The 72,089-nt window shown below is 37.6% G+C and overlaps 3 protein-coding genes and 1 non-coding gene across 5 annotated transcripts; all 4 read left to right on the plus strand.

The window, feature by feature from the left end:
* Positions 1 to 20,246: 20,246 nt before the first annotated feature.
* LOC118486902 lies at positions 20,247 to 20,353 on the plus strand. The gene has a single exon (XR_004880068.1). It is a non-coding gene; the product is annotated as a small nucleolar RNA R71 (small nucleolar RNA).
* An 8,083-nt stretch (positions 20,354 to 28,436) lies between these two features.
* LOC110906551 lies at positions 28,437 to 29,879 on the plus strand. Its single transcript, XM_022151665.1, has one exon. It carries the CDS (start codon positions 28,437 to 28,439, stop codon positions 29,877 to 29,879), a length of 1,443 nt encoding a protein of 480 aa, XP_022007357.1.
* A 3,600-nt stretch (positions 29,880 to 33,479) lies between these two features.
* Positions 33,480 to 33,902, plus strand: LOC110906553. The gene has a single exon (XM_022151666.1). It carries the CDS (start codon positions 33,480 to 33,482, stop codon positions 33,900 to 33,902), a length of 423 nt encoding a protein of 140 aa, XP_022007358.1.
* A 35,722-nt stretch (positions 33,903 to 69,624) lies between these two features.
* LOC110908224 (thaumatin-like protein 1) lies at positions 69,625 to 72,034 on the plus strand. 2 transcript variants are annotated; one of them, XM_022153130.2, is made up of 3 exons: positions 69,625 to 69,890; positions 70,475 to 71,156; positions 71,667 to 72,034. In XM_022153130.2, exons 1-3 carry the CDS (start codon positions 69,824 to 69,826, stop codon positions 71,866 to 71,868), a joined length of 951 nt encoding a protein of 316 aa, XP_022008822.1. In that variant the 5' UTR covers positions 69,625 to 69,823; the 3' UTR covers positions 71,869 to 72,034. The 2 variants fall into 2 exon arrangements, with proteins under 2 accessions (XP_022008822.1, XP_022008823.1); XM_022153131.2 differs by lacking the exon at positions 71,667 to 72,034 and adding an exon at positions 70,244 to 70,302 and having other exon boundaries at positions 69,628 to 69,890; positions 70,475 to 71,160.
* Positions 72,035 to 72,089: the final 55 nt, after the last annotated feature.

Here is a 72,089-nt window from a genome sequence, read left to right on the forward strand (position 1 = left end):
TTGTAATACATTGAATTCAATAAAACGAAATTGTTTAATCCATGGTTGTGAAACAATGATTCTGTTACAACACTCCCCGACGTTTCCGCCACGTTTTGTTGTCTTACGTGGTCGGGGTGTGATACTCAAGAAATTGAAAGTACCAAATACGAGAGAGAAGTATGAATGATATGTTAGAATCCGCGAGACGGATTCAAAACATAGAAGGAATGAGAAAGTATGAATGATATGTTAGAATCCGCGAGACGGATTCGAAACATAGAAGGAACGAGAAAGTATGAATGATATGTATGAATCCGCGAGACGGATTCAAAACATAGAAAGGAATGGAAGGTGGAATGAAAAGTCCGAATTTGTAAGTAAATGCGGACCGAAGAAGTAAATATTTTTAAAGCAGATATTAACCAAGTTATGTTTTAAAACCTTTTACTATATATAAATATATTTATGTAAATGTGTTGTATGCAAGATGGTTAAGAGGGACAAATGAGTCACACGGGTCAAATGGTGATTGCCGTTGAAACCCGGTATTTAATGATATAATTGTTCAAGTCTTATATTTGTAGGTGGGCATAATGCATGATCATCCAATACCACAAATTGGAAAGAAATAACCAACGCAAGGTATGGATAACGAGTCAATGGATTTGACTTGCATTGGTATGTATAAAGATTATGTCTTTTTAATAGGAGCTTATAGCTCGGCTAGAGAGGGATGTGTCAGGACTGGTAATTGGTAAGCATAGGTCGGAATGTATTTACAAATGGACTTCCGAAAAGTCAAACAAAGTAAGTTGATAGTTATTAATCAAGTATTGGTAAAATAGTATGAAGCATTTGACTCGCTAAGTAGGGAAGACTGTTGAAAGCTATTGTAGTAGCAAGAAACAGTACGTGAGAAATGGAATGTGTAATATGTTTTAAGCATGTATGTAAGAAATTTGTAAAAGAGTCTTAGGCAAACAAACACCATGTAGAATGCAAATAATAAATGATATGTGCTAATCCATAATTTTACTGATAAGAATAGAGGAAATTCTCAGTAAGATGATGGTAATAAAGCTGATGGAAGGATGCTCACGAGTAGGAGCATGTTTCGTGAATAAATGAGACCGAATCTGGTACGAAAGGTACCAGCAAAGAAGCGAATCCATCTGGCTCACGGATCACTGATCTATGCGATGAAGACGAGAACGGTATAACTCTTGGTGAGTAAAACTGGTGGATTCTTAAAAGTATGTGCACGAGCGGAAGTTCATCTCATGGATGGGCGAAGTTAGTTTAGTCCAGTTATGGATTTGTGAAAGATGTGGGCCGAACTGTTATAGGCGGCTCAACGCATTGTGCTAGATTACGCGGTTAGTAAATTTCTAAATTCCAATAGTAGGATAGAAAGATATAAATTGAATAGCATTCATATGAATTAAGGTAGCTCAACAATAACATGGTATTGGAGGTTTGACCTATAAGGTCAACAAAGGAATGAAATTAAGATTCAGACTAACGTCAATAAGCAATGCATATATGAAGATATAGAGGGTGGTACATGAGAACAAATGAATGGATAAGTTGAGAATATATGAACTAAATGAATCAGAAATTTAACCTAAGGGTGTATATAGTTCCATCTAGCGAAAGAGTTAAAACTAATAACCGGAAGGTGAAGGTGGTATTATCTAGTAGGAATGAACAAGGTTTCGAGGACGAAACCTTCTTTAAGGGGGGGAGATTTGTAACACCCAGAATTTTGTACGTCGCAATATAATATTAAAATTTTATTAATAAGACGTGGTAAATATAGAATTACTTTACCATTCCCTAAGCTTTACAAGTTATGGAAATTTTATAACTTATGTGCACATGAGATTAACCAAGTTAGTATGTAAAAAGGAAATAAATGACATGTTTTGAAATATGGAAGGGTTAAAAGGGAAAAGTGTTTTAAATAAAACACTTGACAAAAAAATAAGTCAGTATTTTTGTGGGTTTGGGGCGTGCGATCGAGAACAGAGGCCAAGGAAGAGCCAAAACCCTAACATCCTAAAATCAGCAAATTGAGAAGGAAATTAAAGGCTAATCGATTGCATGTGATCAATTTCTCAGTTATCTAAGGGTTCTCCATCATGGGGTAAGTCGAATTTTGTGAATTGATGTTAGATGATGATAATGGTTTTGATTAATCCATGAGATAGTATGAAATTGAACTTGCTTCTGAGTTAGAATCACCAAATAAAGGATGTTTCATGAATAATACTGATTTGTTTGAAAGTTTGAATAGAAACCCATTTGATTTAGTTGAATAAGTGAACTTGTAGTGAATTAATCAAGAGATTTGGATGGGTGATTGTTGTGTGCAAATTACTAACAGATTATTATGTTGTAGAATGAATAAGTGATGTGAATTTAGTTGATTATATGATTCATGAAGGTTAGTAATGAGACTGTGCATTGTATACTTGTACATAGAGCTTACAATGTTCTATGCACACCAAGTGTTCGATTAAATGCTTGAATGGGTATATTATAAATTTGAATGAATTAGGAAGTCTTGTGTTGCATGTAGAAACTTTGGAATTGGTCTTTTATGAAAAACGTTATGGAATGCAAACTATATGTGAATGCAATAGTTATATAAGTCAACGACGTAGTTAAATGAGAGTGGATTATGTATAGGTATGAAGTTAAAAAGGTAAACATTGTATGCAAGAAACTATTGCGTTATGAACTTGCTAGTTAATGTGTTATGTTCGGTAGCAATAAAGTATGATGATACACATCCCTTATATGCGTTAATAAGCTAACGAAAGTCAAACATTGCATGTTTTGAAAGCCGAATGGATGAATGTTTGTAAGCTAACTGTGTTACAATTATGATGACATGTATGGATAGGAGTTATGTCATTAGGGGTACATATATTGGAAGCGCCACGAGTCGAAGGTAAACACGGAAGCTATGTGTAAATTCGGACGCACGAGGTAAGTAAACTCCCCGACTCCCTCCTTAGTCGCTAAAAGATTATTTGTATGATAAGTGTTAGAAATTATGTGAGATGCTTTATTGTTATTGGTAGCAAGTATGGAGCACTAAGGAAGTGATTTCCGAATCACTTCCTAAACCATTTTAGAAAGGCTATATGCGAGTCACGTAAGTATGAGTCACGTAAGTATGGTAATCTAAGTCTATTTAGGGTCTGGTTATTGTTTGATGGTGTTTATTAAGAAGACCGAACGGGTTAAAATAAGGGTATGTTCCGTTATGAAACGTTCGTACACATATGACGAAGATAATATTTTATTCGGTTAATGTAAAAGTGTTATAGTATTAATGTTATGCAAGTTTTGAGTGTACTCAGGTGAGATCCTTGACAAGGTCATGATTGGGTCGAATAATTGTGCATAAGTAGAGTATTGTTAAAGAAATACAGATGGATTTGAGACCCGGGGCAGGGACTTTTAGTTAGTTATGTGAGGAATAACTTTACGAACAATTAGGATTAAGTATCAAGTGATTCGGATGTAAAACTGATGAGTTAAGGGAGTTTTAAGCACAAAACAGGATGTACATCTGGGCACCACCGTAGCTTACGGTACCCACCCTAGCTTACGGTGGGTGTTGGCCCTTTTCTTTTCTGCCGTAAGGCAGTACCTGTCTGCCGTAAGCAATTGGGAGTCTACCGTAAGCTACGGTAGTCACCATAGCTTACGGTGGAGCTCTGGCGCCCCACGAAAGATCAGGCAAGGCTGTCGCGGCCCGCGACAGACCTTGCTGCTGGCAATTTATTTGTTGTTTGTGTAGGAATGGTTGTAAATGCCTTTCAAGGCCACTGAATTAGTGTTTTCGCTAGTTTTAAGTAAAGTGTTGGTTGTTGGCTTACGATTCTCCACTAGATACTCGAAAACCCAATCATGATGCGTTTTAGAAGTGCGATCAAGATTCTAATGTGTGAGTAAGAATGTAAAGGAATGAACTAAGTTAGTGGTTATTTATTTATGTATGTATTTATATATATCCATATGGATTAAATTAGATTCCAATAGTTGGAACTCTTAGGTGTTTCTAATTAGAAGCCTATAATTAGCTTACTTTCGTAAACCTCTGGAGGATCTGAGTGTTGTATAAGAGTTGTATGTGTGTATGGGGGTAGGCAGTTATGAATGTAAGTTAACATCTATGTATGTATATGTGCTAGTACCCCTGTTTGAAGTAGGATTTATTACTTATTAGCAAACTAATCTTGAGTATGTGTTTATACAGTTTAAATCAGTTGAAGCGATAAGTTACTAAACCATTGTCTTGAGTATGAAATGAGAATGTAGGTATTATATTAACGTCTTTATCAGGATAAAAGGATTTGGAATGCATGAATGTATACGGAAAGCTTATTCGTGAGGATTAGTATGGGAAGAAAGAACGCGGACTGGCTACTGATTTGTATGTCTAGTTTAGCAATGATGTCATTGTATTTAACCGATGTACATGTATGTGGTGAATGCAGGTGGCGTGGATTCAGCATCATTACGAAGAAAAGAAGGATTGAAGATCGAGTCAAGAGCGAGGGTTGTACGGGAAGGATCGGTCACCTAGTTTGGCAAATATGGGTCTTGAAGTATTAATATAACAGAACGTGGTGAATCCTTTATAATGAGTGTATGAATTTTTGTAATTGAACCTTCCTGTAAGTATTATGTCTATTAAAGAACGAAATTTTTGGGCTCTTATTTTCCGTTGTGTCGTATTTCAAATTATTACACGTTATTCTTACAGGGAATTGTTCATGATACGAACGGGTCATGCCCGAATTTTGTTAAATAATAGTATGATAATATTCCATTTTGGAATGTGAAATTTGGGCGTTATAGTACCTAAGTTTTCATCATTTCTTTGCTTTCTTTAACCGGTGATTCTAACTTGGTGACTCTCTCCATCAATTCTGGATAGTTTAATCCATCACCTAAGTTAATAGGATCATCTGAATTCCCACCAAAGGTGGTTGTACCTAGTTTTGAATTAGGTGCCCCTTTTTCTTGGTACTGGGGACTTCCAACTGTTGAAGAGACTATTATCTCAACAGTTGTTGCCATCAAGGGGATCTTGGTCTTAATGATGTAACCACTATCCAACTGTGAGACTGTTGTCTCTACAGTTGTAGTAGCTGCCCCACTTGAAATACTTGCTAGTATCTCTCGAGACACAAGAGGTGTTGCCTCCTCTGCTTGTGGGATGAGCTTGCCCTAGTCACTTATTGAAGTGTACTCTCTGTGAGTTTTTGTTGAGAGGAACTAGGTATGTGCAAGTCAATTGTATTAATTGCATCAAGCAATTTTTAGAATGATGATGGGATTGTTTTAGTAGGTGGTGGAGTTAAAAGAAAAGCACCCCTAGGAGAGGGTTTGAGAAGAGATATTGAAGTGAATCATCTCCCTCTTGATTTGGTTCCCATGTGCTTACAACACTCTCCTTTTGTGAGGATGAGTGAGGAGTTTGGATAGGTGGAAATGATTGCATCTCTTATGAGGAAGTAACAACAAATGTTTGTTGTATTTGTGTTACAGAAGGTACCTCTAGTATCTCAACACCCAGAGATACCTTGTATTTGGTTTTTCTTTTGGATTTGGATGGGAATGGAAGTGGTTTTTTGTGGAAATTTATTGTGTGTTTCATAGTGCTGGGTTGTGCACTATGGTCACCCTGAGCAGTGGGCTCAACAACAGATTTTGCAACATTTGTTGCTTGGTTTTGCAAAATGTTTTCTTCTCTCACATTTTCTTTACTTTTAGTCATTATGCGGGTAAAAGCTTTGTTAGAAAGACTATTAATTTCAAGAGCTTCACCATGTTCAAAACTTTCTTGTCTTAAAACATTTTTCAGGTATAAGCTTAACAATCTTGGGTATAATAGGAAAGGATTGCCAATTCCCCTCTTGATTACTTTTATATTTGCTACCAAATCTATAAACAGTGTCTGAGATAACTTATAATCTGAATTTCTAAAGATAGCAAACCCCATATACAGAGTTTTTAGGGGAATTTTATTAAAAGGTTTGTTCTTCGCAGACATGCAAACCATGAGTGTATGTAAAAATAATTCTATTTCTGGTGGGAACTTTGGTTTAAACAGTGTTGCTCCCACCATTTGAGCTTCATAACCCCTTACTATGAACTCATGTTGTAAGTCATTTTTGGGGAAATTTTTCATACCTGCCAAATCCTGTAGTCTGAATATGTTGGAAATGGATTCTAGAGTTATCTCAACATGTTTATTGATGGTAAAGGTGATGATGTAGGGCTTTTTATTTTGGATTGAAAATTTTGTATTTCCCAATGATGGTATTTTGATGAAGTGATGGTGTGAAAAACCGTGTTCTTGTTGTGTTTTACAAGATACAACAAGTAATTGTGGGAAGATTTCAATTCGAGAGCCATGGTTAGATTTGGTCAAACATTTTAAAACTCTTTTAACAAATAATCTTTGATTGAGTACAAAGTTTGTTGAAAGCAAAATCAGAGTTTTTTCCCTTTTGAAATGCTTTGAAATTGATAAGTATGGATGATGGATGTAAACTCTGTTTGTCAAGGGTTGTTATAGGGTTTGAGGAACAGGGATGCCAGCGTGGCCAATGGTTACATGTTTGGTCTACGTGGCCAGTTGTTATTCGTTGTGGCAAACTACTGTTAAGAACGTGGGTCCTTTTGAGGAAAGCCTTTGAAGAAGGAAGATAAGGTATGTTTTCAAAGTATATGTTTGAAACCTCTGTTGTGCTCAATCAGATTTTTTAGTAACCAAATCAGTGGTTTGAACAACTTACTAATAGAGGCTCGTTGCAGACAATTATGAATGGGTTAATTTTGCAGATGATCCAAAGCATTATCTGCTTTGGATTTGGTGGTCTCTACACAACATCAGCTCCTTGCGATTGGTCATTTGTCACAAAAAGTTTTTGTACTATCTCTAACAGTTGTTTCTAACCCTCTGTAAGTGCTTTCACACTTGGATCAACTGTTGGTTGACCATTCCCAATGAGGTGTTTGTAACCATGAGGGTGTCTATTAACTCTTGGCTTCTATGGCATGTGCACAGGTTCTTCATACCTATAAGGTACCCTGGTCCATGGTGGTTGCCCATAGCCTCTTGGAGGTACGTTGTGTGGTGCAACAAATACTTGGCCATCCCTATGTGCAGGGTATTGGATCAAGTTTTGTGTGACAAGTGGTTGACTGGACTCAACTCTTTTGGGAAATGATTGTGGATCGTTACTGACATGGTTATTATCCCTTTTGAAACTCATTTTCCTTCTGAACATATTTTGATTGATATCATACGGTTTAAGAAAAGAGCATTGTTGGGTCAAATGATTAAGTTTTCCACAAATGGTGCACCCAGGTGTGGACTCATAGATGTTTCCTCTGTTTATATCATAAGCTCTTACATTGAAACACTCTTTTGTCAAATGATTTTTCTTTCCACAAAACTAACACAACAGATCTGGAGTTTTAACTTTCCTCATACCTTTATCTCTCTTTTCAGCAAACAATTTTTATCTTGGGTGGCTTAAGACCATATGGGTTGGTGAAATCAACTAGTTTGAAGTTTTCAAGTACATCACATTCATCTGACCGAGTTGGTTTAAATTCATAATTTTGTTTTTCAGGTTGAATGGAACCTTGTGGCTTTTCTAGAATGATTTTCTTGCCACCAGGTTCAGTGATCTTGATTTCTTCACTAGGTGATGTGGTTGGTATAATTTCAACCATTTTTGTGTTAATGGAAGTGTTGGCAAGTTGTTCCTGATCATATTTTCTAAATCCAATACCAAAATTCACATTGTTTTTTCTTTGTTTTTTCCAAAAGCATCTCATAACCATTACATGATTCCACCCACCTTTCACAGGTGATATGTGTGGATTCCGACTCTTTTTTACAGTTTTGATATTTTTTTATCATTGTTTGGATTTGGTCCTTGGTTATGGTTGCTTCATGTCTTAGATTGCTTGTTTCAAGGCAGTGGCGGGCCCAGGAATTTTTCATGGGAGTGCGGAATATTTTTAACGATTTTAAGCCCCAAGCTATATAAAAAAATCCGGTTCACAGCGGGTCGGATCGGGTTGGAGCATGTAAAATAAAAGAACATCAAACTAAAATTTATATGAGTCATGTAAAATAAAAAAAACATCAAACTAAAATTTATATAATCATCAAAACATGTCAAACGTCATTACAAATATATTTAAAATTGTGTCCTACAGGTTTTCATTTTTTGAAATCTATCTAAAATATCATCTAGGGATAACTTTTTAAACAAGTCTTTCTCTATACAAATCGCTCATGGTTCCTATCACATATAAATTGCTCATGGTTCCTACCACATATCTATCTAAAACCCTTTGGAAATTTTCACCCTCCTATCACTTATAAATCACTCCATAAGTTCATAAAACAACACTAAACACTTAAACAAAATAAACAATCATGTTCAACCATGTCCATAATTTTCAATTTTAATCTTTAAACATTCAAGCCTTAGTTTTAAATGTTGATTAGTAATTTAAATAAAACAACAAAATCAATAACTACAAGTCTAGAACAAGTGAACAACAAAAAAACCCATCAAACCCTTATATATCTATAATTACCCCTAATCATCACATAAAACAACAAAAAACAATAAATAAAGAAAGAATACCTATTCTAAGTCGGAATTCTGGTGTAACTATGGTTGGAACGGCGGGAATTTGGAATTTTCTGGCCACAAAAATCGTCTGGTTGTGAGTCGCTTGGGCGTTTTTTTGGGTTATTTTATTTAGTTCAAAATCTTTGGGTTGGGCGTTTTTTTGGGTTATTTTATTTAGTTCAAATTTTTATTTTTTTATACATTCATCATTTTTTTCTATGGGGGGCGGTTGAAATTTTTTAAGGAGTGTGGGTGAAAATTTCCAAGAGGTGTGGTCGGGAGTTTGGACGAAAATTAACACTAATTTTTTTTCAAGGGGTGTGCCCACCCACCCATAAATATGGATAGGCCCGCCCTTGTTTCAAGGTCTTTTTCAGCAATTCTTATTTTAAAATCTCTTTTCAATTTATCAGGAATTATTTCACTGATTTGCACCTTTTCTCTCAGGTTTTCATTCACCTCTTTGATATTAGCAAATGCTATGATACATTTATCAAAACATAACTCTTTGAGAGTTTGAGGTGATACCTTAGAGACAGCCATTTCAACTTGATCCACACTAATGCAATAAGTGGAGCTTTTAAGATAGTTCTCATCCATCCTTCCTGCATCCTTCTTGTCATCAATAGATGTTTGACATGGGCTTTCAGTAGTTTCACCAGCAATTCCTTCACTATTAGTTGTTTGAACCTGATCTTCTTCACCTGAGATATGTTCAAGTGCCATGAAACAAAAATTTGCATGTTCATCACAATCATTTGCCAATAAAGCAAAATTATCATCAGTTAAGTTTTCAGGTAAGCTACTCCAATCAACATTGCCTTGAGTAAAAAAAGCTTTGTTGATTAGGCCCTTCAGGTGCAGGAGCAGGAATAGCTTGTGGTGCTTGAAGATGTGCCACAAGCATCTGAACATACTGAACCTGAGGAACTTGTGGTGCTTGAACATAATGCATTAGCACAGGATTCATGTTTTTTGCAAAGTGGGCTGAATTTTGCATATTTGATCATGGGGTATTTTGGGGATAAAACTGTTGTTGAGTATTAGATTGGGGTCTTTGATTAGGATATGTGATCAATGGTGCAAAGTTGTTTGATTGACTCTTGCACTCTCTTGCAAAGTCACCTAATCTATTAAACTCAAAACATTTGATTTTAGATTTATCTAACCACACTGTTGACCTCCCACTTAATCCTGGATAAGTCCTATTAGTCCTTTTGTAGAAATAATTTGCTCTTAGACTTAGTAGTGCCACTATATGTAATATATCTATTTCCCTTAGGTCAATTGGTTCTATGTTCTTAAGATCATCAAGTCCAAACGATAGACTATCAGAACCATGAGTATCATCGTTTACTGTAAATGCATAACTTGTGGAATGTTGATCAGAGTTGATTCATGTTGATATATCAATAAAATGGCCAAAACTCTGATCATTTCTGTTGGTGCATCCGTCTGTCGCCTACGTCTTGTATCGAGTCTTGCGTCGAATAGGCTAGAACAAGGCACCGGAACTAGAAAGTGTATTTAGAAGGTGATTCCGCTCCAAATGACATCTTGTCATTTGGAGCGAAACCCCTTAAAATGTTAATTCCGCCCGAAAGTGCTTAGCTAGCTGATTCTGCCCGAAATAGTTTAAGACCTGATTTCGCTCGTAATTGTATTTTCCTGATTCCGCTCCTGATGTTCTTGTATGTTCGAGCGAATCAGAACCACTATATATAGTGGCAGTTGGAGCGAAATCAGTAGTAGTAAGTGTGTCATAGTCATTCCGGTTGCCACAAAGTACTGCCGAAGTGTTGTCAGAGCTTGTAATCGATTCACTAATCAATAAAACAACAGTTAAAAGTGAATACGGCTGAGATTGCACCAAAACATTAGTTTCCGCCTCTTGTTTTGGATAAGAAGTCTTCTGATCGACTCGTTCAGGGCCGAAAACGATCCTTCAAGTAGTATCAGAGCTCAGGAGGAAGAATTTTTGCCATTTCAGCTGTGTTTTCTGATTTTCTACACCTTCTTCTTAAAAAATCAAAAATTTTCTTGGTAAAATCGGCTCAATTTCACACACAACACTCGCAATCTTGTATTGATTAATCCTTTAAAGTTTCGAAGCTAAAATCGATCTAAAAACTGAGTTTTACTTAATTCCGCTTGAAATGCATTTCGGATAAGTGACGCCATACTTGATTCCGCTCTAAATTGATCGTGCACCAGATGACGTAAGCAGCACTTTTGGCTAATTCCACTCGAATTGGATTTTGATTCCGCTCGAAAATCTAATTCCGCTCCAAAGTTCTCATTGATTGCGCTCGAGATTGCAATCTGATTCCGCTCAGAGCTTAATTCCGCTTCAAAATTAAAACTGTGATTCCGCTCCAAGCAACTGAGTGATTCCGCTCCAAGTCCAATTGTTGATTTCGCTCGAATAGTTTGTGGTGATTTTGCTCCAGAGTATTTTGCCTGAAACATTAACCTGATTTCGCCCGAACTTGAAATTTGTAAACTTTTGGACAATTGAATTGAACAATGGACGACGAATTTTATAATGCCTTTGCTAGTCCGATTACAATCACTCAGAATGAATTACTAGAAAATGAAACCGGGACATCTCAGAAACCGCCTAAGCTCATGGATATTGATGATTACAATGCATTGTCCAAACGGTTTGGAAATTGGGTTGAAGCTTATCACTTGGATGCATGGGAACATACAGAAGAACAATATGTTAGACCCACAAAGAATGGTATTCAGCAAACGATTAGAGAAATGAGTGCTGAAGAGAAAAAGAAATATAGAGATGAAAAATTGATGGTGAGCCTACTTCAGCAAGCAATCAAAGAGGACATTTTGATATTGCTTCAACATGATGGAACTGCTTATTCGATCTGGACTGAATTGGAAGCAAAATTTGTAGGAAGCGATGATATGCTTAAAAACAAAATGTCACTCATGAAGAAAGAATTTGATCTTTTTCGGGGGTTGAAATCTGAAAACACCAAGCAAATTATTGAAAGATATTGTAACTTGGTGAGAAATATGTCGAAACTTGGTATTAAAAAGGATAATGATGAATTAATTGAAAAACTTGCAGATGCACTACCACATGAAATCTGGGGAACTTTTCTGATGATGCTGAGAAACAAAAGAAAAGAATATAAAAAGCTAACACTGGGAGAGTTCATCAAACACCTGGAAGCTCAAGAGATGGAGCAGCGAAAGATCGCTAGGATGAAGAACTACGATGGAGAACAAGACATCAGTCTGTATTTCAAGAGTGGTGTTAGTGAAAAGACACATCTTTCTCCAAAAGTTGAAACAGCTTACAATGCAAAAGATTCTTCTGAAAAACCATCTCAGGGATCAAGCAGCACTACAAGATTCTCTTCATTTCCGACATATGTTCCACAGTTCACTACAACAAAGAGTGGCAAAGTTCTTCAATGCAACATTGCTTTAAAGCTGGAAAATGATCAGAACTATACTGAAGAAGTTGCTAAAAGCCATATGTCTTTGTTAGTGACCGTGCTTGAATCCTACGGAGGCTTAGTTGCAGGAAGGATCGGTAATCCAATGCTCACAAAAGAGGATTACGATCAAATTGATGCCTAGGAAATGGAATTAATGGACATTAAATGGTGCATGGCTAGTGTGTTGAGACGGGCTGAAAAGTTCAAACAAATTACAGGCAGAGATGATTTTCGCGAGGCTCATGTGTCAACTTTAGGTTTTGACAAGTCTAAAGTTACTTGTTTTCGTTGCAGGGAAAAGGAGCATTTCAAGAGGGAGTGCACAAATCGTGAAGCGAGTGGAGCTCAAAAACCTTTTGGAAACAACGACTACCACAAAAAGGCGATCTATCATCAAGTCACACCACAGCCGTATCAACAACAACAACAAGCACCGCATCAGGCACAAACTGCACATGGAAGGGTGATTGACGATTCAAAAAGAGCGTGTCTAGTCAACCAGGGCAAGGATGGTGGTTTCAGCTGGGACAGATATCTTCCAACAAACAGTAAAGTGTGTTTGGCTGATCAAGATGATGAAAAGTTGGCTGAAGGATTTAGTTGGGACAATTTCTGCCCAGATCAAGAGTTCATGGCCAAAGAGATGTCAAAAGAGACGTCAAACGTTAAAGCTTTTATTGCTAATGCTTACGATCTGAAATGGGCAGAAAAATGCAGAAAAGTCAGGGAAGCTGCAGAAGAAAAGCGGAGAAAAATTGAAGAAGAAGAGGAAGAAGAAGAAAGGCTAAAAGCTGAAGCGGAAGCTGAGAGAAAGAGAAGAAATGAATTTTTCCAATCAAACAGAACAGTCAAAGACGTTCCAGAGTTTGAAATCAAAGTTGATACTGAAGCAGTCAAAGTTTCTGAAAAGTGCTTGAATTGTGATTCTTTGATCAAGCAAAACAATGAACTGTTGCACAATATTAATAGATTAAAAGAATCATATGATATAATGAACAGAGAGATCAACAAGTACACTGAGTCAAACTGCGAACAAGCTGTAGCAATGAATACACTCAAAGGAGCTTACATAAGACAGCTTGATGATGTCAACTTTTACACAAAGAAATGTGCTGATCTGGAGTTGAAGCTGGCAACACAAAGAATAGAAACTGAGAGAGTTAAAAATTTATTGGATAGTTACTCATGTTCTACTTTTGTTGTGGACAGGATTTATCCGATTGTGGAGAGTTTGAAGACTTTTGAAGAAGTAAAGACTTCGGAAGAAAAGATATCCGTGACGAAAGATGATGATGAAGTGAAAGTTTCTGGTAAGAAACCAAGTGTGGCCTATAATAGATGTCCGCCCCCGGTCGAAAATGGATATTCGCCTCGAAATCCAAATTCAGAAAGAGTCAAAAAGGCAATTAACTTACAATGGGAGTCTGGACCATCAGATAACTTGCCAGAAAATATTGATGTCACGTACACGTCGTCCGACACTGATCGTGAGTCAAAGTTAATAAAAAGTGTGGTCGATCAGGTGTTAGATAAAGATGACAGTGAGGAGTCAAAAATGGAGTCCAAACCCGAGTCAAAGTCTGAGTCCGATACGTCAAAGCCAACAATCAAAAAGGACAAACGGGTTTATGATAAAGAATTTTTGCTATCAAAATCTAATTTGAATGACGAACCGGTCAAAGTTGCATATACTTTGAAAGATTCTGACAAATTATATTCTGATGAAACTTTTCCAATAAGAAGTGTTAGAATTGAAATGATTAACAAGGTTTTCAAAATCACATAAATTAATATTTCTGAAATAAAAGATTTAAATCTTTCTGGAAAACCTAAACAATACACTTCAAGAGAACAACAAAGAATTAACAAGAAAATGGGTTACAATTGTGGTTATAGTTTCCAAAAGAAACCAAACCATAATCGTAATTTCAAAAAGAAAGGTCTTGGATTTAATCAAACAAAAAATTATAAAAATGAAAAAGTTTGTAAACCAAAAACTGTGTTTGTTTCAGGAAAAACGACAGAGGCTGAGAAAGAGCAAGCATTCAGAAAGCAGACGAATCAGGAATTCTTGCAAAGAAGCAAGAAGAAGTAAAGAAGAATGTTGTTCAGAAAAAGACAGAAACAAGAACCTGTTTTCAGTGCAAAACTGCTGGTCACATTGCTAGAAACTGTCCGAAAGCATTCAAACCAAAACAGGAAGTTTCTGAAAAACTAAAAGAAAAATTAGTTGAGAAAACTGAACTTTCAACCCGAAAATTTACAGGCTTTGAAAATTCAACCTTTGAGGTAGGAGAATGTTCAAAGAATGTTTTAAAAAGAAAATAAAATGTGAAAAATCAAAAATGGGTTGTTAAGGGGTCAGGTAACAGTTCTGGTGATGAATGTGTCTCCACAAAGACAGATGAGCCGTATGGTGTTGAGAAAAATGAGAAATCAGTTTTGACAGTGGATGATGAGAATTTTCCACCATTGAATGCTAAAAATTTGAAATCTAAAATCAAGAAAGTGGAAATTTCAAATCAATTTTATTCTGACAAGAAGAAATTTGATGTTGAAAAGACTTTCAACGGAAATGTAAAACACATTTTTGGCAAAATGGTCAATGGTAAGGCCAAAAGTGTCAAAGAATTTTATGCTGCCAAAAGAAGTGTTCACAAGTTTGTTGAAAGTAATGATGAAGAAGAGATTGTTACACCCAAGGAAGGTCAGGCTTGGGTGGATATATTTTTCAAAGAATAAAAACCTGACTTGCCGGAGCTCCCAAGTTGGTAATCGCGGAGCATGAATCGGCATTATTTTTATAGAATTTGTTTTGAGAAGTGTGAATTGCCGGAACTCCCAGGTTGGTAAGTGTGGAGTAGGAATCGGCACCTTGAGAATTCAACCAACAGATGATAATGGGTTGAAAAGGTTTGTGGCAGGTGTTTGGTTTTTGATCCTACAAGTGGTTCAATCATCGATTCTACAAGTGATTAATCAAGGTCATTGATGTGTGTTGGTGTATGTATAATTTATATGTATAATTAAGCCCTTTTTACACCTTTAGCCAAGTTTTAAATTTATAAAAACACGATATTCACTAACACTAAACACACATATGGGCAAGTGCACCCATCGTGGACGTAGTATAGTGTTGGTAAGATACCGAGGTCGTCCAAGGACATAAGAGCTTTTAATACCGGTTTATCCTCAACGTCTAATCAAATCAAAATGTGAGAAAAATGTTTTTAAACTAAGAAAATAAAAACTAACTAAATGCTGAAAAATAAAATAAAATAAAAACAGATAGACAAGATGAATCACTTGGATCCGACTCGTGTATTAGTATAACCTTTGATTATTTTTGCACTTTTGCACTTGTTTAAGAGATTATCTTAGTTATTGTAGTAGGCCCCTCTTTTGAAGGCGACGTTACCCTCAAACCAGTAGTTTGAGTCAGCAAGGATACAATCCTAAAGGGTCGGATTATTGGAAGATAATGAATTAAGTTATTAATGCAAATTATGGTAGGCCCCGCTTTTGGCGGTGACGTTACCCTCGACTAAGTAGTCTGAGTCAGCAGGGATACAGTCCTAAATAGCCGGGTTATAGTATTAATAGTAGTTAACTTATGAGGGGGGTCAAAGAGTTTGGATCCCCGCCATCCAATACCTATGGGCATTGAAGGAGATCCTACTAAATTTGACCCAGGTCCCAAGCAGGACCTCTAAACGCTGAACAAGGGCAAGACCCTTACCAAACCGTTCCCTTAACCCCCGACCAGGTAGCCAACATACCTCCATATAGACCGTGGAGATATGAATGGTGAAAATCTTTTATTTTATATAGACAGTAAAATAATGCCAAGACACCACGGACAAACGATAAGGAAAGATCACCTTCAACATAAGCAACTAGTTATTAAAGTCATTAATACAAAACCAAATAAAAAGTGCAAAAGATTAAAAATAAAAAGTATTATACTAAACACTTGTCTTCACCAAGTGATGTAAGAGACTTAGGCAAACATGGCCTTGATTGTCAAGAACTCTTACTATCAATCTTGGATCCCGAGACGACTCACACACTCTACGATGGACAATGGATGATGGTGGTGGATGATGGTGTTATGGTGGTGGTGGGTGGTGGATGAAGTGTGAGAGAGGTGGTGTGCCAAGGGATGAGATGGAATGAAACCAAGCACTCCTATTTATAGGCTGAACAGAAGGCTGGGCACGGCCCCGTGTCCGCTGGACACGCCCCCGTGCCCGTCTGACACTCTCTCTCCTCATTAATTGTAATTCGCAATTACAATTAATGCGCCTGCTGTACTTTCACCACGCCCCCGTGCTCACTGGACATGGCCCCGTGGTGGGCAATAGAAGCTTCTACAAGTTTGTCTTTTATGCTGCTTCTTGGGCACGGCCCCGTGCTGGCTGAGCACGGGGCGTGTTCAGGCTTCTGTTTTCTCTTCTTTGCTTTGGAGGATGCCGTTGAGGGTCCGGGCAGTCTACTTTTATTCCTTCCCTTGTATTTATGCTAGAATTAGTTGTCTTTTTGCTTCTTTTGTGAATTTGAACTCATTTCATCCTGAAAATACAAAAGGAAGACAAAAATACTCTTTTTCCAACATTAGTACTTAAAAAGGGTTAGTTTTATGCCTTAATTGATGTGATTTATATGTTGCATTTTACACACATCAAATACCCCCACACTTGAACTTTTGCTTGTCCTCAAGCAAAACTCTTTAAATGTGGCTTACACTCCCAAATGGAATAGGTAGAAGAGAAGGTTTTTGGCTTGTCATAGAGTGTCGGGAATCCAAGATCTTTTTGGGTTTTATTTTTTTTATTTATTTACAATCCTATTCGTTATGATTTATTTAGAACGTTTCATAGGATAAATTACTTATTTGGGCATAACATGCCTTTTTAAAATTTTATTTATATACAAGTTCACATACCTCACGGGAGAAATCACTCAACACTCGGCCGAAGGTGTATTTTTAGTGAATCACTCGAGAGCGGCATGGAGCTTACACCTTCCATAGGCTTGCCAAGCAATCAATCCTCCTCCTTTTTAACTTTATACCTTTGTAAATATCAAGAGGACTTTTTGGGCGAAGGGTTAGGCTTGGGCTAAAGGTGGGTGGTTGGGTTAGTGGTTAGTAAAAGGGCGAAAAGCGTAAAAAAAACGTCGGTTTTCGTAACAAAATTTTTTAGTGACTTTTTTATTTTGAAGTATTTCTCCAAACAAGCTTTTGTTTGTATAGCTTTGTTTGTTTTTAACTTCATCATCATATATATACTTTTTTTTTAGTCACATAAAAAAAACGAGCTTGCGAAAAACCGAGCTTTGTTACTAAAATAAGGGGTGAAAAATAAAAAGGTTTTTGGTGGGTAAAAAGGGTTTTAGGGTAATGAAATGAAAGGTTTAGGCTCAAAGGGGTTAACTAGGGGGATTTTGGGTAAGTGGTAAAAAAAAATGAAAAATAATGGTGTAGAAAGAAAAATGGTTAGTCCTAATGCCTCCATCATTTACTTACTTGGGTTTAAGTTGGTAAGGACCGGGAATGAATCGTCGTGGCAAGTTCTAGAGTTGTAAGAACCAAGCGGCTATTCACACAAGAAACGAAAAATGAGCATTTGGTCTAAAGATGTAAATTTGTATGCTCAATAAAGGCTCAAAACTCACTTTTGTGGGAATGGGTTTTTAATGTGATCAAGTATATATAATTAAATTTCAACTAGACTTGTTATGCCGTTTCATAATTTTCTTTTGTTGGTTCTTGTTATCACGACGCTTTCGGTTGTAAATTTTATAAAAATATAACCTTATTAATCTTGTGATTCCCAACTTAAACTTTAGACAAGTAAAAAAAATGAAAATTTTTGAAAAAATTTGGGGTGTTTAGCGGTTCCAATAGAGTTTTGTGTAAGGCTTGTTGTTAGGACTTGCAAAATTTCAAAGTGTTAGCTTCCCCCCCACACTTAAATTACACATTGTCCTCAATGTGTCCCAAAAATAAATTTTTAGGTTGATTGGATGTGTGGTGTGGTGTTAAAAAGAAAAGATTTATGTTACTGGCAGTCTGGACACGGCCCCGTGGTGACCGGGCACGGCCCCGTGGTCAGGTGCCAGTAACAGAAATTAAAGAAATGAAACAGAAGCCTGGACACGGGGGCGTGTCCGGTGAACACGGCCCGTGTCCAGTTACCTGAACTGGGCGTTTTTCTGCAGGTGGCTCAGCACGGGGCCGTGTTGGTTGGGCACGGCCCGTGTTGAGCCTTCTGTGATGAAGATTTGTGTCGGGTTGCTCTGTTCTTTGTGCACGGGGCCATTTTTCTCGTTCCCCTTTTCATCCATTACCACCATGAGTGTGTTTTATTCATGCAAATTAAAACTAAAAGATTAAACTAAACTAAGGATAGTTCCGCGGAATGCCTCCGTGGTGCGCCACGTTTATAAGGGTCCTTGGCTAGACCCAATGCGAGGTTATATGTTTTCTGAGTGGGATGCTTGGCGTCCCATGTTACACCGTCGGAGAGCAGCATCCAAGCTCGAATCAATAACCTTCATGTAGTTGACCGGGTCGTCGTCCTCTATTCTTTTCCCGACTCCGAATTTTACTTCATCATCCCCATATCTCAAAGTGAGTGTTCCGTCATTCATATCTACCACCGCTTGGGCGGTGGCAAGAAAGGGTCTTCCTAGTATGAGGGGAACCTCGGTGTCTTCTTCCATATCTAGTATGACAAAGTCGGCTGGATAGACGAATCTGCTTACCTTTAACAAAACGTTTTCGATGACACCTTGTGGAAATTTGACGGAGCGATCAGCGAGTTGTATGCTCATTTTCGTGGGACTCGTGGTTCCCAAGCCGAGTCTTTTAAACATAGATGAGGGCATGAGGTTAATGCTAGCCCCAAGGTCGGCTAGAGCATTACGAACGGGGGATTCCCCTATTGAACAGGGAATCGTGAAGCTTCCGGGATCGATTTTCTTTTGGGGAAGTTTAGTGAGTACGAGTGCAGAGCATTCTTCGCCTAAATTGACTAATTGCAAATTTTCAATTTTCTTTTTATGCGTAAGGAAGTCCCTCATGAATTTAGAGTATTTGGGCATTTGGGTTAGGACCTCGATAAAAGGAATATTGACATGCAATTGCTTTAATAGACTTTCGAATTTTTCGAATTGCTCATTGGTCTTTTGACGAATTAACCTACCGGGGTACGGAACGCGAGGAGCTTTGGTAAGCTCTGGTGATGGAGGGGAGTTCTTCTCTTGCAGAGGTGTGGGTATTGTTTCTTCGGTTGGCGGCGGCACTTCTGCAGGCCCTACGGTGCGGTTTCGTAGTGTGATGAGGTGAACTTGCGCTTTTGGGTTTGTTTCGGTATTACTAGGTAATGCGCCTTGCGGTCTCTCGGCAAAATTTTGAGCTATTTGATTTAATTGTTTTTCTATGTTTTGAATACTAGCTTGTTGATTTCTAAAATTTGATTCTAATTGTAGAAATCTTTTCGAGTTTTTCTTTTCAGTGTCGGAGATGAGGCGAGATACAGTATCTTCAAGCCTTTCTCTTCCACTTTGTTGTTGAGTGAAATTTTGTGACTCATTTCTTGGTTGTTGAAAGTTTGTTCGTTGGGTTTGTTGGTTACTACTATTGTCAGGTTCTCTCCAACCAAGGTTTGGGTGGTTTCGCCATCCTTGGTTGTAAGTTCCCGTTGGGGGACCCGACGGCCTAGGTCTATTATCAATGTAGTTTACCATTTCTTGTTGATCGTCCGTTTCTTTTATACAACTCCAATTTTCATGTGACCCACCACACCCTTCACAAGCCATAACCGAGACTGTTTTTGTCATTTCCAATTTTTTTATTTTTGAAGAAAGGGCCTCGATTTGGGCTTGTAAAGAAGTGCTTTCATTGACCTTATGGGCGCCCGGGGCAATAGATTTATTCCCCCGGGGGGTGTGCCATTGAAAATTGGTTTGAGCAATTTCCTAAATTTGATTATATATTTCGTGCGGGCGACGATTACCTAAAAGTCCCCCGGAGCTAGAATCAAGTGTCTGCCTTGTGTGTGGTAACAATCCATTATACAAAGTGGATACTTGTTGCCATATCGCAAGGCCGTGATGTGGACACTTGCGTAATAACTCCTTGAACCTTTCCCAAGTTTCATATAAGGATTCCCCGTCCTCTTGTGAATATGTATTAATTTCAGTCATTAATTTAGCAGTTTTAGCGGGAGGGAAATACTTATATAGAAATTTTTGGGCTAGTTCATCCCAGGTGTTTACCGATCCAGCTGGGAGGGCGTTGAGCCAAGCTTTCGCTCGGTCTTTCAGTGAGAAAAGAAACATACGGAGGCGGATGGCATCATTTGATGCTCCGTTGATCCGAAAGGTATCACATATTTCTAAGAAATTAGTGATATGTAGATGGGGATCCTCGTCCGCAAGCCCATGGAAGGTTGCGGAGTTTTGGAGCATTTGTATCAAATGCGGCCGAAGTTCGAAGTTATTAGCTTCAACATTCGGAGCATTGATAGCGGCGCCTAGGTTACCTACGGTGGGTCGTAGATAATCCATGAGGGTACGTTGGTCCGCCATTGGAGGTGGATCACCCGAAACTTTCTCTTGTTTTTTAGCTTTTAATCTTTTTCTGAGAAAGCGTTCGGGTTCTTCTAGAGGTTCTTTTATGTCCTTATTAGAACTGGAGCTCATACACTATGTAAGGTTGGCGTCGGGTTCCAAGTCCTGCAATAAAAACAGAAAAGAATGCTGGTCAGAAGGTTCACCACGGCCCCGTGTTCAGCGAACACGGCCCGTGGTCGGAGTTACAGTTAATGTTTTCCAGATCCCAGTTACTGGAAGTTGGACACGGCCCCGTGTTGCACCGACACGGCCCCGTGGTCAGCCTTCTGTAACCTGGAAAACTAAAAACTGCCAGTAACGATGCTGGGCACGGCCCGTGTCCGACCAGGCACGGCCCATGCTGAGCTCTGCAGAAGCTGAAAAACTAAGAAAAATCCTAAAAATTAAAAAGAAAAATAAAAATATGATTAGGCCGTTGATTCCTAACTTTCTTAAAATCCTTGTGCCCCCAGCAACGGCGCCAAAAACTTGATGTGTGTTGGTGTATGTATAATTTATATGTATAATTAAGCCCTTTTTACACCTTTAGCCAAGTTTTAAATTTATAAAAACACGATATTCACTAACACTAAACACACATATGGGCAAGTGCACCCATCGTGGACGTAGTATAGTGTTGGTAAGATACCGAGGTCGTCCAAGGACACAAGAGCTTTTAATACCGGTTTATCCTCAACGTCTAATCAAATCAAAAAGTGAGAAAAATGTTTTTAAACTAAGAAAATAAAAACTAACTAAATGCTGAAAAATAAAATAAAATAAAAACAGATAGACAAGATGAATCACTTGGATCCGACTCGTGTATTAGTATAACCTTTGATTATTTTCGCACTTTTGCACTTGTTTAAGAGATTATCTTAGTTATTATAGTAGGCCCCTCTTTTGAAGGCGACGTTACCCTCAACCCAGTAGTTTGAGTCAGCAAGGATACAATCCTAAAGGGTCGGATTATTGGAAGATAATGAATTAAGTTATTAATGCAAATTATGGTAGGCCCCGCTTTTGGCGGTGACGTTACCCTCGACTAAGTAGTCTGAGTCAGCAGGGATACAGTCCTAAATAGCCGGGTTATAGTATTAATAGTAGTTAACTTATGAGGGGGTCAAAGAGTTTGGATCCCCGCCATCCAATACCTATGGGCATTGAAGGAGATCCTACTAAATTTGACCCAGGTCCCAAGCAGGACCTCTAAACGCTGAACAAGGGCAAGACCCTTACCAAACCGTTCCCTTAACCCCCGACCAGGTAGCCAACATACCTCCATATAGACCGTGGAGATATGAATGGTGAAAATCTTTTATTTTATATAGACAGTAAAATAATGCCAAGACACCACGGACAAACGATAAGGAAAGATCACCTTCAACATAAGCAACTAGTTATTAAAGTCATTAATACAAAACCAAATAAAAAGTGCAAAAGATTAAAAATAAAAAGTATTATACTAAACGCTTGTCTTCACCAAGTGATGTAAGAGACTTAGGCAAACATGGCCTTGATTGTCAAGAACTCTTACTATCAATCTTGGATCCCGAGACGACTCACACACTCTACGATGGACAATGGATGATGGTGGTGGATGATGGTGTTATGGTGGTGGTGGGTGGTGGATGAAGTGTGAGAGAGGTGGTGCCAAGGGATAAGATGGAATGAAACCAAGCACTCCTATTTATAGGCTGAACAGAAGGCTGGGCACGGCCCCGTGTCCGCTGGACATGCCCCCGTGCCCGTCTGACACTCTCTCTCCTCATTAATTGTAATTCGCAATTACAATTAATGCGCCTGCTGTACTTTCACCACGCCCCCGTGCTCACTGGACACGGCCCCGTGGTGGGCAATAGAAGCTTCTACAAGTTTGTCTTTTATGCTGCTTCTTGGGCACGGCCCCGTGCTGGCTGAGCACGGGGCGTGTTCAGGCTTCTGTTTTCTCTTCTTTGCTTTGGAGGATGCCGTTGAGTGTCCGGGCAGTCTACTTTTATTCCTTCCCTTGTATTTATGCTAGAATTAGTTGTCTTTTTGCTTCTTTTGTGAATTTGAGCTCATTTCATCCTGAAAATACAAAAGGAAGACAAAAATACTCTTTTTCCAACATTAGTACTTAAAAAGGGTTAGTTTTATGCCTTAATTGATGTAATTTATATGTTGCATTTTACACACATCAGTCATTAAGTTGAACTTGATTTAACTATCATTCAAAAGATTGGTAAACAATGTGATGAAATGACCCCAAAACCTACAAGTGGTTGATAAACGAACTTATTTTCGGAAAAACCATTTTGATTAAGACAAACTTAAGTGTTTTGAAATCCTAATGGGAAAATAGTTTGTTGTGAGGGGGAGTTCTGATTGTTTAAGCCAAGCGGATGGATAATTGAGGCGATTCATATCAGTTGTCATGTTCTGTATAGTTTGTTTTCAATTTCTTTAAATGTTTTTTTTTTGAATTTTAGGGAGAGTAAGAATTTTTCAGAAAATCCAAAAACATTAGAAAATTTGAAAAAGTCAAAAACATGATAAAACGAAAAATGAGTTTTTGTTGCATAAAAGAGGAAATGATAATACATCAGTGGACTATCACAACATGCTAAAGAAATGAAAAGTCAAGATGTGATAAACAATTTCACTGTGGATGTGTCAGTAGGTTTTTACACATTTAGTAAATTGTGATGAGATATAAACCTAAAAAAAAAATTCAAACTTGCTTATTCTGTGGGTAACAACTTCTTGGATATATAGGTAACCCCTGAAATCTTGTTTGAAAGGTCCCTTATTCTGAGATACTAGGTCTTTATACTCAGTGATATCTGGGGTATTATACCGGGACTTCTGCTGAATGGAAATTCTGACCTAGTCCCCGTATGATACTTTCTGCAAATTGCTTGAAACATGGCAAAAGCCCTCAGCAATTATGATTAAACAATTAAATTGATAATCATTGCTATTGAAGAAAAGATCCTCTAAAGGGGACACACCAAAAGTCGAAGCCGTCATCTCTCTGCGTATACGGAAGTATCGACCTGAGCTCTCATGGCCCTCGCATTTTAACCCCTTTACAGACATCATCTGTGGTATATTCACCTGTAAGACTGAATATTGGGATCTGGATACGGGAGTATATTCAAGTGGTGGGACACACGAATAAGTTTAAGTAATTAAGACATTAATTGCATATCTCAAAACAGTTGAAATTTGTGTGAAAATTTAAGTGGAAAAACATACTGACAATCTAGGTGAATTGTTTAGAACTTAAAATGAAATCAAGCTTAACGGTGTTAGTGATATGTCTCAAAAACTGATATGATCCTCTTGCACGAACTCACAAAGATATTATCTGTAAATATTTCATTTCTGCATTTTCATTATTCAAAAATCCAAAAAGATTTTAGTGTGTTTTAGCATAAATTTTGTAAAATCCAAAAAGATTTTCGACAATTGGTGTTGAAAAGCTGATTTTCAAAATTCCAAGTGCTAAACATGAAGAACAGGTTTGGGAGAGAAAATGTATGAAAATGTTATGATTACAAGTGGTTTTCAGAGAACAAATCATTTTGTAGATTTTCTGACATAGTTTCTAAATGTTAAAGATTTAATCTTTGAGAAACTTATGTATTGGGTAGAGATTGTGCAGATAACATGAGCTGGAAGAGAGCCAGGTCACAATCTAGGAATGAATCATGAGTTTGTGAACTCCAGACTACGATCCCAGCAGTTCGAAAGGGGGAGTCTGAAGGCAAAGTTGAGGAAGCAGTTAGAGCCAGTGCTGATTCTGGAACTGCATTTGCACAAGAGAGAGTGAGGAGAGAAGATAGAGTTTGATGATGCTTTCAATGTAGAACATTTGAGGTAGAGGAGTTTGTTTGTGATAAAGACTGATAAAGACTGAAGGTTGACAACCGAAGACTCGACACTGAAGACTCCGTCAACATCCGAGGGGGAGTTTGTTGGTGCATCCGTCTGTCGCCTACATCTTGTATCGAGTCTTGCGTCGAATAGGCTAGAACAAGGCACCGGAATCCTAGAAAGTTTATTTAGAAGGTGATTCCGCTCTAAATGACATCTTGTCATTTGGAGCGAAACCCCTTATAATGTTAATTCCGCCCGAAAGTGCTTAGCTAGCTGATTCCGCCCGAAATAGTCTAAGACCTGATTTCGCTCGTAATTGTATTTTTCCTGATTCCGCTCCTGATGTTCTTGTATGTTCGAGCGAAATCAGAACCACTATATATAGTGGCAGTTGGAGCGAAATCAGTAGTAGTAAGTGTGTCATAGTCATTCCGGTTGCCACGAAGTGCTGCCGAAGTGTTGTCAGAGCTTGTAATCGATTCAGTAATCAATAAAACAACAGTTAAAAGTGAATACGGCTGAGATTGCACCAAAACATTAGTTTCCGCCTCTTGTTTTGGATAAAAAGTCTTCTGGTCGACTCGTTCAGGGCCGAAAACGATCCTTCAATTTCCCATTCAAGCGGATGATCCCTCCTGACTCAGAAGTGCCATGTTACCAAAAACATAACTGTCAGACACTTTTTCGGTATCCTGGAGCTTTTTTCTAGACAAGCTCATTTTCAAATGTTATGAGCTTTCCATGAAGCTGGGTTAGGCTCGTGTCCTTGCAAAATAGGGATGTTCTCATCACTTTGGAAATAGTGTCCCATTTCTCATGCAAAGATCTTAAAAATTGGTTACTCAAAGTTGTTTTAGTTAATTCTTTATTAACTAACTTTAGTTCATTGATTAGACATGAAAAACATTCAAACTGCTGAGTCAGGGTCTCTCCCTTGACATGAGTGAAGGTTTCATATTACTGGTTAACGAGTTCTCGAGTGTTCTCGATAGCATCTTCCTTTCCACCAAATTGTTCTTTCAATGCACCTCACACCTCTTTGGTGCTGTTACAATGCAACATGCCAATATATATATATCATTCGGCAGAACCATTGCCACAATGCTAAAAGCCTTAACATCTAGCTCGACTTTTTGATAATCTTGCTCAGAGTAATTCTCCGGCTTCATTGGCTCAAATATATTTGGGTTCTCGGCACTTGGTACCATTAGAATATGCAATACGAATAAAACGGACTTCCAACACCATGTATTTTGTTGAGCTAGTATATGAACCATCCTACTTTACCAGATGTTAAATTCGGATCTGACAAATATAAGGGGTTTATTACTGAAGCCGGTATTGTGGGGGTCATTTTGTGCCATTTTCTTTTGTTCTTTTAGAGAAAAACAGAGTATGTGAAAGACACTTTTGAGTTCTTAACTTTTCAACTCTGAGCTAGGAACAATATTGGATCTTTGTTGAGCTGATCTTTGTATGTTAAATTGATTGTGAAATCAAGTTTAACATGAGCAAGCTCTGATACCAATTGTTAAGTCTGAGTTTACAAGGTTTGTGAAAAACTAACAATTAAGCTGAAAACAATTTACATTGTTATAAAGATAAGTAATCACAAACGAGAAGTCATCATCAACAATTGTTTTTCATTGATTCAAATGATTCAAATGTTTTACAGAAAGTTAATTCTACAGAGTCCCCCTCAGACTGATCACTATAACAAATATTGTTGTACAAAAGAAAATGTGATGTGTAGTGATGAATAGATCTCTAACAGGTGAGATCTATTTATAGTAGGTGAGATCTATTTATACTAAGTACGAAAGCTCTGTTTGTGATTGGTTGACATCACTCTGATAGTGACATCTAACATTCATAACAGAAAAGATTCCACAGATGTTGCAAATATCTGTGCAAATCTAACATTTGATCTAACTAAGCTAAACACCAATATAAACAAGTACTGTTACCTTGGGAAACATTTGTTTAGTCTATCCTCTGTTGTTTTAATCCAAACATCTATTTGGCCAAACAGATGTCTTGTCATCTTCATCAGACCTTTGCTCCAATATACTTTACGCTTTAACAGACATTGTTTCTTCATGAACAACGGTTTCAAGGCTTTAATCAGATGTTTGCTAGTCTTCAACAGATGCTCTGATTCAAGTGTTCAAGATTCACAATCTTTGGAGAGAATCTGATTCAAGATTATGTTTATTTCTTGATCACTTAATCATGTTTTGGCTTTTTAATATAATCTGTTTTTTTAGGTCCAACATATTACAGTCCTAATTAGCCAAACATGTGACTTGAATGGGAAGTTGACTAGAACTAACCAGAACAAGTAACTATTGGCTCAGCATATAGTTTTTATATGAGGAAATGTCACAGAATAGTAACCAAGTTTTAAAACTGTTTTAATTAGGTCACTCATATCATTTTTGTCTCAATTAGATAACTTAACATTCAAATCGAGTCATGTCCCTTTTTCCATGCGTCAAGAAAAAAATGGAGCATAAGATACCATGGTCGGATTATTTTAATATATGAAATTAAATTTATTAAAAATAAAAACACTTTAATTACATTAAAAATTAAAAAAAAAAAGTTACAATCCACGTCATCACTCGACGTTAGCATCAAATAAAAGAAAAAAAAAAAAGAAACAAAAATCCACATCACCACGGTTACCTATGAAATGGATGAAAAACTCTGAATTTTAATGAAAAATGAATGTTGAGTGAACGGATTGGAACACATTTGAAACTTAAGTGATCTAATTAAAACACTTTAAAAACTTGATTACTATTCAACAAAGTTACACATTTTTATATTACTCAAAATCTGGTTTTCACTCCTTTAAGGTCCAACCTTAAAGAAAGATCATAAAAAAACTAAACGATGACATAGTTCAGTCTTTAGTCTTGTATAATAATAGGTGAACAGAGAAATGAAAGATATGTTAACACGTCTCTTATAGGTCCATTTCCATTAGACTTAATAAAGGAAGAATAAAGGAAAAGATCTATTGTCGATACATGTTCGATGGATACACTCGAAATCATTAATCTTTTCTGGATAATTTAAAGTTTTGTTTAGTCTTTTTTTACAACATGAGATGTTTGACTACAAAAATCACATTTCACATGGTGTTGGAAATGAAAGTGGGGAACATATGATTATATAAAGCATGATCACAAGCGTTTGTTTAAAAGCAAAACCTTAATGATAAACCGATAATTAATTTGTAATTCTTTTTTAACTTTTTGTATTTTCTTGAACGACAAATTTCTCTTATTTCTGTTGTCTGTAGGACTTGAACTCAAGACCTTCACCTCTCAAAGTGTTTAAAGACTTTGTCTTTGCCAATGAATTTGTATTAGTTTGAGGTTTGGCAATGTGTTTAAAAGCAAAACCGTAGTAATAAACCGATAACTAATTTGTATTTCTTTTTAACTTTTTGTATTAGTTTGAGGTTTGGCAATGAGAATGGGTTACACGGCAGCATAGAGATATCGTGGACCATGCCAAGTTAAAAAGCCTATTTTGATTCAAGTGTAGTGATCGGCATATCTTATTATTAACGACAAATTTTATATTTAATTTTGTCTAGGGATAATAAAGTTTTATGTCTGTTAGTTTATGTTATGAATATCTTGGCAGGGTTTAATTAGAGGAACATAACAATTTACAATATTTTAGTTATAAACCCAATGTCAACCAAACATATAAAAAGATAGAGAAAAAAAATATACTAATTATTATAGTTGTTTCAGATTAGATTTATGATTATCATCAGACACACACGAGATAAGTTGTCATGGGAGGCGAACACCGGAATCTTATTCCGGTAAGTGTTCAGAAGAGGCTTACGAAATTCTATGTGGCTAACCTTCCGGTTCGTTGTAGTGGAAGCGATTTAGCAGGGGTTGTTCGGGTTCACGCAGAGATTTATGACATCTATATCGCAAGGAAGAGGGACAAGATGGGCAACAGGTTTGGCTTTGTGTCTTTGTTGGACGTGAAGAATATGGGGAAGATGGAGAAAACACCGTCTAATATAAGAATGGGCGATTACAAACTTTCTTTTAATGTGGCAAGATTCACTCTAGAAGATGGGGAAATTAACAACAGGCAAACTCGAAAGCCAAAGATTAAGGTGGCAACGGAGGTTACTGGTAATCCAATTCGAAGGAAGGAGATTGGTGGGGAACCATTAGTGGGGGTGAGATCGTTCAAAGATGCAGTGTTGGGAAGATCTACTGAGATGAAAGACGAGAAGGTCATAACGGTGCAGGATGACTTTAAGGCTTATGAGCATGTTATAGGGAAGGCGGTTATTGTGAGAATGGTTGATTTTAAAGCTCTGAGAGAGGCTGGGGGGTGTATTAGAGAGATGTCAGCAGGGGAGGGGCTTGTTCAATATGTGGGTGGCATGTTTATCATGGTTTCTTTTCCTAGCGGTGAAGAAATGGAACGGTTTGTCAGGTTAGCAAAGGAGAAGGTGGATATTTTTCAATCGGTAGAGAAGTGGGCTGGTCAAACGCTACCGTTTGAGAGAGTGGTATGGCTAAGGGTTCAGGGAATTCCGCTGCATCTTCTAGATAATGTTGTGATCAACCGAATAGGGGAGAGCTTTGGCAAAGTTGTTCAATGTGGGCAGCATGACGAACGGGATTCAGATCTTTCCTATGACTACGTCGGAGTCTTGGTGTCGGAAGGCAGGAAGATAGTAGAAGAGGTGATTATACAATGGAAGGGTCGGCGGTACAGGGTATGGGTGGCAGAGGAGACCGGAGACTGGGATACTGAATTTTTAGCAAAAGATAAGGAAGAAGGAGTGCCTCCGGTTAACCGGAATCAGTCTCAGGCATCGGAAAATACGGTCAACCCTGTGGAGAATGTGTTTATGGAAGGTCCTGAAATCGTGGAAGGAAATAAGGAGGGGGAAGATTATGTCCATAATCAGAATATAAGGGATGAGGATGTTTCCGATTTTAACAATCAATCTGTTGGTGTGAATATGGAAGGTTTCGAGAACTTTGCTGGGGTAAGTAAGGAAGTCAATGAGTTGGTTGGTAACGGTCTATTTACAGCTAATAAAGATAAAATAGTGTTTAAAAAAGTGGGTAGAAGGCGTATGGGCCCATATAAGGATAGGATGGTGTCGGTTGATGATAGGCCCAGTTCTAGAAAAAGGCCCAGAATGGAGATTGATACCAACGGTTTAGACCCATTTGGGTTGACGTTCTTTTGGGCCTGAATTATATTTCTGGGGTAAAGTCCAATATCCCCAAGGGGACGTCATATGTAGAGGTGGGTGCAGATGTGGGTCATTCAGAGGGTTTATTCATAAACGCGAACACAGAAACAGAGGAGCAGATTTCGTCAAACATTAAGGAAGTAAACCACCAAACTCTCAAGGGTCCGTGCTCCAATGAACAGCAGGTGGAGATCGATGTGCAGCTTGATCGGGCAGATGTGGCGGAAGCGATGCGGGCCGAAGTGGAATCCACTATTCAATTGGGAACTAGGGTGGGGGCTCAATTGGATAATTTCAAGGAATTTGTGACTAAATTGGTTGAAGAGGAAGGAGTACAAGCAGGTACCTTATGAATTTTTTATCCGTAAACGTCAGGGGATTGGGTGTGCCAGGGAAAAAAGGGTGGTTAAAAGAGTTAAAGGATAGGAATGGTGTGGATTTTGTGGTTATACAGGAATCTAAGATTGCGGAAGGGGATAGGTTTGACGGTAGAAACTGCTGGGGTAGGGGGGATTTTGATTTTGATTTGGTGGAAGCATCGGGTAGATCGGGTGGTTTAATCAACCTGTGGAAGAGCAAGGTTTTTAAAAAATCTTCTAGTGTTTCGGATCCGAATTTCTTACTTACTTCGGGGACCTTGCTGGTTGACGGGTCGGCTTTGAATATTCTGAATATATATGCGCCCCAGAAAATTGCAGCTAAAAGAAGCCTGTGGGAAAAACTAAGAACTGTGATCAGTAGTGGGGTCGGTTCATGGATTGTTTTGGGGGATTTTAACGTTGTACGTTGTAAGGAAGAACGAAAAAACTCCAGATTTAATCAATCGAGTGCGGCTGATTTCAATTCTTTTATTGATGACGCTGGCCTTCAGGAATACATTATGAGGGGGAACAGGTTTACGTATGTGGCAGAAAATAATGGCAGCTTCAAACTAAGTAAGATTGACAGGATCTTGGTTTGTCAGAATTTCTTTAATAGGTGGCCTCGAGCTTGCCTGAGATCCTTGCCGAGAGACATGTCGGATCACACACCGCTTCTGCTAAATGTGGTTTATTCCAACTTCGGGCATAAACCATTTCGATGGTTTAACTCTTGGTTGGAGAGGGGGGGTTGTCAAGAGGTTGTTGGTAAGGCGCTCCGTGATTTTTTTTTTTTTTTTGGAGGGGTGTCCAGATGTGATTTTTATGTGTAAACTAAAACTTGTTAGGGACGCGTTAAGGAGATGGTGGGCGGATGTGGTTCAACAAGAAGGAGAAAAATTAGAAAACCTCAAGAATGATATCCAAAGATTAGAGGGTGCTATGGAGGAGCGGGAGTTGGAAGAAGACGAGGTTTGGGTATGGGAAGAATGTAAACAAGGAATTGCCTAGATTAATCAGTGGAAGAATAGAGATCTGCAACAGAAGTCCCGTGTGAGATGGGCTTCAAAAGGCGACGATAACTCAGCTTACTTTCATAGAACTGTTAATGGGAGGAAAGCTTCGAATGATATATCGGGTTTGATGGTGGATGGTCGGTGGATTTCTAAACCTAGTTTGGTTAAGAAAGAAGTTCTAAAGTTTTTCAGGAATCAGTTTTCGGAAAAATATGTGACGAGACCGGAGCTGATTTGTGATAATCTTAAAGTGGTGACGTCTGAAGATGCTGAGAGGCTGGTTTCTTCCGTTTTCTAAGGAAGAAATAAAGGAGGCGGTGTTCGAATGTGGTTCAGATAGGGCTCCAGGTCCGGACGGCTTCAACTTCAGGTTTGTTAAGCACTTTTGGAGTTTATTGGAAGATGACTTTGTTAAGATATTCAGTAATTTTTACGATACGGGGGTGATAAGTAAAGGTTGCAGTACCTCTTTTATCACTCTCATTCCAAAGAATAGTTCTCCTGTTGGGCTGAAAGATTATAGGCCAATTACTTTAGTCGGGGTGATAAGTAAAGTAATCTCTAAAGTTTTGGCGTTCAGGGTGAAAGGGCTGATGGGGAATATTATTTCAGATTCACAGACGGCGTTTCTTAAAGATAGATACATTTTGGATGGGCCTCTTATAATTAATGAGTTGTACGGATGGGTCAAAAAGACGGGGAGGAAAGGTTTTCTGCTGAAGATTGATTTTGAAAAAGCATACGACAATGTGAATTGGGGTTTTCTCATCAACATGATGGGCCAGTTGGGGTTTCCTAACACGTGGTTTCTATGGATTAAAGGAATTTTGGAATCGGCCAGGTCGGCCGTTTTAGTCAATGGGTCGCCTACGTTTGAGTTTCAGTGCCAGAAAGGGATTAGACAAGGAGATCCGTTATCTCCTTTCCTTTTTCTTATTGTCATGGAGGCCTTTTCGAGTATGGTTAGTAAGGCTTGTGAGATAGGGGGAGTTAATTAAGGATTTCAGAACTTTTAATGGGGTCCAGCTATTTCGCATTTATTATACGCAGACGATGCATTGATTTTGAGGGAATGGTCTAGAGAGAATATAGAGAAAACAGCAAGGCTTCTTAGAGTTTTTTACATATGCTCGGGGTTAAGAATTAACCTTAAAAAATCTCATTTGTTCGGCATCGGAGTTGAGAATGATGAGATTAGTAATATGGCGAAAATTCTGGGGTGCAAAATTGGAGAGTTCCCTTTTAATTACTTGGGAATTAAGGTTGGTGCAAACATGAACAAAAGCTGCCATTGGGAATCAGTTATTGATACGGTTAGAAGACGGTTAGCCTCGTGGAAGGCCAAAACTTTATCTATGGGGGGAAGATTAACGTTAATAAAATCGGTGTTGGCTAGTCTCCCGGTCTACTACTTGTCTTTCTACAAAGCTCCGAGTAAAGTGACGAATAAGCTAGAGAAACTTATGAGATATTTTCTGTGGGCAGGCTCGAGCGAGGACAGGAAAATGAGTTGGGTTGCGTGGGACACAGTTACAAAATCTAAGGAAAATGGCGGGCTCGGAATTTCGAAATTATGTGATGTTAATTACGCTCTCTTGGCCAAATGGGCATGGAGGTTCAAAACTCAAAAGTTTAGAATCTGGCGTAAAGTGGTGGAGATGGTGCATGACGGGAAAGGTAGATTGGATTTATTGCCTCTTAATAATCGGTTCAGCGGATGTTGGAAGTCTATTGTTAAGGAGGTAGGGAAGCTTTTTTTTAAAGGCAAAAGTTTCAGTTCTTTATTAAAGGTTAAAGTTGGGAATGGTGTGACTGTTAATTTTTGGAAGGATTTATGGATTGGTTCGACTATTTTAAAAAATCGGTGGCCTCGTCTATATAGTTTGGAGCGGTGCAAAAATTGCACAGTTGCGGATAGACTAAGGATGTATAATGGTGGGTTACGGCTGGTCCCGGAATGGAAAAGAGATGCTGCCACGGTCGAAGAAATATCCGAAATGCAAGACGTCCAATTTCTTTTAAAGAATGCCTAGGCCTCAGAGAATATAGACATTTGGTTTTGGGGAGAGAAGGAGAATGATACTTTCACAGTGGCCTTGATGAAAAGCATGATTAGAGAAGAAGGTGAGGTTAGACGCGAACACATGATGCGGTGGGAATCGTGGATTCCGATCAAGGTTAACCTTTTCGTTTGGCGAGCGGAAATGGATCGCATCCCTACAAAAATGGCGCTGACTAGAAGACATATTTATGTGGAAGATGGCTCTTGTAGTTTGTGTGGTTCAGGAGACGAAGATGTTATGCATTTGTTCACCGGGTGCGGGTTCTCTTCTGGAGTGTGGTCCTTAGTGGGTCAGTGGTGCAAAATCGATCCTATTTTGGCGTTTCACTTTAATGATCTGTTGGGAATGCATGAGTTGATTGAAGGGGGTAAATGGGCGAAAAAGGTGATTCGAGGTATCATGATGGTTACTTGCTGGGCTATATGGAAGAGCCGAAATGATAAAATCTTTCGGGGGTCTTCGCCGAGGGTGATTGACGTCGTGGCTATGGTTAAGGCTTGTTCTTTTTTGTGGTTAAAAAATAGATCTAATTTTGGTTGTATTGTGTGGAAGGATTGGGCGTTGAATCCATTGTATATGTTGTAGTTTTTGTGGCGGCCCTTGTTTCGAGGGCGCGTCCGGTTTTTTTAATGAAGTTCTCTGTTCAAAAAAAAATTAGAGGAACAAGTATGTCGGGTCGAAGTATAGTAATTAATGAGCAAAATTATCATATGTTTATTTTTGTTTAGACACTAGAATTTTGACCGTGTCACGCGTTGCGGCGGCAACATCGCGTTTGTCACTTCGTTACACGCGTAATTATGATGACATTAACGTGTGTTGATCGCATATACAGTTACACATTTTGGACTTTGTTACACATTACGTTCGTGATATTATTATCATTAAACATAGATAAAAAAAGTATAACGTCTCGAATGTTACGGTGTAAAGTTATAAAAGTAATTTAGACTAAAGTTCGTGTAAAAGTAAGTGTTAGTTGGATAACAAAAAGACATTGTTACATGTTTTTTTGGAAAGCTAGAATAAATTCTTTATATAGAAAAGTTTATGACAGTTTATACGCGTAAGTTTACCAATATACCGTTACAATAACATTAAATATAAATATTAAATAAAACAAAATTAAGCATTCTTCTTCTTATTGTTATTTTGAAAATTAACTTCATTAAACACAAACGCGTCCAACCCAAAAGTGCAAAAGGCCATTACAATACACGCCTCGACCAAAGGGACAAAGGGCAAGACATTTACAACATGTACAAATGACATTTACACCAATCCACACAACTGATGGATTTAAAGGAAGAGTCCATGAATAATCCTTCTATATTTAACTTTCCCCAAAATATCTTGTGGAGTTACTCTTGTTTTTGAAGGTTCTCTCATTCCTACCTTTTCAAATACATCAACAAGTAACCATGATGAGTCCATGAATAATCATTTTTTCCTTTTCCTCCTAAGTTATGAAAATTGTGCGCGTCCATGAGATCTCGTAAAGCAAAAACAAGCAACGGGAAATGTTACACCAAGCATTAAGGGACATATACATTATGTTCGCAAAAATACAAGCCGTAAACAAATGTTCACACGACTCATCTTCCTCCTCGTAGAATAAACATGAAGTCGATGGAATGTTGATATTCCTTTTTCGCAAATTCTTTCGCGTTGCCAATCTATCCATGTTTGCTCTCCAAGCCATGATCTTACCCTTAACGGGACCCACGTGCACCACTTAAACGTTAAAATCCCCATGTCCCCCTATCCTTTACTTGTAATGTTTTAAATGAACTTACAGAGAAACAACCTGAGTTATCTCTCAGCCAAATCCAAGCATCTTTCTCCCTAGAAAGCAACGTACTAGCTACAAGATCTTGGCATTCCTTCCATTCGAGCAACACTTCGGCCGAATCCGGGTTTCTAAACCATTGCCCTAACATTACCCTGCCCCACCCTATCCGCCACTTTACATAATTTGTTTGATTCAATCTCAAAAAGTCTCGGCCACTTGTCTTTAAGCGCCAAACATTTTTATTGGTTGAAATCTTTTATACAAATAATTTTTCCTCATTTGAACCCTCCACTACACTTTATACCCTATATCCCTAATATGACCCTTGTAACTTGCTTATTAAACGGGTTAAACAGGTTAAAAGTTAAAATGAGTCACTAAAGTTATAATCAAGTTAATATTAATATGATGTAAATAAATTGTAATCATGTTGTAGACGTCTTAAGTGGGTTATTAACGGGTTAGCAGGTTATGAATGACCAGCAGCAGGTTGTGTAAATGGCTTGCAAACGTGTTGGAGAGTTGAATATATAAATAAATTTTTATTTTATTTTATTCTATTTCTAAACTTGATGATGCTCGACCTGTTTAATTAGCTACTACTCAAACATGTCACGTTTGATAAATATGGTAAAAAGTCAACTTGATACAACTATTTATTAGATAAGCTAAGCCTAAACATTTTAAAAAAAAAAAAAAAAGCTCTTTTCTATACACGTTCGTCACCTTATTTAAATAGAGATTAACGAATAAAAGGAAAAGAAAAGACCACGATTTCTTTTTTCATCCTCTTTTAAAAAGGTTTAAAGTTTAAATACAAGTAATAAAATTCTTATGATTGGTAGATTTTTATTACCTTTCGGAAATTTTGAAACATGGGTCTACAATTTAAAAGGTCACGTTCATACGATCACTTAAAGTAAACTGATCAATGATCATATATGTCCACATCTTGTATTCAATGAAAGAAATCTATTAAAACATCCCACACTTTTATGAGGTTTCTAACAAAGAGTGTTAACTTCATATAAAAAGTTATGAGTAAATTACAAGTTTTGTCCTTTATGTTTACACCAAATTGCAGACGTTGTCCTTTAGCGCAAAAGTTTAAGGGTTTTGTCCTTAACGTTTCAAAATCTTACACGTTATGTACTTTAGTCCAAACCCAGTTAAATTTTTTGGTTAAATCAGGATATTTTTGTAATTTTAGTGGATATTTTTGTAATTTTATCCATTTAAATAAAAAATATGTTAATTAAAAAGACAAAATATTAAAACACATATAAAGTTAAAACCCTGCTCTCTTCAGTCTCTCTTTATAGCTCTCTTCTCTCTCTCTAACTCTCTCCGCCAACGTCCACCACAGACACCACCACCACCTCCGGCGACAATCTCTCTCTTCACTCGCCATCATCCACCACAGACCACCAACACCTCCGGCGATCCTCTCTCTCTATTAGCCCCCCTTTCTCACTCTCTCTCTTATTCCGACGATGAAAGTGTCACACCCCAACCAATGGCGGAAACATCGGGGCGCGGCACTAAGCGAATCAAATTGCTCAAGAAAATCCACAACACTAATAGTTTCGATATAGATTAATTCAAGTTTCATAAAATTGTCTAAAATATCAAACATAATCATCCACAACCACAACAAGTATCAAATAACATCATGATTCAAAAATTGTTTGAATTTGCCTAATTAACTAAGACGAGTTTCTAAGCATCATCCTAGCTCGTTTTCTTGAATCTGAGCTACTATCAACCTGCAACATGTATTAAAATAAAATCAACAAAAATGTTGGCGAGCATACAAGTTTGAATACGTAGCATAATAGTTTAAAACTCATATCCAACATGAAAACATATAATAAGTTTCACCATGCTAGTTAACGCAGTCCAAGTGATAGCCCAAGTTTCCAACGCATTAAAGTGCCTTTCCAAAAGATTAACGGGAGGTTAATATGTCTCATCCTAACAATACCCCAAGACTCAAGGGTGGGGGGGGGGGCAGGCGTTACTCTTATAGCGCTATAATTGTTAAGGCGGAACTACACACAGGGATTAAACGCTCACATAGCATAAAAGTCTCAAGTATCACAAGTGTCGAGTTTCATGTTTAAATGGATAGAGTATGTTTCAAGTAAGTGTCAAGTGTCTTGATATAAAATACATGTTAAATCCCAAAAGTGTTTAAATCAAAAGGGGATCAAGTATATTCACAGTGGGTGCTTAAAACAAACACTGTCTAATTGGATCGAAGGGAGCGCTGGATCAGCCTGCGTGCGGGGGAACAGAGCATAAGTCCTCTAAGTGTTGACCCGGTTGGGAACAGGGTATCGAATGGTGAGAAAATCGAGTAAAAGTGTCTGACAGAATACCTGAGCGAATGGTCATCCGGACGGAAGACCATTCGAACGGATGGCCATTCAAACAGTGGGTGTTTGTGAACTGTTAATGTTTTCAATGTGGTGATCATAGTGTCCTGAAAAACAAACAACAAGTGTTATCATAATCAGATCATCTGGACGAATGGTCATCCGATCAGATGACCATTCGGACAGATGGTTAGTGAGTGAAGTTTCGTGTATTTTTTAAGTTTTGAGTTAATGGAGATGGTACGACGACGTATCAAACAACGGAAACGTACCAAACACAACTCGTTCGATCGGATGGGCATCACCCCTTTTTGAACCGACGAGCTGTTTCTGATGGAATTTCATGTTTGGCCCGTCAATCGGCCCGTTTTCCTGTAGAATTCAGTTTTCAAGCCGGCTTCTGAGTAAGGAATGAGTTGGAAGTCTGTTTGAGTCTGATTTCACCCATATTTCGTATAAAAATCGAAGAAAAGTCCGAAAATCAGTTGTAAAATGTGATGTTCATCAGATCTGAGCCGGAAACATGTGCAATTCCATCAGATCCGGTGTAAAAGTGTGAGTTTCCTTTAGATTTTGCATAACAGTTGTGAAATCCTTTAGATCTAAGGCCGATCTTGGTTAAATGGTGCTCCACACCAGTTTGCACAAGCAACTGAGTGGAAACCACCTTCAAGAGGCCCAAATCAGTTGATTTTCGAGAAAATGTTAATGTGTTCGTGTGATTTTGATGAAGAATATTGTGTAGAAGTGATAAATGATGAAAGTTATGCAATTATTTAGGAGGAATACTTACGGGATGGGCTTGAATCTTGGTCACAGTGGCTGAGAGTGCGTGTGGTTGAATAGTAGAGGCAAAAGTGTGAAATGAAGGGTGGACAGCCCTATTTATAGGTGATGTTGACAGCTAAGTCGGTGTAGTGTGCAAGCGATCGAATGGCTATTCGGTCGAATGGCCATCTGGTCGGATGGTCGTTCGAGCGGATGGTCATCCGATCGGATGTCCATTCGGATAGCCGAGACCCGTTTGCTAGTTTTCCGACTTTGGTTCGTTTCGCGAGCTAGGTTAAGTGTTTGGTTGCGTATTATTGTGAGTAACCATTACATGGTATTATTACAAAGTTTCTGTGTTTTAAGTCTACGTTTAAGCTAGTTTCCCGTTCAATAGGTATCAAGTTTCTCGTTCAATAAGTATCAAGTTTCTCGTTCAATAAAGAATCAAGTGTCATGTTTCTAGCATCACAAGTGTCAAGATTCAAGGTATCACAAGAGCCTAGATTTACAAGAGTCAAGTTTCACAAGAGTCAAGATTCATATCGTTTATGTATTAAAGCATCACAAAATTAACACATAGAGTAAAAGTTTCACATAGTTTAACATAATTAAGATTCACATAGCTTCATTAAGTATCACAAGGCACGAAGTATCACGAGACTTGCTAGTATTGACTAAGTATTGGAACGCAGGGCGTTACAGTCTCCCCTCCTTTAGGAGATTTTGTCCCCGAAATCTAAGAGTAAGACTGCTCGAAGAGCTGTGGATACTTGGTTTTCATTTCACACTCGAGTTCCCAAGTGAATTCGGCGCCACGCTTTCCTTCCCATCGCAACTTAATTACGGAAATTTCGTTGCACCTCAACCGCTTGGTACCCCGGTCCATGATTTCGACCGGTTTTTCCACAAAGTGAAGAGTCTCGTTTACTTGCAAGTCTTTGATGGGAACACGAAGTTCCTCATCTGCTAAGCACTTCCTGAGATTAGAGACGTGGAATGTTGGATCTGTGTTGCTAAGCTCTCGAGGCAAATCGAGTTGGTAAGCCACCTTGCCAATCCTTTCAAGTATCTTGAAAGGACCCACATAGCGAGGGGCAAGCTTTCCCTTTTTACCAAAACGTATCACTCCTTTCCAAGGAGACACCTTGAGCAGAACGTGATATCCAACATTGAATTCCAGAGGCTTACGCCTTTTGTCAGCATAACTCTTTTGTCTGCTCCTAGCCTTGATCAAGTTATCGCGGATTTGAAGAATCTTATCCGTCGTCTCTTGAATGATCTCAGGTCCAGTAAGTTGCTTATCACCAATCTCATGCAAACTGAGAGGAGATCGGCACTTGCGACCGTATAAAGCTTCGAAAGGAGCCATCTGAATACTGGAATGATAGCTGTTGTTGTACAAGAACTCGATCAATGGTAAATGTACATCCCAATTACCACCAAAGTCGATGACACAAGAACGTAGCATATCCTCTAGGGTTTGAATAGTGCGTTCAGTCTGTCCATCTGTTTGAGGATGAAAGGTCGTACTAAGATTCAAGTGAGAACCCATAGCGGACTGAAAAGTTTTCCAAAGACGTGAAGTAAAACGACCATCACGGTCAGAGATAATGTGCATGGGTATACCATGACGACATATGATTTCATCCGTATAGATTCGAGAAAGTTTCTTCACTTTGAAATCTTCGCGAACAGGAAGAAAGTGGGCTGATTTGGTCAAACGGTCAATGATTACCCATATACTATCATGACCAGCAGGTGTACGGGGTAGTTTAGTTATAAAGTTCATAGCAATGCTATCCCATTTCCAAACAGGGATTTCGGGTTGTTCAAGTAGACCTGAAGGACGTTGATGTTCGGATTTGACCTTTGAGCAAATAAGACATTTCGAGACGTACGCGGCGATATCATTTTTCATATCAGGCCACCAGTAAGTCATACGCAAGTCATGGTACATATTATCAGCACCAGGATGAATAGAGTATCGAGATTTGTGAGTCTCATTCATGATGAGTTCACGAAGATTATCGCAATCTGGCACCCAGATGCGATTGAGATAGTATTGAAGTCCATCAGACTTTGTTTCGAGTTGATCAGTAGATGCACCTCGTAAGCGATGACCTTGTCCCATTGCATGAGCACACATCCTAGGCCACGGTTCGAGGCATCACAATACACCACAAAATTATCATTCCCATCAGGGAGAGCAAGCACAGGATCGTTACAAAGCAGATTCTTAAGAGTTTGAAAGGATTCCTCTTGCTCAGGACCCCAAGCAAAAGGTTTCTCTTTCTAAGTCAACGAAGTGAGAGGAACGACGATTTTTGAAAAGTCCGAGATGAATCGACGGTAATAACCCACCAATCCTAAGATGGAACGAATCTCAGATGCAGGTTTAGGCGTACTCCAATTCTTCACTGCTTCGATTTTGGAAGGGTCAACTATCACACCCCGACCATGATAAAACAACAAATCGTGGCGGAAACGTCGGGGAGTGTTGTAACAGAATCATTGATTCATAACACATGGAAATTTGAAGTTTAGTTTTATTTAAAGATTAAACAATTACATTGTCTTGAAATCTAAACAAACAAGTTAAACATAGTCTATTATTGTTATTAAGTCACTAAGGCCTCGTCCAGTCCTATGTGAGTATGCATCCTAGCAATCAACATTATTCAACAACACCTGAAACATATGTAAAAACAAAGTCAGGAAAGAAATGCTGGCGAGTACATAGGTTTTATGAGAGTGCCGGATTCATGACTAGTTTACATGCTGCAATACTTAATTAAAAACCTTGTTTTGAAAAAATATAGTATTGCGACATAATTAACCAACTCAAATCAAGTTGGTTATAATTTATAAAACCTCGTAGCCATGATTCTTAACCCAAAACATTTATTTAATTAAATCAAATTGTAAAACATCTCGTAAAAACTCGTTAATAAAACTCGTATGGTTTATATCATTTCGAAACTCTCGTAGTGTGACATCATTTTAAAATTGTTTACCCAGTGAACAAAATAATGACACAAAATGTAACATGATAAGAGCACTTATATATAAGATGTGCCAGCGGCGTATCTACCATGCTTTTATCATGCTACACCTGTCCCATTATCTAATCACAATCGAAAACCAATCGTTTAACCAAATCGTTTATCTCGTTTAAGTCGTTTCAAATCATTTAACTTATCCCAAAATCGTTTAACTCGTTTTAATTGTGAAACTACTTTTGGTCGTCTCGCTAATAACATTCAAACCTTCGTGACTCGACTATTTCGCTTTTCACATTAATAAACCACCAAAGGGTAAATTAACAATCACAGATTCGGTCGCTACCCACCTAACCCACACATAACCATGGGTTCAGTCTGATAACGGGAATTGTCAGATCCTATGGTACCATAACCTAATACTGGTCGGTTCGGCCAAAATTAATGAATGTTATTCGTTATGTAATTACAACCAACAAGTTTGTTCACTTTATCAAAATCGTTATTAATTTAATATAAACCATTTTAATCGTTTTCAAAAACCATCGTTAAAACATCGAAATCATTTAACACATATGAATCACTCTAAAACAATCAAAAACAGTAAAATAGGGGAACTATGTACTCACATGAGAATGCTTAGAAGTCTTGAACAACAACCAAGCAAAGCTAGTGAGAGCACCGAATCAATCGGCAGCCTAATAACTATATAAATAAACCGAACCTAAGTCGGAAGATTGGATAGGATGAGGTCTTGTAAACCAAATGAGTTATTGGAACTCATATGACATGGTTTAACAAAGCCTACATACTAAATTGAAACCTAACCTAAGTGCTTTCGACCCGTTACGACCCATTAAGGTAGCTTACGCTACTTTAACGCGTTGTTCACGCAAACGCGCGTTCGAGACGTCTAACTAGTCTTATGACAAGTATTATATGCCTAAACATGTTTAAATATGTTGCATAATCAGTTAGGTGACAAATGTTTAGGTTACATATGTTTAAAATCCAATTATGCATGAAAAGGGCATTTTGGTCATTTTCCTAAGGCATATAAACTACCTATCATACAACTACTTAAACTATGTGACCATAAGGTATAACCTCGGAAGGTTATTCCCTATACAACTATGGTCACTAAACATGCTTGGTAGGATCCTAGTGATCGACCAAATAGGTCGTGTTTGTAAGTCGAAGCGGTGGTTTAGACCGCTTGACATACGACTCTAAACAAGCACTAAACTAAAAGTGACGAGCTAAGCATGTTAAAACATGCTTAACTAAGTTTGAAAACAGGTTTTGATATCAATACAAAGTGTTTTGATATCCTAGAGTAGTTTGGTTGCAAAATACGCTTAAATGTGCATTTTGACCGAAACTACGACTCGTCACTACGCCTAGTCAACGTGGTAATCAGTAGGTATTTTCACTAAGGACTATAACCATCGTGATTACACTCACGTTGCAAAGTTCAAACGAACTTCGTGTTGACCAACTTGTGGTCAAAGCAGAAAGTCAAACAAAGTTTGACTTTTGTGTTAAAAACGTATAAAAGAACGAAAGAGGACTTACAAAGGGTCTAAAGAGATTTGATTCTAAGTATTCTCAGGTAGGTAGTGAATAATCACAACCACTTAGAGAAATTTCAGATCAAATGTGCAGAAATGAATGAGAGGGTGGGGGTATTTATAGTTTTCAGGTAACCGTTAGGATCATTTCTTGGAAAAGAGGGCACGATCTTGGCCATACAAGTGTCAAGGAATGATTGGGGGACTTGTTCATCACACAAACCAGCCCATAGCATGAAAAAACAGAGATCAAAACCATTGGAATAGGTGGAAAGGACCAGATTCAATGTTTGCACATTTTTGCTGATCTGGGGACTGCTTACGGACCGTAATCATATGTCCATACGTTCCGTAAGGACCATACAGACCAGCAAGTTTCAAAAATGGCAGATTTAGTCCCTGAAGCCCCAAACTTGGTTTTCGATGCATTTTTGACACGTTTAAGCCCCGTTAACCCCATTTCAAAGCTCTAAAATGAAGTTAAAGTATAGGGAACTTAAAATATGCTAAAAAATATCTCGGATGTCAGCTCATTTGGTCGTACGGTTGCGTTGTTCGGTAAATTACGACGGAAGTCATAACGGACGCAAAAACGATCCAAATTGAGCGACGAATGGAATTTTATCATGCCAATCACTAACATAAAATATTTTAATGATTACATACATTTTTGGGTGTCCGGATATATTCAGAACGTAAGAAATGCGTGAAAATGCAAACTTATGCACTTTTTGATGCTTTTAGTCCCTGCTTGATCAAGAAAGTTTATTTTCGCATACCGAACTCCTCAAAGCCTAATCCTAAGCTATGTAGAGGATATTTAGGGTATGTTTAACTTATGATCAAGTTCCGGAATGTTTGTTACAGTACGAATCGGCATACTTTCGCAGTTTGTCGAAATTATTCCCTGTAAGCGAAGAAACTTGATTTCGACACACCAAACCTTCCAAAACTTATTTCTAAGTTATGTAAAGGTTATTTAAGGTATGTTAAGCCTATGTCACTATTCCGGAGTGTTTGTCGCGTTAAACTGATTACGTTTACGCATCAGTTCGCGTATAATTTTCCAGAAAGCGATTTAGAGCTCGAAATCGAACAAGAATCGATATGTGCAAATGATACACATATTTATACAAATCCCAAGTATGAAATACAATATTTCATTGAGTTGGTATTTGTTTGATGGCCGTGGAGGCACATATGTCACAGTCTCCCCTACTTTAGGTAATTTCGTCCCGAAATTTAATCAGAGGAAACTTGTGAGAGCTCGAAACATGAAATCGAAAAGATAAGATAGCACCGGTTAGGGTTCTGAACTTCTAGTAACTTTAATAACATTATGCTTGCAATGTAAGAGGGACACTTATATACAAGTATATGAAGCGTCATTGGTGCGTCCACCGTACCTCCATTACATTGTTCACGTTCCGTTATTGTTGCCACTATCGGTTCTTACACATGATAAATCTTACTGTGGTTTCTGTGCACTGAATTTCATAATTATATATGCATCCATAATTACTCAATTCCTTGCATAGTCCACATAGTGTATTTTTATAATGTGTAGGGGAAAACCCAATAAACAAACCTGTGATGAGTGTGACTAGACCAACATAGAGTCCTTTAGATCAAATAAATGATCTTTTAAAACAGACCACCAAGGAGTCTTTCCAGCTATATCATCACATGTCATTCCTAACCAGATTTGAATCAATCTTTTTACTAGACCACCCAAAGGGTCTCCTTAGAATTATGGAATGGTACTTATAATCCAAGGGTTTTAACTATTACGTAGAAGCCCATTAAGGATTTAAGGCAGTACCTTTGGATATCCTACTATGAATCCCTCATATGAAGATATGGAAGATTCTACGAGGATTTGGATAACGAAAAACTCAAATTACACAAAAACATAAAAGAAACACATAATCACATAATCGTTTAACTTGACCTTTAATTTGTTATCTTTGGACACGGGTATTTAAAACATACCAGGAATCCAATCCGTGGATTTCATTTGGCACTTTAAACATCTTCAAGAATCTAACTATGAAGATAGAGAGATCTTGATAGGAATACAGCTTGTCCTTATTGAATTGTAATGTACGTATTAAGGCATACAAAGAATCCAATCAAGGGCTCCGATTTGAGCGATAATAATCCACAAGGATCTAATTGTGAAGATAATAAGATCCTATATGGATTTTGGAATTCGAATAGCAGGAGACGCTTCAAAACCTTGCACTAGACGTGCATAAGTCAACGCACGAGGTAGAATCCTCATGAAGTTGAGGTGCTAGATATGCCAAGGTGACATAAGAAGCAGAATTTGGAGGTTGGGTATAAGGTCGAAAAAGTAATATCCTAAGTTATCTAACCAAGGATTTAAAGTGATTACTCAAAATGTCACTTATATTCGGTATTTCATTTTCTTGAAACGAGTACTTAGAATTTTCGAGGAAATCATGAGCGATCACATGAATGGGAGAACTACAAGAGTAGTTTGTAAAGAACAAAGTTCTTTGATGTAGGTATTATAGGGGTATGCCATACACACATGTAACTACACTTGTACATCAGAATTGTGAACAATGATTTATTTATAAACCAAACAGGTTGTTTCAGAGTTCAACAAAAGAAACAAAAAGCATAAGTTTCCAATTATTCAAAGCAGCAGCATCTTCTAATCAGCCCAATGCTCATCCGTGGGTCAGATTTTCATTGACAAACTTTGGGTATTCGTCCCTGAAATGACTCGTCTCGTTCATAGAAGTAGCAAGTTCCAAGGGGAAAACGAGCTTGTGCTGGATCTGCTTGAAGTTGAACAGGGTTCTGAATAGTTTGGTTTAACACAGCGACCGAACGACAGTCTCTTGCCATATGACCAACAAGTCCACACTTGAAGCATCTTTGGCATTTGACACTGGCATGGTGATGGAGGTTACACTGACTGCACAAAGGGGTTGTTCTTTCGTATGGTGCTCGAGCAGCAGTAGGACCTGCAACAGCTTTGTTTTGGATAACAAAGCGGCACATGTTAACCAAATGTCCTCATCGTCCGCAGTGGGTACATTTGCGACAGGGTATCTGATTCGGATGATGAAGGTTGCATTGATTACACCAAGGAGCAGTTCCCAAGTACGGCTTCTTGGCTGGTGGTGTTGCCACCTGACCACGTCTTGCTTGATTTGGTGCAACGGCTGGAGGATTCTTTGAGGTCTTACTCTTCCTTGACCTTTTCAAAGGCTTGGCTTCTGCTTCCTTTGATGCTTCTCGGGTTGTTTCATCCTGGAGACGGGACATGGCAACAACTAATTCAGCAGTCTTCAGGATTACTTCGCCTATTCGTTGGGCAACTTTAGTAGCCTGTTCGGACATCTGAGCGTCATTGCAATGAAGTGACATTCTAGAGGAAATGGAAGACATAGGAAGAAACGAATGGAATGCTATTGGGTAGTCAAAACAGAATGACAACGCATGAAATTGTGATCATTTGTTTGTTACCTAAGGCAAACAAATGAGACGGTGACTAATCAAAGTAAACGGGTCATATTAATGTATCACTGAAGACATGCTCGCCTATAAGTGAACACTCACCCCAAGAGTTCCCAGGTAAGAGTGACTGGTCCGATACTGCGGATTTGTACGAACACTCTAGCCTTAGACAGAAAACTCAAGGTACAGGCATTCATTCTTCCAGTATGCACGTGTTCCCATTATAAGATCCAAACTTTGACGAGATTTTTGAAAACTCAAAGGGTTCAAAACCTTATAATAAATCATCCAAGAACAGATGATTGGTTTTCAAAGCGGATTTGAAATTTATGTTCTTGTTGTGGTTGTCACCTAAGGATAGGTGACGGTATTGTTTTAAGATCTAAACACAAGATAACTTGTGTTAGGGTCCTAGGAAGGTTATACACTAGGTCAAAGCATTACTAATAACCTAATTCCCTATAACCATGAGCTCTGATACCAACTATTCTGTCACACCCCGACCACGATAAAACAACAAATCGTGGCGGAAACCTCGGGGAGTGTTGTAACAGAATCATTGATTCATAACACATGGAAATTTGAAGTTTTGTTTTATTTAAAGATTAAACAATTACATTGTCTTGAAATCTAAACAAACAAGTTAAACATAGTCTATTATTGTTATTAAGTCACTAAGGCCTCGTCCAGTCCTATGTGAGTATGCATCCTAGCAATCAACATTATTCAACAACACCTGAAACATATGTAAAAACAAAGTCAGCAAAGAAATGCTGGCGAGTACATAGGTTTTATGATAGTGTCGGATTCATGGCTAGTTTACATGCTGCAATACTTAATTAAAAACCTTGTTTTGAAAAAATATAGTATTGTGACATAAATAACCAACTCAAATCAAGTTGGTTATAATTTATAAAATCTCGTAGCCATGATTCTTAACCCCAAACATTTATTTAATTAAATCAAATTGTAAAACATCTCGTAAAAACTCGTTAATAAAACTCGTATGGTTTATATCATTTCAAAAATCTCGTTGTGTGACATCATTTCAAAATTGTTTCCCCAATGAACTAAATAATGACACAAAATGTGACATGATAAGAGCACTTATATATAAGATGTGCCAGCGGCGTATCTACCTTGCTTTTATCATGCTACACCTGTCCTATTATCGAATCACAACCCAAAACCAATCATTTAACCAAATCGTTTATCTCGTTTAGGTCGTTTCAAATCGCTTAACTTGTCCCAAAATCGTTTAACTCGTTTTAATTGTGAAACGACGTACTTTTGGTTGTCTCGCTAATAACATTCAAACCTTCGTGACTCGACTATTTCGCTTTTCACATTAATAAACCACCAAAGGGTAAATTAACAATCACAGATTCGGTCGCTACCCACCTGACCCACACATAACCATGGGTGCAGTCTGATAATGGGATTTGTCAGATCCTATAGTACCATAACCTAATACTGATCGGTTCGGCCAAAATTAATGAATGTTATTCGTTATGTAATTACAACCAACAAGTTTGTTCACTTTATCAAAATCGTTATTAATTTAATATAAACCATTTTAATCGTTTTCAAAAACCATCGTTAAAACAATGAAATCATTTAACACATATGAATCACCCCAAAACAATCGAAAACAGTAAAATAGGGGAACTATGTACTAACATGAGAATGCTTAGAAGTCTTGAACAACAACCAAGCAAAGCTAGTGAGAGCACGGAATCAATCGGCAGCCTAATAACTATATAAATAAACCGGACCTAAGTCGGAAGATCGGATAGGATGAGGTCTTGTAAACCAAATGAGTTATTGGAACTCATATGACATGGTTTAACAAAGCCTACATACTAAATTGAAACCTAACCTAAGTGCTTTCGACCTGTTACGACCCATTAAGGTAGCTTACGCTACTTTAACGTGTCGTTCACGCAAACGCGCGTTCGAGACGTCTAACTAGTCCTATGACAAGTATTATATGCCTAAACATGTTTAAATATGTTGCATAATCAGTTAGGTGACAAATGTTTAGGTTACATATGTTTAAAATCCAATTATGCATGAAAAGGGCATTTTGGTCATTTTCCTAAAGCATATAAACTACCTATCATACAACTACTTAAACTTTGTGACCATAAGTTATAACCTCAGAAGGTTATTCCCTATACAACTATGGTCACTAAACATGCTTGGTCGGATCCTAGTGATCGACCAAACGGGTCGTGTTCGTAAGTTTAAGCGGTGGTTTAGACCGCTTGACTTACGACTCTAAACAAGCACTAAACTAAAAGTGACGAGCTAAGCATGTTAAAACATGCTTAACTAAGTTTGAAAACAGGTTTTGATATCAAAACAAAGTGTTTTGATATCCTAGAGTAGTTTGGTTGCAAAATACGCTTAAATGCGCATTTTGACCGAAACTACGACTCGTCACTACGCCTATTCAACGTGGTAATCAGTAGGTATAGTCACTAAGGACTATAACCATCATGATTACACTCACGTTGCGAAGTTCAAAAGAACTTCGTGTTGACCAACTTGTGGTCAAAGCAGAAAGTCAAACAAAGTTTTACTTTCGTGTTAAAAACGTATCAAAAGAACGAAAGAGGACTTACAAAGGGTCCAAAGAGATTTGATTCTAAGTATTCTCAGGTAGGTAGTGAATAATCACAACCACTTAGAGAAATCTCAGATCAAATGTGCAGAAATGAATGAGAGGGTGGGGGTATTTATAGTTTTCGGGTAACCGTTAGGATGATTTCTTGGAAAAGAGGGCACGATCTTGGCCATACAAGTGTCAAGGACTGATTGGGGGACTTGTTCATCACACAAACCAGCCCATCGCATGAAAAACCAGAGATCAAAACCATTGGAATAGGTGGAAAGGACCAGATTCAATGTTTCTGTATTTCTGCTGATCTGGGGACTACTTACGGACCGTAAGCATATGTCCATATGGTCCGTAAGGACCATACAGACCACCAAGTTTCAAAAATGGCAGATTTAGTCCCTAAAGCCCCAAACTTAGTTTTTGATGTATTTTTGACACGTTTAATCCCCGTTAACCCCATTTCAAAGCTCTAAAATAAAGTTAAAGTATAGGGAACTTAAAATGTGCTAAAAATATCTCGGATGTCGGCTCATTTGGTCGTACGGTTGCGTTGTTCGATAAATTACGACGGAAGTCATAACGGACGCAAAAACGATCCAAATTGAGCGACGAATGGAATTTTATCATGCCAATCACTAAAATAAAATATTTTAATGATTACATAAATTTTTGGGTGTCCGGATATATTCAGAACGTAAGAAATGCGTGAAAATGCAAACTTATGCACTTTTTGACGCTTTTAGTCCCTGCTTTATCAAGAAAGTTTATTTTCGCATACCGAACCCCTCAAAGCCTATTCCTAAGCTATGTAGAGGATATTTAGGGTATGTTTAACTTATGATCAAGTTCCGGAATGTTTGTTACAGTACGAATCGGCATACTTTCGCAGTTTGTCGAAATTAGTCCCTGTAAGCGAATAAACTTGATTTCGACACACCAAACCTTCCAAAACTTATTTCTAAGTTATGTAAAGGTTATTTAAGATATGTTAAGCCTATGTCACTATTCCTGAGTGTTTGTCACGTTAAACTGATTACGTTTACGCATCAGTTCGCGTATAACTTTCCAGAAAGCGATTTAGAGCTCGAAATCGAACAAGAATCGATATGTGCAAATGATACACATATTTATACAAATCCCAAGTATGAAATACAATATTTCATTGATTTGGTATTTGTTTGATGGCCGTGGAGGCACAGATGTCACATCAACATGAATTCCTTGTTTACTAACGACGTGTCCGATAAATTGTACTTCACTAATCCAAAATTCACACTTAGTAAACTTTGCGTATAAGCGTTCTCCACGTAAAAGTTCTAACATTATGCGTAAATGTCTTTCATGATCAGCTCGAGTTTTCGAATAATTAAGAATTTCATCAATAAAGACTATCACAAAACGATCCAAATAAGGATTACAAACACGATTCATAAGGTCCCTGAACACGGCGGGTGCATTGGTCAAACCAAAAGGCGTAACCACGAACTTGTAGTTCACATAACGAGTGCGAAAAGCAGTCTGGGGGATATCTTCTTCGAGAACACGGAGCTGATGGTAACCAGATCGAAGGTCGATTTTAGAGAAACAGCTTGCGCCTTGTAGTTGGTTGAATAGATCATCGATACAAGGAAGAGGATATCGATTCTTAACGGTGAGTTTGTTAAGTTCACGGTAGTCGATGCACATGCGAAATGAACCATCTTTCTTCTGGAAGAATAACACAGGAGCACCCCAAGGTGAGGTACATGGACGTATAAAACCTTTGTCGAGCAGTTCTTGCAGTTGACTAGATAATTCTTGCATCTCAGAGGGTGCAAGTCGGTACGGAGCCTTGGCAACATAAGTTGAACCAGGTATGAGATCAATATGAAAATTAACAGATCGAGGAAGACCAGGAAGATCTTCAGGAAAGACATCGGGGAAATCACACACTACTGGAACATCACTTACACTCTTTCGCTTGCCTTTTTGTTCCACTATGTGGGCCAAGAAGGCAAAGTACTGTTTATGTACGCATTTGTTCACTTGAGTGCATGACATGAGCCTCAGTCCTCTAGAAGGTCGGTCTCCATAGACGTGCAAAGCATCACCAGTCGGGAGAGGTAAACGAACATACTTCTCGTGACAAGCAATCTCAGCATGGTTCTTACGCAACCAATCCATGTCGATTATGATATCGAAACTACCCAATTGCATGGGTATGAGATCAATAGTAAAAATGTGATCGTTAAGAGTCAGGGAACAATCACGGAGAATAGAATCAACTTGAATAGACTTGCCATCGGCAATCTCAACAAAGAACGACTTAGGTAGTTTAAAGTGTGCATAGTTATCAAAGATTCAAATTCTACGAACACAAAGCTTCTGTCGGCACGAATATCGAATAGTATCGAAGTGTAAAGATTATTAACGAGGAACGTACCATTAACGACGTCATTGTCATTACGTGCTGATTTGCATTGATGTTGAACACTCGCCGTCGAGCGGCTTGCTGTTGCTCCTGGTTCAGCTGGGGACATTGGGGATGGAGATGAGTAGTGTCTCCACACTTGTAGCATGCTCGCACATTGTTTGCTGGTTTGGGGTTCTGCTATGCTGGTTGAGCTGGCTGAGCTGGTGGTGCTTGTTGGACCAGATTAGCTTGTCGGTAGTAAGGGGTTGTGTGACCATAGCAGTTGCAGTTGGTACACTGACGGCAAGCTGAGTTGGCAAGGTGATGATAGTTACAAGTGGCACACTTGGGATGAACCCCACTGTACGACTTCTTGGTGTTTTCTGGATCAGGAGGGTTTGGAATAGCAGCAGGCACAATAGCATTGCCAGCAGGGTTTGAATTGCAGCACGGACAATTTCATTGCAGCCAGAATTTTGAGATTTCGTTTCTTATTCTTGTTGCCACTTGGTTGCTGGGTAATCTGATTAGCAGGTTTCGAAGGAGTAGAGTGTCCGGAATGTTTATCACGAACACGGTTGTTGTTCAAACTTGCTGCAAGGCGGTGAACTTCTTCAATGGATTCGAGTTGAGCTACTTCAATGGTGTCATGCATAGTAGGAGGTAACCCATGAATGTACTTGGTGATCATGCGCTTAGGAGTAGACACCAAATGTGGCACGATGATGCTGAGTTGCTTAAAACGGGTAGTTTAAGCCAGATTGTTGTCACCCACTTGTTTCAGATGCCAGAATTCATCCTCAAGTTTTTGCTGCACATGCGGAGGGCAGAATTCGAGCATCATCATCTCCCTAACCTCGGCCCAGGGTAAAGCATAAGCTTCATCATTGGAGCGGATGTTTCTCTCGTTTGTCCACCATTCTAGAGCTCTGCCTTGAAACACGCCAATTACACTCCTAGTCTTTAGATGCTCAGGGCACTCACTGTTGATGAAAGTAACTTCTATGCTGTCGAACCACTCCAGCATTGCAGTCACTCCGTCGCTGCCCATGAAAGGCTTAGGGTTGCAAGAGACGAAGTGTTTGTAGTTGAAGCTCATAGGCTTAGGCTAAACAACTTTCGAGTCAACAGAGGAGGGAGGAGTGTTTGATCCCTGGATTTCAGAGACAATCTTGGGAACAATGCGTGCAATTTGGTCGGCCATGAAAGACGTCATCTTCTTCTGGGTGTTGGCCTTTGACATCTTTTGTGGATTGGAATACGACATCTAAAGAGTCAGATTAAGGATCGGGTGAGACTCGATCATAGTTTAATCAACATAGTTTCGGTCTAATAACATAGTTTCACGAACACGTAGCATAGCATAAAGTTTCACATGACTGCATAAGAGACTCAAGTTGTTTCACACATCACAAAACGTTCAGCAAGTTTCGCATTGTTTAATCAAGTAGTCTCACTGAGCATAGAACGTTCAACATGTTTCTCATAGTTTAACCAAGATTCCTACGTAGTATAATACAAATGAATAAAGCATCATAAATTTAGTTCGTTCTTGAGAAATTATTATTACTGTTTTAGATTGCGGAGATAGTGCGATTCGTGTAAAAGTTTCGAAACGAACAAAGTATCAAGTATAAAACCACATGTAAATTGAGGCAACATAAAAAGATAGGCTCGTAAAACATAGGATTGTTTCGGGTAGAGCAACGTCGACTAACCAAAGTAAATCGAGCCCCTTTCGAATTAAGGCAACGAACCTTGGCTTACTTTAGACAAATAGTTCATCGATGTTAGGCCTATGATATTTGTCCTTTCAGTCTCTACACGTCCTTAATTGATTGGGAAATTCGAGACATTGGCGAGATTGAAAATCAAAGAGTGGGGCTAGTTACCAAGATGTGAGTTTCACTTCTAACTTGGTAACATCGTACCCTAATATTGTCGGCACTTATCAAGCGATAAGACCTACTAGAATATGAAATGGAAATTTCCTTCAAGGTTTGGATGTCACTCTTGTCTTGAGGGTAAATCTCGTGCAAAATATAAACACTGTTGAGCAAAAGTCGTCATCAAAGGCGGGAATCACCCCTGTTTTGATGAGTCGTTTCGAGAGTGTTTTCAAGCATCCAAGTGTGTATTGTGTTAGCCTTAGGAAAGGCATGTAATGTTTAACAGGGAAGTATTGCTAGGAATCATGTACGGTAGAATGCATAAGTTTTAAACAACAAATAAGAGTCAAAGTTTCCTAGAACTATAGACTAGGCAAAGCATTCCTACTTTTCCTAATTCGCTATAGTTATGGCTCTGATACCAATCTGTCACACCCCAACCGATGGCGGAAACATCGGGGCGTGGCACTAAGCGAATCAGACTACTCAAGAGAATCCACAACACTAATAGTTTCGATATAGATTAACTCAAGTTTCATAAAATTGTCTAAAACATCAAACATAATCATCCACAACCACAACAAGTATCAAATAACATCATGATTCAAAAATTGTTCGAGTTTGCCTAATTAACTAAGATGAATTCCTAAGCATCATCCTAGCTCGTTTTGTTGAATCCCAGCTACTATCAACATGCAACATGTATTAAAATAAAATCAACAAAAATGTTGGCAAGCATACAAGTTTGAATACGTAGCATAATAGTTTAAAACTCATATCCAACATGAAAACATATAATAAGTTTCACTATGCTAGTTAACGTAATCCAAGTGATAGCCCAAGTTTCCAACGCATTAAAGTGCCTTTCCCAAAGACTAACGGGAGATTAATATGTCTTATCCTAACAATACCCCAAGACTCAGGGGGCAGGCGTTACTCCTATAGCGCTATAAGTGTTAAGGTGGAACTACACATAGGGATTAAACGTCCACCTAGCATAAAATACAAGCTGCATCCCAAAAGTGTTTAAACCAAAAAGGGATCGAGTATACTCACAGTGGGTGCTTAAACCAAACACTGCCTAATTGGATCGAAGGGAGCGCTGGATCAGCCTGCGTGCGGGGGAATAAAGCATAAGTCCTCTAAGTGCTGACCCGGTTGGGAACAGGGTGTCGAATGGTGCAAAAATCGAGTAAAAGTGCCTGACAGAATACCTAAGCGGATGGTCATCCGGACGGATGACCATTCGAACAGATGGGCTCCATCTGATCGGATGCTCATCCAGATGGATGACCATTCGAACGGATGGCCATTCGAACAGTGGGTGTTTTTGAACTGTTAATGTTTTCAATGTGGTGATCATAGTGTCCTGAAAAGCAAACAACAAGTGTTATCACAATCAGATCATCTGGACGAATGGTCATCCGATCGGATGACCATTCGGACAGATGGTCAGTGAGTGAAGTTTCATGTATTTTCTAAGTTTTGGACACCTTTACAAGATCCATCCAAAAAGTTTTTTCTTTCTGGACGAATGGTCATCCGATCGGATGACCATTCGGACAGATGGTCAGTGAGTGAAGTTTCATGTATTTTCTAAGTTTTGGACACCTTTACAAGATCCATCCAAAAAGTTTTTTCTTCTTAATTGTATCGCTAAGGTTTCAAAATCATTGCCAAATTCATCCAATTTACAAACCTTGTTAAAAACTAACGTTAACTTGGGGGTATTTTGGTCATTCTCTTTATTTAAATTAGATTAATTGCCAAAATCGTCCCTTAGGTTTGGACACTTTTGTCAGTTTTTTTCTCAATTTTGACCATGGGTTTTTTCTCTCAACTTTTAGAAAACTTTGTAAAAATTTATCTTGAACCTCTTGAGTTCCTAAAGTTTTAAGTTTAACACCTTAAAAAACATTATATTCTTTTTTTTAACGACTAAATATTTGCACACACCCCGAGTATTGAACTGATGACCTCCTTCTTTTCAGACACATAGAGGGTTTTCCCTCTACCACTAGGCTAAAGTCTCAATGGCAAAAAAAACACTATATTCTTAAATGCTTATTTTATGTACGTATCTATATAGACTCAACTTGGTTAAACCTAAAAATATAGTATGTTTTCATTTGACGCTATAAATTCATGTTATTGTACGATTAGACGTCATCATAGCGCGCGACGAGTCCTATTACTAGTTGTATCTACATGTATGTCAAGCCAAATTTATAAGATATTCAAGCAAAAAGAACAAAGGCATCATTTATGATGAAACGAACAACAAATTTGTGCTATTGGATTCGCCACCGTTGATACTTGCATGGACACTTAAAACTATGGCATTAAAGATGCCATGCAGTATCACCAGTGGTGGATCTGGAAGCGGAAATTTTTAGGTGTCGTTTCTTTATTCTTGTAGAATAATATTTTTCCGTCCTGTTCTAGACAGCCGTAGTATGGATCGTACATGGACGATAGTTGGAGTCGGCGGCTCTCCTAGGGCTCCCTTACCGGGGATCCCTGGGGAAAAGGATCAAGTTGGCCCTTGCAAACAGCTTGATGCACTATCTCCCTTCAACCCTTTGAGCGAAATACGACAAAAGGAAGGAAAATCCATGGACCTGCCCCATCATCTCCACCCCGTAGGAAATACGAGAATACCCCAAGGACGTCTTCGGCATCCAGGGTGTCACACCCCAAAAACGTCGCAGCAGAAATACAAACATGGCGGTGACGGAGGTTGGTACCCATAAGTGTCTTAGTGGACGATGCAATATAACTTTTTGGACATACAACTTAACTAAAACATAAGTTTAAAGTTTATAGTGCTAGACGCAACCACAACCATGACATAGTTGTTTGACCCTTATGGATCTTAGTACACTTGGTCCCAAATAGTTTTAACAATTGTCCAAAGCATTATTTAATAAACCATTGCATCAAACAACCACAAGACAAAGCAGGCCAAAATCCCAAAGCCGAACTCATGTACCTGAAGAACACGTAAAAATAAAGTGTCAACACAAAGGAAGGTGAGTTCACATATTTCGATTCGTAATAATTCGTTTAATGTAAACCTTCTTACTGTACATTTTTAATGATAAAACATCCATATAAAGTTAAGAAAGTATTTTTTTCCATATAAAGGTTTGATGATCCGCTATCGTAAGCGTTTTTCTGAAAACCTTCGATACAGATTATTTTCCATAAATATTGTATTAAATTCCAGTCCGTCTTTCGGATTCGTAAGTTTGCAAGACATTACGAGCTATATAGTACATTGAGGTTTTAATCAAGTTAGACACAATAAGGATATGAATTCGTCGCTTAATGATGCGGAGCTACCGGTCATGACGGGTTTGTCAACCCAATAGATCTATCAACAATTCCACGCATACAGGATTTAATGATTAAAATACGGCATGAATGCATATCTGCGCCTACAGTCAATTGTACAGTATATATACCTACTAGATAGATAATTTAATATTTTTCAGTGTACAAGTTCCTAGCAGTACCTATCAAGATGTAAGCCAACTTCCGATACTTACTCTCATGAGAGTCAAGGAAAGTCACACTTAGATTAAAATCATTTTTAAATCTATACAGTCGTTTTACCCTGTTGGTGCATGCATCTGTCGACTTCGTCTTGTATCGAGTCTTGTACTAGATTGTTAGATTAGGGTACGAAGTTCGAGATAATAGAATTAAGAGTGATTTCGCTTGAAGGATGATATTCCACTTGAAATGACATTTGTCACTTTCAAGCGGAATCAACAACATTTCTTATTTCGCTTGAGCGTGTTCAAGTGAAATCAGATCTCTATATATAGGTCATTCGAGCGAAATCAGGTAGAACAGTTCTGGATTTTGATACCGAAGTGCTGCCGGTTTGTTTTCTACATGTAATCAGTCAATCAAAAGGAAGTTTAAAGTGATTTGCAAGCTGTTTCGAAGTTTGTTTCTTAGTTTCCGCCTCTGAAACAGATTAAAACTCCTCTGAACGACTCTGTTAGGACACAACACGATCCTACAAGTGGTATCAGAGCTCAGGAAGAGGAGTTCTTACCGATTCAGCTCAAAATTTCTGTTTTCTACACCTTCTTTTCAAAATCAACAAGTTTTTACGATTAAAATCGGCTAACTTTCTCATATATTGTGTAAAACTGCATTTTATCAAACCCTTGAGAGTTTCAGAACAAAATTCGGCTTAAAAATGACTAAAATGGACTGAATTGGCTATTCCGCTTGAACGAACAAATTTCTGATTCCGTTTCAAAGACGTTATTCCGCTTGAGATTTTCAAGCGAAATCAGTGATTTCGCTTCAGTCTGATTCCGTTTGAAAATTGTTGGTTATTTCGCTTGAAATTTTAAGCGAAATCAGTGATTCCACTCCAATCTGTTCTGATTCCGCTCCAACTTGTTATTTCGCTTGAAACTTAATCTCGCTTGAAGTTGTTATTTCAGGTGATTCCGCTTAAAGACCTTATTTCGCTTGAAATTGTCTGTTGTTGAAAAACGTGTTACCGAATCATTAGTGAAGAATTTTACAATGCTTTTGCCACATCTCCGACTACTCCAGCTGCCATTGCTCAAAAAATGAACTTGGAAAATGAGACTGGAACAATGCAAAAACCCCCGAAACTAATGAGCATTGAGGAGTATTACGGATGGAAAGATAGGTTTGAAAATTGGGTTCAAGCTAACCATCTGAGATCATGGGAGTGTATTTTGAAGAAGTATGTTTTACCACGTACAGATTTGCAAGTTGAAAAAGAAATCTCGGAATTCAATGACAAAGAACGTGACATGTACAAAGCTGAAAAGATGATGATTAGTTTACTTCAGCAAGCCATCAAAGAAGACATCTTTGTGTTGCTTCAACATGACAAGACCTCAAAATCAATTTGGGATGCTCTTAAAATCAAGTTTGAGGGAAGTGAAAAGATGATCAAAAGTAAAAAGGCACTTCTTAAGAAAGAATTTGATCTCTTCACTAGTTTGCCTAGGGAAGATACAAAGAAACTAATTGAAAGATATTGCCACTTAGTGCGATCCATGTCGATGTTAAGCATTACAAAAGATCGTGAAGAATGGGTCGACAAGTTAGCTGACGCTTTACCTCAAAAAGAGTGGGGTACTTATCTGATGATCTTGAAGAACACCGGTGAATATGATGGTTTGACAATTTCTCAGTTCATCGAGAAGATTGAGGGTCAAGATCTTGAACAGCAAAAGATTGCAAGGATGAATAATCCGAGTGGTCAACAAGACGTGAAAATGTACTACAAAGGAAGTGTTCAAGAGGTTGAAAGAAGTCCGAAAATACAAACTGCATTTAGTGCTGGAAACTCATCTGAAAATGTTGAACAAAGTCCTAATAGTAGCAGTGGTTTCTCTTCATACCCAAATGTCAATCCAAAGAGTTCATCATCAAGTTTCCATTCTCAAAGTACAAAAAGTGGTGTTTGTGTGATACAGTGCAACATTGCATTGAATCTTCCAGAGGGTCAAAGTTTCTCTAAAGGAGGATTACGATCAGATAGACGCTGAAGAATTGGAACTAATGGACATCAAATGGTGTCTAGCTAGTGTCCTGAGAAGAGCTGAAAAGTTCAAGATGATTACTGAAAGAAATGATTTTCTTGATGCACATGTTTCTACTTTAGGTTTTAATAAATCTAAGGTTACTTGTTTTCGATGCAGGGAGAAAGGTCATTTCAAAAGGGAATGCAAGAATAGAGAAGCCAACGAAGCAAAGAATCCATTTGGAAAAGATGACTACTATCGGAAAGCCATATATCAACAAGTTGGTCAACAACAACAACAACAACAACAACAACAACAACAACAAGAACCACAAGTGGCTCATGGTAGAAAAGTAATAGAAGACTCTTCAAAGAGAGTGTGTTTAGTCAATCAAGAAAATTTCAGCTGGGATGAATACATCTCATCCGACAGCAAAGCATTCTTAATCAATCAAGATGATGAAAGGTTACCTGAAGGTTTTAGCTGGGATATGTTTGTGGATGAGAAAGGAGAGTTTAAAGCTTTCATTGCTAAAATTGTGAAAGAACCAGATATGTTTACCGAGTGGATGAAAGCTATTGGTGTTAATGTGAAGAATGAAGAAGAAAAACCTGTCTCATCAGATGAAAGCTCACTAAGTTCAGATGAAAGTTCAGAAAGAGAAACTATTTTTGATCAAACACCATCTGATTCTGGTTTTTCAGATGATAGTTCTGATAAATCAATTAAGTTTGATCAATCACCAACTGATGACAGTGGTGATGATGAAGAAGAAACACATATTAATGTTGCAAAAACTCATCTATCTCCTGAAAGCTTTCAATTTTATTTTGCAGATCGCTTGGAGAAGCTGAAAGAGAGACGAGCAGCAAAAGAACAAAAGCAAATGAAGTCTGAAAATGTTTTTCAAGAAGATGAGATTGTTCAAAATGAAGAAATTAAAAATGTTGCTGAGGAGATTGTTGAAATAGAGAAAGTGACTGAAGCTGAAAAGATTATTGAAGTAGAAAAAATTGTGGAAGTCATCAAGCCTTGTTCAAAGTGTCTAGAATCTTGCAAAGAATGTGCAGCAAAAGACGAGAAGTTGGTAGAGTTTGAAAAGATGAAGGAACAATTACTGTTCAATCTTAACTACGTGAAGGAATCTTATGATGTATTGAATAGAACAATAACTGTTCTTCAAAAGAAAAATTCTGAGAGAGAAGATGCTTTGACGATGATGAATGCTACAATGATGACGAAACAAAAAGCTATAAACTATTACATTGAGGAATGTGCCAAACTGAAACAAGAGTTGGAGACTGAGAAAATTGAGAATGTGAGAATCAGATGCTTATTGCAGAGTTATTCTAGTTCTGATTATCTTATTGATCGAATTTATCCAACTGTTGCAGGTTTCGAAGTATTTCAGGATGAGAAGCCAAAGAAGAAGGATACTGGTAAGAAACCGAGTGTTAGCTATAACAAATGTCCGCCTCCGATCTGGGAAGGTTATTCTTCCAGAAAACCAAATGAGGAGCAAGTTCAAAAGGCAGTCAATATAAAACTGAAGTCTGATATAACCGATGAATTACCAGAAAACATTGACGTTACTTTCACATCATCTGACGCTGATCATGAGTCTGAGTTAATTAAAAAGGTGGTCGATCAGGTGTTGGATACAAATGAGGAGTCTGAGTCAAAGTCTGAGTCTGGAGGTTCAAGTTCGTCAGTCAACAGTTCAAAACCGTCGGTTAAACGAGCTTACAGTAAAGAGTTTTTGTTATCAAAATCAAATTTGAATGATGAAACATTCGAAATAGCATATACTTTGAATGATTCTGACAAATTATATTCTGACAAAGAGTTTCCAATAAGAAGTGTTAAATTTGAAATGATCAAAAACGTTTTCAAAATGACAGAAATCAATATTTCTAAAATCAATATTTCTGAAATAAAAGATTTAAATCTTATTGGAAAACCTAAAAAATACACTTCAAGATTTCAGCAACGATTAAATAAGAAAAAGGGTTACAATTTTGGTTCTGGTTTTCAAAAGAAACCAAACCATAATGGTAATTTCAAAAAGAAAGGTCTTGGTTTTATTCCACTTGAAAATTATAAAAATGATAAAATTTCTAAAACAAATACAAAATTTGTTTCAGGTGGAAGTGCTGAGGAAGAACAGAAGAAACCTTTCTGGAGACAATCAAACCAGGAGTTTCTTGCTCAGAGGAAAGGGACTGGAGTTTTTCATCGAAAGGAGACTAGAACCTGTTATAAATGCAATGAAATTGGTCACATTGCATGGAACTGTTCTCAAGCTACAAAGACAAAACAGGGAGTCTCTGAAAAACTTAAAGGAAAAATTGTCGATGTTGAACCACCAACTGAAAAATTTAAAGTTTTTGAAAATTCAACTTATGAAGTTGGTGAGTGTTCAAAGAAAAACTTTTACAAAAAGAGAGCCAAGGACAACCAAATGTGGGTTGTTAAGAAGTTTGATGAGAAAACTGGCAATAATTCTAGTTCCACAAAGCCAGAAGAGCCACAGGTTGATATTAAAGAAGAGAGTTCAGTACCTTCAGTAGATGATGTTGAGTTTCCATCTTTGAAGGTTGAAAATGTTAAACAAAAAGTTGGTAAAGTTGAGATCTCAAATCAATTCTATTCTGAGGAGAAAGAATTTGATGTTGAGAAAGCATTCAATGGGAATGTTAAGAATATTTTTTGGAAAAATGGTCGAGGGAAAGGCCAAAGGGGTTAAAGATTTTTATGCTACAAAGAAGGCAACTTATAACCCAACTGAATCAGAGTTAAAATCACCCAAGGTTGGTCAGACTTGGGTGGAAATTCTTTTCCCTTAAAAATCTGACTTGACGGAGATCCCAAGTTTGTAATTGCGGATCATGAATCGGCATCTTTATTAGAAAATATTTTTGAAAAATTGTAAATTTTTGGCAAGTCATACTGCAGGAATTGCCGGAGCTTCCAGGTTGGTAAGTGTGAAGCAGGAATTGGCATCTTTATTGGTAAAATGATTTTGTGTAGATGTGGTATTCCTACAAATGGTAAATCAGGGACATTAAGTTGTACTTGATTTGCTTACAAATGCTTACTTACAAGTGGTATAGAGGTTTTGTTCTGACAAAGTGATTCGTCAAGGTCATTAAATTGAACTTGATGTAATCCTCATACATGTGGTTAAAAATGGACAATGTGATGAGTTTACCTCGAACCTACTAGTGGTTAAAACAAAACTTATTTTCCGGAAAAACCATTTTGATTAAAACAAACTTAAGTGTTTTGAAATCTTAATGGGAAAATAGTTTGTTGAAAGGGGGAGTTCTGATTGTTTAAACCAAGTGGATGGCGAATTGAAGTAATTCGATATCAGTTGTCAATTTTTCTTGTATAGTTTGTTTTCAAATTTCTTTAAATGTGTTTGCATTCCAGAGGGAGTAAGAAATTTCAGAAAATCCAAAAACATTAGAAAATTTGAAAAATACAAAAACATGATAAAATTCAAAATGAGTTTTGTTGTAAAAAGAAGAAATGATACTACATCAGTGGACTGTCACAACATGCTAAAGAAATGGAAAGTCAAAAATGTGATAAACAATCTCACTGCGGATATGCCAGTAGGTTTTTGCACATTTAGTAGATTGTGACGAGATATAAATCTAAATTTCAAACTTGCTTATATCGTGGGTAACATTTCTTAGATATATGGGTAACCCCCGAAATCTTGTTTGAAAGGTCCCTTTTTCTGAGATACTAGGTCTTTATACTCAGTGATATCTGGGGTATTATCCCGGGACTTTTGCTGAATGGAAATTCTGACCTAGTCCCCGTATAATACTTTCTGCAAATGCTGGAAATATAGCGCCGCCCTTAGCATAAAAAATGATGAAACATTGAAAAATGCTAATCATGTGCTGTTGAAGAAAAGATCCTCTAAAGGGGAGACACCAAAAGTCGAACTGTCATCTCTCTACTGAACGGAAGTTCTGACCTGAGCTCTCACGGTTTCGCATCTAACCCCTTTATAGATATCATATGTGGTATACTCACCTGTAAGACTGAATATTGGGATCTGGATACGGGAGTATATTCAAGTAGTGGGACACGCGAATAAGTTTAAGTGCTTAAGACATTAATATCGTATCTCGAAACAGTTAAACTTTGTGTGAAAATTTAAGTGGATCAGTATACTGACAATCTAAGTGAATTGTTTAGAACTTAAAATGAAATGAAGCTTAACGGTGTTGATGATTTGTCTCATAAACTGATATGATCCTCTTACACAAACTCACAAAAAGATTGTCTGTAAATAGTTCTTTACTGCATTAGCTTTTAAACTCAAAAATCCAAAAAGATTTTCAGTGTGTTTTAGCATAAATTTTGAAAAATTCAAAAAGATTTTAGACAACTGGTGTTGAAAAGCTGATTTTCAAAATTCCGAGTGCTAAATATGATGACTATTTTGTGAAGGGGAGTCTGTTAAATCTAAAATGTTTGAATATTCTTCTGAAAGTGGTCACAGAGAGTCTGAGTTGGTTCATACATCTTAATATTAAATTGGTAAAATTTATGGAACTTATGTTTGTGAAAGAGGCTGTGTAGGTTTGAGTAAAAGCTGGGTTAATCGATCCTGAGAAGCTTGTGATTAAAGAGAGCCAGGTTTCGGTACCAGAGTAGAATGAGAACCAGATTATGATCCTGAAGCTGATGATGCTGATGAACTTAAGGAATGCCAGCACATCGAAAGGGGGAATCTGAAGACATCCGAGTGAAGAATAGAGGATTTGTAAGAAGCCCAAAGACTGATCAAGATTGAAGATGAGAAGACTCGACACTTAAGACTCGTCAACATCTGAGGGGGAGTCTGTTGGTGCATGCATCTGTCGACTTCGTCTTGTATCGAGTCTTGTACTAGATTGTTAGATTAGGGCACGAAGTTCGAGATAATAGAATTAAGGGTGATTTCGCTTGAAGGATGATATTTCGCTTGAAATGACATTTGTCACTTTCAAGCGGAATCAACAACATTTCTTATTTCGCTTGAGCATGTTCAAGCGAAATCAGATCTCTATATATAGGTCATTCGAGCGAAATCAGGTAGAACAGTTCTGGATTTTGATACCGAAGTGCTGCCGGTTTGTTTTCTGCATGTAATCAGTGTTAAATCAATCAAAAGGAAGTTTAAAGTGATTTGCAAGCTGTTTCGAAGTTTGTTTCTTAGTTTCCGCCTCTGAAACAGATTAAAACTCCTCTGAACGACTCGTTTGGGTCACAACACGATCCTACATACCCTAAACACCGTAGTTCTTCCTGTTTCTCCCCGAAACGTATTTATATTTAATCAAAACCATGTTTTCCTTTAAAACATAACATTTCGTTTCCAAATTATATTTTTCCATGGAAATATATTAATCATTTATTTAAAGGCATGTTTTATACAAAAGCATATAATTATCCTTTAAAAGTCGTGTTCTTCCCCTAAAACAGTGTATAAAACAGTAAGATAGGGGTTTAGCGACACTCACCTTTGTGTGTTTTTATAATATCGCAATCCCTCAAATTGATCTACACGTCCTAATTTAAATAGGAACGATTTAATATCAACTATCTTACAAACAACTAAGTTTCTCAAATACTTAGAATTTTCGCATAACTTTGAGATTTTCTCGAAAAGTCTTTGTTTTGATTATGTTGGCGTATTTATATATATATATATATATATATGTGTGTGTGTGTGTGTGTGTGTGTGTGTTCACACGCGCACACACACACACACACATATATATATGTATGTATGTATGTATTTTAAGATTTTCGCGACTTGAACGATTTTAGTGTTGAGACTTTATCATTAATTCACGAAGATCGAACAAGTCGGAAATTGAGAGATTTTGTCATTATGAAGATGCACAAAATGTTGCGAAAAGGTTATCCTGCATTCTTAGTCAACATGGTCGATATGAAGATGGAAAGAAGGAAGATTGAAGAGATCTCTGTAATTCATGAGTACCCATAAGTTTTCCCTGAAGACTTACCTAGAATACCCCCCCCCCCCCCCCGCAAGATAGATCAAGTTTAGAATTGATCTTGTTCCTGGTGCAACACCAATTGTAAAATCTCCTAATAGATTAGCGCCATCGGAAATGAAAGAACTGTCGAATCAACTTCAAGAGCTATGAGACAAAGGTTTTATTCAACTAAGTTTTTCGCCTTGGAAAGCACCTGTTCTGTTTATGAAGAAGAAGGATGGTTTCTTTAGGATGTGTAGATTATTGGGAACTAAACAAACTAACTATCAAGAACCGGTACCCACTACCAAGAATTGATGATCTGTTTGATCAATTGTAAGGATCCAGCTACTACACGAAGATTGATTTGCGTTCAGGCTATCACCAGTTGAAGATTGCTGAAGAAGATGTCCCAAAGATTGCTTTTAGAACACGTTATGGCCATTATGAGTTTTTAGTTATGCCTTTTCGCTTAACTAATGCACCTGCAGCGTTCATGGATCTCATGAACAGGGTATGCAAACCCTACTTGGATGAATTTGTGATAGTATTCATTAACGATATACTTTTTTATTCACGAACCAAAGAATATCATAAGCAACATTTGAGACTAATTTTGGAGCTGCTGAAGAACGAGAAGTTGTATGCCAAATCCTCTAAATGTGAGTTTTGGATTCGAGAAGTTCATTTTCTCGGACACGTCATAAATGAGAAAGGCATACATGTGGATCCGTCAAGATTGAAGCGATTAAGAATTGGGAAGCACCAAGGACTCCCTCAGAGGTGCGACAATTCTTAGGACTTGCTGGGTACTATCGGAGATTCATAAAGAATTTCTCCAGATTAGCGCAACCATTGATGTTATTGACCCAAAAGCATTAGAAGTTTGATTGGATAGAGAAGTAGGAGAAAGCTTTTCGGTTGTTGAAGGAAAGGTTGTGTAGTGCACCTATTATATCCCTGCCTGAGGGAAATGGCGGTTTCGTTGTATATTGTGATGCGTCATGTTTGGGCCTTGGATGCGTGCTTATGTAAAAGGAAAAGTGACAGCTTATGCGTCCAGACAATTGAAAGTGCATGAGAAGAACTACACAACTCACGACTTACAGTTAGGATCTGTTGTGTTTGCTTTGAAGATTTGCAGACACTATCTGTGTGGCACGAAGGGTATGAGTTTCACTGACCATAAGAGCCTCTAGCATATCTTTGATCAGAAGGAACTCAACATGAGATGACGACCTTGGGTACAATTACGAGTGTGATATTCGTTATCACCTAGGTAAAGCCTCTTCGTGTTCATGCTTTGGGTTTAACCATACAGATGAGATTGGTCATTCAAATTCGCAATGCACAGCGAGAGAACCATTCAACTTTGGATGATATGTTGCGAGCGTGTGCGATAGATTTCAGTGGAAGTTGGGATACTCATCTTCCATTAGATGAGTTTTCCTACAACAACAGGTATCACGCGAGTATGAAAGTCTCTCCTTTTGAAACCTTGTACGGAAGGAAGTGTCGATCGCCCCTCTGTTGGGCTTAAGTTGGCGAAAAATAACTAACCGAACCCGAGATCATACAGGAAACCACCGATAAGTTGCCCAGATTAAGGGAAGGTTGAAAGCCGCTGCCGATCGATAGAACAGCTATGCGGACAATTGAAGGAAACCGTTGCAGTTTCAGGTCGGTGATCGTGTTTTGTTGAAGGTGTCACCTTTCCAAGGGTATACATTGCAATCCGGTATAAATATAAAGGATGAAAAGTGTAATTTACCCTTACTTTTAAAATATGATGTTTTATAAAACTCTTAATATATACCATTGCGACATTCTTCTTTTTATTACGTGTGTGTAATTTTAATTTGAAACCGAGTTTGTGTGATAATGTACAAATCGTCAAAACACAAACGTACAAGCCACCTTGTTTGCTTCAAGATTTTTGTTTTGTACTTATTTTTTTACTCTTACAAACCTTTAAGATATGATGTGTTTCAAAATTCAAATTTAGCTATTGGAACGTGCTTATTTTTGTCAGCATTTCAACATTAATTTTTTTTTCAAAGAGTTAATACTAAAGTGCAATCGTTGAAATCGAGCGTTACAATTCTATACCCCCGTTGGCCGGTATGAACGGTTTCATTTTTTTTCATTTTTTTTCATTTTTTTCATTTTTTTTCATTTTTAAGTTTCAATTTCATAGTTTATTTTCGTTTTTATGAATTTTGATCGATATAAAACATGTTTTAATATCATTTTGAGCACAATACGACTTTTTTTCAAGTTTTCGATCTCTTTCGGTAGATGTAGCAAGTTCTGGTACCTTACTGACCAAACCAATACTAACTGAATTCTCATTGCTTCCCCCACCGCAACACACTAATTTCATCCATTAGTTAATATGTAAACTTCTAGGGAAATACGAATATATATTATTAATTACCAACTTTGCAATGCATCAAGGGTTATTTGGCATTATGAGTTGCATCATGATGCATTGCAAAGTGGTCTTTTGTATCTTTAAGTTTTGTACAATATTTTTTCATCTTTTACAGTATAACTCCTATACTTTTTCACTGTCAAGTTTAGTCATCTATACTTTTTTATCTTTTACAAATCTTTGGTTTTCGTTTCGATCTAAATTTACGAGTTAACATTAGGGGGGTTCAAAATCATCCGAATCCAAATCCGAATCATCCGAATCCAAATCCGAATTATCCAAAAATTCGGATATCCGAAAATTCGGATATCCGAAAATTCGGATATCCGAAATTCGGATAATCCGAATTTTCGGATTCGGATTCGGATAGTAAGTTCAGAAAGTTTCGGATATTTCGGATATCCGATATCCGAAACATTTTTTTAATATATTTGTATAATATATAAATACCATTTAAAAGTTAAAACCTAATAACCCTAATCCATTCTCTCTAGCCGCTCTCACACCCCATGTCCCCACCCACTACGACCCACATCCAGATTCGAACAACTGAGCATCGAAGATCCATATCTGAAGAATCAAGATACGAATATTAAAGATCGTGATCTGAAAATCGATGTCTCAAGGTTTGTTTCCATATATCGATTATCGAATCTGATTTGTTCAACATTTTATATGTGAACATCAAAAGATTTCATCAGTTTATAATTGTAAACGAACATCAAAGGTTCAATCAGTTTATATACGATTTACTGATTCAGTTTTACACGATTTGTTTCAGTTTCAAAACATGGAAGCTGTTTATATACGATATGGAAGCTGTTTATATACAATTTGGAAGCTGTTTAGGGCTTATTTACGATTTTTTTTGTTTAAAGCATAGAATCTGTTCTTTTTTTCTTATGGTTTTGTTCCATATATTTGTTCCAACATTAGATTTGTTACATTAGTTTAATACTTTATTTGAATTTGTTCCAACAGTAAATGTGCTCCATAGATTTATTCACAAATACCTGTATTTTGATTTTTGGACATGAACATATATGTTTCAGTTGAACTTTGAACAGATTTGTTGCTTATGGTTTTGTTTTGTATTTGTTACAGGTTGTTTTAAATGGATTTCCCTAATGCAAATAACTCGGATTTATTCACAGATTATGTGTTTATTTTGACTTTTAAAACAATGTTATGTGTTATTTTGGACATGTTATGTGTTATTTTAGAACATTGAATTGAGTTGGTTTATTTATTTTGAACATCAGATCTTTTTATTTGCTATTTGGTATGTTCGAAAAGTTGATATTTTTATTTGAATTTTTTTAGGATTTCGGATATCCGGTTCATTATCCGTATTCGTATCCGAAATTTCGGATATCCGACTTTCGGTTATCCGAAATTTCGGATACGGATTCGGATAGTGAAATCCACTATCCGAAATGTTCGGATATCCCACTTTCGGATATCCGAAATTTCGGATATCCGGTTTTGAACACCCCTAGTTAACATGCCACAACGTGGGTGTGTGGTTCCACATTTTTACGCCTATTTTTTCAGTTTCACGACCCATTGTAACGTGTATATGTGGTTCAACATTTTTATTATTGTTTTTTATCTTTTACGTTTCGCATACGTGGTTCAACTTTTCGTTTGGTTTTATTATTTTTTTCCGTTTTTTACATGAATTTTTTGGTGTTGGTGATTGTTAGCATTGGTGTGAAACTAAAACTATTTGGCATGGTTTTACGCCTTCATCCGAAGCTTAATATATAGTAGTTATATATATATATACAGAGTGGGGATCCTACGGAAAGTGTGTTTTTTACTAAAAAGTGTAAAAAGTCATAAAACATAATAATTTCAGGCATAAAACACACCTAAAACTCACAAATAATAGAATGAATATTACTAAAACACCATATCCAAACTCTAATAGTCCATAAAAACTTCAAACACACCATCGTAGAACTATGAATATAAAACACACAATGCTAAACAACATAAAACACAATAATATTTGTCATTCCACAATCAGAGCCTTAACATCTAAAACACAACACAAAACCCACATACATGATGTTTTAGTAATCTTCATCATATTATTTGTAGGTTTTTGGTGTGTTTTATGGTTGACATTATGGTGTTTTATGACTTTTTACACTTTTTAGGAAATTTGGACTTTCTGACCAACTCCTATCCTATATATATATATATATATATATATATATATATATATATATATATCCATCTTAGTGTATAGAAACACTCCATCCACCTAATTAAAGTGACATCGAGACAAGTAACCAACTTTACATTGTTAATCTCACCTTTACACATCGTCTCGAATCACCATCCTTATATTCTCTTTTCCCCACGATAATATATCCATACACACAGTTGTGGCTATATTAATACACCCAAATATAATACTTAATTCTCACTCTTGTGCATTGAGCCACCTTATAAATCTTGAGTCCTTCAATCTCATAAGTTCCCCCCTTCTTCAATTCTCTTTTAAAAGTTTACCAAAATCTCCATTGTCAAAGCTTCAAGTTTTAAGGGTTGTCAAGATACAATCAAACCCTATTTCTATACAACCAACAATCAAAGATAGTTTACATAAATGGCAACACGTTCATTTGTTTCTTGTTCTTCCATTGTAGCCCTGGTTTTCTTGTTGATTTCTAAAGGTAAATTATAGTTTCCATCTTTCCCATTTTGAAACTAAGGTGTATGCATGGAAACCTTCAAGGGTGGTGTAGTGGTAAACACATGATTCATCTATGGTAAATGTGTCATTATCCAATCTTGTTTCCACCAGTTTCCTATCATAACCTCTTGAAGGCGCCTACCAGTGTAAAACTCTGATTTACCTGACCCCACTCGTTAGCAACCGTATTGGAGGGGTGTATGGATCTTGAATCAAAATTTAAAATATATATATTGGGGATTTCAGATTTTGGTGATCACGTATATATTGTTTAAAAAATCTCCATTATTATAGCTTGTTTATCTTTAACTAAAAGTTTCAATAAATTTTTAGGGATGGATCAGTTGACGGTCAGCACAAGCTTCCATCCTCTGATCCAAGTCTTGATTAAGGTGCAGTGGAATATACCTTTTTAAGCGTTTGGATTATTTAATTAATTAATATTATTGTACCGTATAAAAAATATATTTTTTTAAACATCTGTATACATAAAAAAATATATGGATTTATGTTTACAAGTGAAGTTTTATAACTTAGATTTACCTTTTTATTTTTAAATTTCAGGAATATGTGGGAGTACATTCACTTTCAAAAACAGATGTGATCACATGGTGTGGCCCGGGATATTATCAAGTGCCGCTAGCACCCCATTGGACAGCACTGGGTTCGAACTCAGCCCAGGCGAGTCACGATCCTTCCAAGCCTCACCCGGCTGGTCAGGTCGATTTTGGGGTCGAACCGGTTGCACCTTCGATGAAAATGGTCAAGGAAGTTGTGCAACTGGAGACTGTGGGTCCAACCAAATGTCATGCAACGGGGCTGGTGCGACCCCACCCGCAACTCTAGCCGAGTTTACCATTGGGTCCGCGTCAGGGTCAAACTCGCTGGATTTCTACGATGTGAGCCTAGTAGACGGGTACAATTTGCCAATGGCGGTTGAAGCGAGTGGCGGAACAGGTGCATGTGGTACAACGGGATGTGTGACCGATTTGAACCGAATGTGTCCAGCAGAGTTACGAGCAGGAGATGGTCAAGCGTGCAAAAGCGCGTGTGAGGCTTTTGGAAATCCAGAATATTGTTGTAGTGGATCATTTGGATCTCCCGATACTTGTCACCCATCGGTTTATTCGGAAATGTTTAAATCGGCTTGCCCGAGATCATATAGTTACGCTTACGACGATGCTACGAGTACATTTACATGCACTGGTTCAGATTATACCATCATATTTTGCCCCGGATCAACAAGGTAATTTCTGTCACTTTATGTTAGTTAATTGATATAAATATCACTTATGTTAGTTAATTTATTTGAAATATATATAAAAAAAAGTTAAAGTTTTAGTAATAATCAACATTATACATCATTACCAGATAATAATCATAGTGAAAATTTTGAATAATGACATTTTTAACTTTTACTTTCGTTATTAACTAACAATACGGATATGTATAATCATGATAGATTGAATTCAATATACACTTTATTTCCATTTGATTTTGCTCACATGGAATGTACGTTTCCCCTTTCGCACATAATCATCAATGTGAGCGAAATCGAGTAGAAATCAAGTGTTAATCTATCAAGAATATGTAAATGACGTTGTCTTTGACAACGACAATGAAAGTAAAGATCGTCACTGGTCAACTTGTCAATAAAGAATGATATAAGCCAATGGGTTATAACTTAAGTTAGTATAAATCAATTTCTCACATAATCGTGAAAATATGTTACTAATATATCTTTTTGTTGTTTTAGCCAAAAATCATCAACAGATGCATCTGGAACAACTGCAAATGGTTCATCGGTGATTCCTAAAGCACCGAAACCTGAAGATGGTCCCAACGGATCATCATGGCTGCCAAGTTTTACCATTGGAGGATCGTCGAGAAGAATTTCCAACAATGCCCTCACATTGACATTAATTTCATTTATTGTCTTTTATTTTTTACAATTATAAAGAATTAGATATGTTTAAGAAACGAGAATGTAATTATGAGCAATTTTGTATAGGTATGTTTAAGAATTGCTTAAGAACATTTAGAGAAACATAAATTAATTTATTTTTCAGAATATTGTATTTCTTTTCCGACTTATTAATTTGATGTGTGTTTGTTTTCTGTTTTTGTTTATAGCTGGTCTTGCATTGTAGCGATTCTTGCACTATGGATCTTGATCTTA

Source organism: Helianthus annuus, chromosome 14 (assembly GCF_002127325.2).
Source record: "Helianthus annuus cultivar XRQ/B chromosome 14, HanXRQr2.0-SUNRISE, whole genome shotgun sequence".
NCBI classification, from domain to species: Eukaryota; Viridiplantae; Streptophyta; class Magnoliopsida; order Asterales; family Asteraceae; genus Helianthus; species Helianthus annuus.

Bases quoted from the DNA above. Each gene is read 5' to 3' on its own strand.
- LOC110906551 (XM_022151665.1), top strand. From the start codon at position 28,437: ATGGGAGGCGAACACCGGAATCTTATTCCGGTAAGTGTTCAGAAGAGG.
- LOC110906553 (XM_022151666.1), top strand. From the start codon at position 33,480: ATGGCGCTGACTAGAAGACATATTTATGTGGAAGATGGCTCTTGTAGT.
- LOC110908224 (XM_022153130.2), top strand. From the start codon at position 69,824: ATGGCAACACGTTCATTTGTTTCTTGTTCTTCCATTGTAGCCCTGGTT. The intron at 69,891-70,474 runs GTAAATTATAGT...TTTAAATTTCAG, and splicing joins TTTCTTGTTGATTTCTAAAG to GAATATGTGGGAGTACATTC. The intron at 71,157-71,666 runs GTAATTTCTGTC...TTGTTGTTTTAG, and splicing joins TTTTGCCCCGGATCAACAAG to CCAAAAATCATCAACAGATG.